The sequence below is a fragment of the Lissotriton helveticus genome, chromosome 2_1 (assembly GCF_964261635.1).
Source record: "Lissotriton helveticus chromosome 2_1, aLisHel1.1, whole genome shotgun sequence".
NCBI classification, from domain to species: Eukaryota; Metazoa; Chordata; class Amphibia; order Caudata; family Salamandridae; genus Lissotriton; species Lissotriton helveticus.
The window spans coordinates 228,570,284-228,642,372 of record NC_136059.1 but is presented as its reverse complement, the minus strand read 5'-3'; the positions used below and the strand labels follow the sequence as shown (position 1 = coordinate 228,642,372).

The 72,089-nt window shown below is 44.5% G+C and overlaps 1 protein-coding gene and 1 pseudogene across 1 annotated transcript; one reads left to right on the top strand and one right to left on the bottom strand.

Annotated features, from left to right (window-relative positions):
• Positions 1-14,501: 14,501 nt before the first annotated feature.
• LOC144820101 (cilia- and flagella-associated protein 161-like) lies at positions 14,502-33,797 on the bottom strand. The gene is made up of 3 exons (XM_078677746.1): positions 33,674-33,797; positions 17,697-17,770; positions 14,502-15,074 (listed from the first exon to the last, which is right to left on the bottom strand). The coding sequence occupies exons 1-3, from the start codon at positions 33,795-33,797 to the stop codon at positions 14,502-14,504; spliced, it is 771 nt and encodes a 256-aa protein (XP_078533872.1).
• An 11,091-nt stretch (positions 33,798-44,888) lies between these two features.
• LOC144820100 (uncharacterized) lies at positions 44,889-46,217 on the top strand (annotated as a pseudogene).
• Positions 46,218-72,089: the final 25,872 nt, after the last annotated feature.

The window sequence follows — 72,089 nt, the reverse complement described above, 5'->3', positions numbered from 1 at the left end:
AAAGTATCCTTCAGACTAAGGATAGACTCAGTCGTAAATTAAAATAGTCCTTTGTGATAATCGTCCAGGGAGAACCTGAGTCGGCCATGAGTTCTAACTTGATATGACTTGAACTGACTTCCACCTCACACAATGTTTTTTTTACAAAGTTGCAATCATTAGGATCATTTACATTTGAAACACCCTCCATCAAATATACTACGAAACCCTTCTTGTCCTCACAGTGATTCCCATTATATTCACATTTACTCAGTTTGGGAATTTCCTCCAAAACTGATGCTACTTTGGTTTGAGAATTTGGAACAAATTTCTTTACATCTCTACACATGTTTGAAAAATGCCCTGACCTACCACACTTCCTACACTCTCTGTTGATAGCGGGGCATCCACCATATGAAGCCAAATGTGATCTACTTCCACATCTAAAACATATAAAAGATTTGTCAAATCTTCTGACATTGCCCTGAGGATTTATCCTATTAGAGTTGGAATTATAATTAGGATGTGCATTTCCATTGCTAAATGATTCTGTACGTTTTACCAAACATACTTCATCCACAGAGTCAGGCTTATGTTCAGTCTGTTTCTTAATTGTACTCATCCATTTTTCAGACTGTTCTAACGACTTTGCAATAGCAATAGCTTCAGATAACTTTGGATCACCTAATTCCCACAACCGTTCTTGTGTTTTCTTATTTTTCACGTGAACAATAATTTGGTCTCTTAACATTTCATCACACATACTACCAAAATTACAATGTATGGATAATGACCTTAGAGCAGTAATAAATTCATCAAATTACTTTGTATCCAGTTGCGCTCTGGTATAAAATTTATACCTGTTTAAAGCAATATTTGTAACAGGTTTAAACCTCTTCTCTAATCTTAACAAAGCTTCCTTATACACATTAGTGCCCTCACCCTCCCCTTCAGAGGGCGGAATTTGTGGCAAAGCCCTAAACACCATTTGGCCCTCAGACCATAAACAATGTAAAAGAATGCTTTTCTTTCTCTCTGCTCCCATGCGTTCGCCATCTATGGCCTTCATGTAATTTATAAATTCTTCCTTCCAGCGTGTCCACGGCAAAGGAGGATCTCCTTTATGCTGTAAAAATTTGTCTGGAGGATCAAATTGCATAGCCATAAGTTCAGTCTTTTGAAGAAGAAAAAAAAGAATACAAGAAAGATAAGAAAATCCAAAATAAAAAAAATAAAATAAAATGGAATATATATATATAATGGACTGGTAAAAACAAAAGTATGTAACGATGAAATATTCCTGAATTGTTAATTAATAAAAAGGATTATTTCCATCCAAGTCATTCAAGCGTCGAATTTCATAAACAAATGTCTCACCTGGCTCGAGAATGTAAAAGAAAACGATATTTCGTATGTTTAAAATAATAATAAGTAACTTCTGAAAGAAATAGAACTAATTAATGTTTCTAAAATATCGTAAATTCGCCGTATATGAATCCTTCGTGACAGGCTTCCACCCGGTGCAAGGTTGTCATGGAGATCGAATAAACAAAATGGCCACCACGTTTGTTTCAATGACGTTACACATCACGTAACGTCGCGTCAATTTCGGACGGAAATGTTATCTCTCGCGGGTACAGAATGCTGAGAGAGCGTCTCGTGGGAAAGATGCAGGCACACGCCAAGAAGATATCAGTAAGTCTGATCTCGCTCACGGAACAGCGAGCCAATCTCAAAAGTAAACTTTTCAAAACTGGTGAAAAGCTTTAAATTCATCTTCACGCCAGTAAAGTAGATAGAAAATCCAAATTTTCAGGAGAACGAAGCAGGATGACTTCACGAGATCAAACACGAGTGCAAAATTTCTTCAACTTAAAATCCAATTTCCAGATATGTAGATAATTCCTTTTCAAATCAGATTTCACTCCACGCCTGTGCCGCTGAAAATGTTGGTGGAGTATGGGATCTTCTTTGTAGCCAAAATATGTTACAGATTAGACTGAAACATATAAATTAAGATATTTATTCCAAGTAGTGCGGCACAGCAACAAACTGCATCTGGCTGACAGGCAGGAACAGTGCAACTGACCTGGTGCCTAGCAGCAGTGGACATTCTAAGTAGAACAGGAATACAAGTGAATGATGCACAGGATTTAAGGAGACATAAATATAATAAGTATGTACAAGGCAGAATGTAACAACAACTCATCAGAATTAATGCATAACCTCAGCTGCACACTGCATCCTCGACTCAGGACCTCGCAATGAGTGCAATACATCTGCTAATAATGGCATGGGACATTATTATAATTATAGGTACCAGAGAGAACAAATTTTCTGATCCTAATTATTATGTTAAGGCCACCTTTGGGAGGAATGGGTGTTCTACAATTTTTGATTATATTTTTTTTCACCCATGATTTGTTGCCAAGGGTAACTAGGGCAGCTATGTCACAAGAGCATATAGTGATCACAACCCCTTAAGCTTACACATATGTCTACCTAAGAGGGTGAGGAGAGCAATGAGTGTGGTATCTGAATTATTAACAGTTAGGTTAAGACCCAAGGATTGTGACTGGCCTGGGAAAATATTGATATGAATATAATCATGTCAAAATATTGCCTGAATCATCTACTCCGGGTAATGAAATGCCTTAATACATCTATCGACTACAGTGAGATGACCAACCTGTTTGTTCAGGTGAATTTAGTTGCAAGTAATCTGCTTATGAAACCAAGCAGACCAGGGTCCCATGAGGCTAAGTGATTTGATCAGCACTGTAGGAAGGCGTTGATGTTGTTAGATGAGGCTCTAAAAGAGTTAGCAAGGGACTTATGTAAAACCCAAAACGCAGAGCAGAGTATAAGGCTGCACTGCGGAATAGGAGTAGGAACCACACAAAAAAAATCCTGAGGGAAGTTGGTTAGGGTATGTAGGCTGTAGGACACTAGGGCTTTTTGGCTGGAAGTCCATAAGACCAAATCTGTGAGTGCTAAGTGTAACTCTGTTATTACTACCATTCACACAGAAGGCAGGGTAGACAACTTTAATGGAGTGTAAAGACTCAGTGCCTCTTATTGTAATATTGAGGCGGAGGTGGCCTGTCCATTAGCGCTGTAATTTACCCTTGATGACATTTTGGAGGCAATCAACAAGAGCCTATCTAATTATGCTCCATGTCTGTACAGTGTCCCTATGGACTTTTGTAAAACTTTACCAGATATGTGGGGCCACCTCTTGTGTAATTGCTTTATTGTTGCTTGCAAGGGGGACTCTCAAAGTTATGGTATACTGCTGTAATTGTCCTGATTTTTAAGAAGGGAAACCATCAATCCCCAGGGTGCTATCAGCCAATATCACTGCTGGATTCAGCTGTGAAGCTGGTGGGGAGAGCTTTTCTATAGCGTCTGCTAACCTGGTTCAAGTAGACGCACATGCTGTCGGAGGGGCAGTATGGGCTCCCTGAGGGGCTCTGCACGATGGAGCAATGCCTAGATTTACATCTGTGGGCCAGTAAGTATACTGTTGTGAAGCAGGCACTATCTTTCTGGATTTCATGGGCCTCTCCTGTGCCTTCAACAGTATGGTCCAGTCGAAATTATGGGAGATCTTATCTGGCCTAGGAATGGAGGACGACTTGGTGCAGTTCTTAAGAGCATTACACTCAGTTGCTGTTGCTGCCAATATGCAGTAGCGGGTGGGAGGGCAGCAGCAGTGGTGGGGTGGGCTTGGAGGAGCTGAATTTAAAATAAATAAATAAATGTGCCTGATCCTGCAGCCGACCTGCGCTTCGGTGCTCCTCTGTTTTCATGCTGCTTAGGGTAGTCCATGAGACAGACTTTCCATCCGATCCAGATGCTGCTCTCATACTATGATTGGCCTGAGTGGGCTGGTTTTGGCACTCTGCTCAGGCACAGGGAGTCTGTGCCATTTCTACACCGGTGAAGTGCACATCCACCACTCCTCCTCCTCATTTGCATGGCCCAGCCCAGCAAAATCCATACCCACGCTGGCTCAGCCAGCAGCTGAAAAATAAATCAATAGTAAAATATTTGTTTGTTTTTCAGCTGATGGCTCTGAGCCAGTGGGGTGATGCTCGTCCACCATGCGGAGAAGCTGCCACTGATTACACTATGACCTGTCAGCATTAGTGAGGTTCAGCCCATTAAGTGAATGGACAGACAGCTTCAAGTTGGGGATAGGGGTGTGGCAGGGCTGTATCCAGGCCCCTGTATTGTTTCTTTTGGCATATTGATGGCTTTGGCGCAGCCCTCTCCAATACAGTGTCAGATGCCCCCACAATTGGTGGTAAAAAAGGTCCCAGTTTTATTATAAGTAGACAGTGCTGTTTTATTATCCAGAACCCCTAATGGACTTAATATTTTACTTAAGGAATTTGTATCTTTTATGGGGACACTAGGCTTGGTTACCAATCAAACGAAAAATGTTAATATGGTTTGCAAGCCTAAATATTACATTATGCGGGGAAAGTTTTTTCCAAGGTCAGCCCATTGGCCAGATCTGGGACTTTTCATATTTGGGCATTGTTATGGATGTTAAGGGAAACTGGGAACCTTGTTTAGCTAAAGCAAGACAACAAATTTTAAGTTTGGTAAGGCATATCTTTAACCTGGCCAAGCGCATTGGGAAAAGACCTGTAGCACCCCTCTTGGAGGTTTTTAAGAGAAAGTGTCTCCCAGTCCTCACTTAGGCCTCCATTAGGATGGCGGGCGGGCTTTGCAATCCGCCCGACATCCTAATGGGCCCCTTAATGTTCAGAAATCTGTGGATATTTCGATGCAAGCTCCTTCCAAGTTGAGCAAAATAGGGTGTTTAGACGACTTCCACCTGCATATTCCACTTATATCATTATATCATGCCCTAGGAGCTTGGGCTGGAGTGCGTTGAAGATACTATTAAGTTGTCCCCCCTATTCTGTGGTGCCTAATTTGGGCAAACTCACATGCTTAATTAAACAGTGAGATTATTAATGATTGCCTCACATGTGAGAGAGGCTTGAAAATCCCCTGATTTGATTAAACTATATCAGGAGTGACGAAGCTGGGCAGGCTGAGCCTTTTGACTAACCCATCCACTATAACCATAACAGATATGGTCTGGGTTAGGTCTACATTGAAGCAAAGGTCGAAAGCCCTTAGGGAGGATTTTGAACTTAACAAATGGATTCTCAGAGAGTATGCAGAGTTATAATGTAAATGTAATGTGTATACTTGTAAAGTGCACTGTTGCCAGTCGGCGTCCTGGCGCTGTATACCGCTGGGGAACCCGTCCTGGCTTTGCCTGTGGGATTTTCCCTGCTGGGAATCCCCAAGTTGGAGCCAGGCATCCCCGGTGTAGATGGGGCCGTTGTGGAGATTAGGCAAGCTAATGCCCAGAGTTGCAGAGTGGGACCCCTGGTTAGAGTAGGCACCGAGGCGAGAATTATTGAGTCCGCTGACCCTGGTCCACGACCCTGCCGCGTCAGGAATCGAACCCTGGTCCTGGCCGACTTCTGCTTCCGGGTCTGCCGCCTCTAACCAGTGTGCCACACCACTCCACTTATACAGTTCTCCAACTTTGGAAGCAAATTTAGAATGGGCCGATGGCTCCTGGGATAGACAATGGTTAACTAGGTTCACCTTAGGATCTGTGAGGTGGCACTTTGGTTTCCTCCTCGGTCAGTATGAGCCATCAAAGTATTGAGATGTCCTTTGGATGAACCCTCCTAACAAAGCTTGTCACACTTTGCTTTTAAAAAAAAAACATTTTGATTTTACTAAATGGTTTTTAATTCATTTTTAGAAGGGTTTGAGGAATTTGAACTGCTCGATTAGATTTGGTGTTTCAGCAACAACTTTATTCCCCATCTAACTGTGCTAATATTTGCTCTTTTTTTTTAAATGCAAAATTAGCGGAAGGAAATCATTGATGTTTTAACTAGATGGTTCTTCTCATGCTGAAAAGTAACATTTATTTCATTGAGTGTCCTGTTGTGAGGGAAGACTTTTTATAAAAGGATTTTTTTTAGGTATTTGGACTTGGACCGCATTTAATTTTATGTTATTGGTGTTTGTGTTTTGGCTAAATTTATTTTTCGTGTAAGAAGGAAAGAAATATGTGCTTTATTGAAATAGCTCTGTAAGCTATGACCATGACACAGATTTTTGCACACTACATACACCCACCTACTGTGTAAGATGAAAATGATTATGCACTTCATTAAACTAGCCTCCGAATTTTTATTATGGTATTTTGTGGTGCTTTATTGTGGTGGTTGTTTATTATTAATATATATCAATTCTCCTTTTTTAATTTTATTGTTCTGATAAACTGTTTTCTTTGACTACATTTTAACCGAAATAAAGTGAATTTGCATTTGATAAACAATGAATGATGGGCCTCAGAGGGATTCCTTCTGCAGAGCCAGAAACAAAAAACAAAATCAAACAAATTAACAAAAATTCATGAAGCGATTTTTGGAACATCACCTCTTGGAAAATGAAAAACTGAGATTATTACATGTTTTACAGGCAACATCACACTCCATAGGATATACTTTGAAATGTCTGGTTTTTGCTGGCAGAGAATAATTCAGCATAAGTGTACAGTTGTTTTCACTTGGAAGGATAAATGAGTCAAACCGATTCACACAGTCCATCCATATTTTCACCACCTGGCGATCTATGTTTGATGCACTTGACAGTTAACAGTTTGCTCTCTTTAAGTGATACATTCTCATTCCCTGGGCATATGGTCTCTGTTGGCCAAAGCTGGATGATCACACAACAGGAGTCAGAAAATCGACATTGTGTAAACAAACTTGAGGGTATTGAAGCATATTAATAAGGATGCTGATTAGGGATACATCATTTTCAAGTTCATCCATAAAATCAGAACCTTTTCCAAGAGAAGTCTGAATTATGAGGCCATCTGTATGCATTATGCAAGTTAGAAAAATTAAATGATGGCAACAGAAACGGCTAATTGCATTTAGGTAACGTCGCTTTGATATGCAGATACCTACTGCTTCTTTGGTTCAGGATTTCAACGAATGTATTAAAAGTTGTTCGAGGCAGCGAGTCAAGAGATGTTTGAATAAAACGCGAGCTAAAGTTTAGATGGAGTATCAGGATCTGAAGTAATTTAAACTAAACAGGTGCAAATGATTTCCTAGCACATCGGTAGGCAATAATTTATGATAAATTAATGTATGTATGCACTTCTTACTTTCTCTCTCTCTTTTTTTCCATATTTGGGCATGTTAACATTTTCGTTACATAACAGCATTATTAGGATAATAGACGGGCACATCTACAGGTACAGAGCTTGACGTTCCAATTGGTTGCACTCATTTCTGCGAATGTCGACCGAGAAGAAGGGAAACAGAGGCAGAACCAGGACAAAGAAAAAAGGGCTTCTCCCGACATATTTTTCATTCACGAAAATGCTGGAACCTTGGCAATTCCAGACCTGCTAATCCTGTCTACGAAGCGGTGGCGGCTGCTGCAAATCTCAAGTGGGGGGCTGGAGGAAGGCGGGACGGGGATTAGGGAAATAATAAGAATTAAAAACAAGCATTTACAATGCAACGGTCTCGCCTTTGCAAAAGTTAGAGCTATTGGCATTGTAAATGACAATATTTTTATGTATGTGTTGGTTTTGAAAACAGATAAATAAATGGCATGGTCATTTGCAATGCCAATAGTTTAATCTCTCGCAAATGCGAGACCTATTGGATTTGCAATGCAATAGGTCGCGTATTTGCCTGAGTTTGAGCTATTGACATTGCAAATAACACGTTTTACTTATGTTTCAAAAACACACACACACTGCCACACACACACACACACAGAGCCACACACACACACACACACACACACACACACAGCCACACACACACACAGCCACACACCCACACACACAGAGCCACATACGAACTGGTCGTCATAGGAAGAATAAAGTATAGGATCCTGTTAGGATTGAGATGTCATAGATAAATAAAACTGACGAGTATTATTGTGAATGTGCAGTATTAATGCATTCACCTCAAAGTATGCATGGTGCATAACAGTGTACATTCTGCTGTGTGCTCAAGACCAAAGCCCTTATCTCTCAATGCCACTCACGCGGGCCCTCAAGCTTACACCAGTATCCCCATTGCCTGATCCCATTATCAATCATCCTATTTGCCCTATTGCCCCGCAACTCTTCATCTTTATCCCCCTAGCTACCTCCTCAATGGCGCACATCAGTACTCGTGCAGATGTGTGCCCGTGCCTAAGAAGGAATGTTTATAATCATGTAATGCACATACATGTAAGTACACACCCGTGCTTATTTACAGAGAGAGGGGGGCGACGCGTGGGTTGATTTTTTTTCTCATAAAAGCAGCGGTTTCAAAGCCCAAATTCCACGGTGGTTTCATGTTATTGAGCGTGTGACGTAATTGTGATGAACCACATACGTTATACATGATGCCGGCTCTTCGTCACGCCCTTTGAAGTGTCTTGTGCATGACATGTAAAGAAGGTCTGCCCCCCGTGAAAGCTGGGGCCCCTGAACCCTGCAGACAGCAGTTCAAAACTCTCGACCTCTGTAGTCGAAATATGCTGTTTGTAGTGCCTGTCATGATCACTGAAAGTACACACTGAAATATAGTATGTGCTGTGTATACAGACAGCAGAACAGTCTGTGCAGGGTTTCACTTTCTGTTTAAAAAAATAAATAAAGTTTCTTGTTTGGGAAAACAAGCAACTTTCATACTATCGGCGCCCAAATAAACATATCACATAACTGTCTAAAATGTAAAAACCCTGAAATGCTAATTCGGGGTTGTGGTGAAATGCGAGTGTGTCTTCAGCCTGTTGGGTTTGTGTCTCTGTCGTTGGACCAGACCCCACGTCACCTTGGTGTGTATTCTGTGTGCGTGGGGTGGGGCCAATGTGGTGTTTTGCCTCGAAGCAGCCCCAAGGCAGGCTGCAGAATGTCGGTAGCTTAATCTACAAACCCAATTTCCAATAAATGTATTAGATGCATGTGGCTGCTAGAGTGAGTGCAAAAGTTGAAACAAACCGTAAATGCAATTGTATAGCAAAAAGACGTAATGTAAACAATAAAAAAACACAACATTGTAAAAGTTGCCAAAGTGAAAGAATTGGTCAAAAACCACTCTTTCCGCTCGTTCCACTCTTACCTTGCCGGGCATAGATGCAGAGGGGATAGCCCATGCTGAACGTACGCTCTGCCTCCCTGACTACGTAAACTCTGCCTCAGCGAAGCCTGCAGAAGACAGACAGCAGTCTTCAAGGGGCGGACTGGAAGGGCAGAGCCGTGGAAACAAAAAAAGCATTTGCAATGCAATAGGTCTCGCGTTTATGGGAGTTTGAGCTATTGCCTTGCAAATAAAAATGCCTTTTATTTTTGTTTTCGTTTTAAAAACATAAATAAAAGGCATTGTTATTTACAATGCCAATAGCTGAAACTCTCGTAACTGCGAGACCTATTGCATTGCAAATGCTTGATTTTTAAGCTAATTCACTAATGGGTGCCACTTATAATTTGGTGCCAGGGCCTATGTGCCGTCCCAGTCTAATCCTGTGCCTTATTACATGTGCATTATATCCTACGGCACAGGTAATAAGGTGCACATAATCGTCAAGTTGTGACAGAGTAACCTGTCTGCCAACTCTAAGTCAGGTCTTAAATGTGAATGTTGTTGGTGGTGTTTCACAGGACACTAGTGGGGGGGGTTGTGTCTGCTTGGTAGAGGTGATTTATCGGCATGAATATACGAGGTGTGAATAGTTTGAGGATTTTTATGTTTCATGAACCATTACAGATTCTTTAATGGTGAGTCTAGGGAGGGTGGGGTCTGTGGAAGGGTACTGTGATGACATAGCACCTCTCATTAGCAGCAGCCTGGCAGTTGTCACACGCAGAGCTGCCGATGAGTGAACAGCTGCTGCCATAGGTGGTGTCAGACTGAAAGCACATGGCACTGAGATGGGCTCCGTGCTGGGTCTGTGCATGGGGCACCAGGTCCGTGCTTCTGGCATAGCGAGGTGGTGGCTAGTCCTCCACACAATGCGCAGACTATGCCTGGTATCACGACAGATGGCATGGGAGGAGGAGAGCTTGGTTGGAGTGGCAGAGCCTGGGTAGAGGCTAAGAGCTTCCTGGGCAAGAGCAACTGAGCCGAGGTGGAGGCGGCTGTGTCTGCAAGGGAAGTGCAGAGCCAATGTGGACGCCTCAGTCACTTAATTGCCTAACTCTTCTGGCCCTAGGCATTCCTTTTCACTAAGTTTACAGTGCTCATTGGCGCGCCTCTGGACAGTAGTGGCCCATCATTAAGGGTGGAGGGTCCATGTCTCTACTTTTTTCTGATGCATGAAGAGTGTCTCTCAGGATGAGCAACGCTCAGCCTTACAGACACTCAAGGCTCCAGGCGCTTTACATACGCGAATTAAACAGGTGCCTGGCTGCCTTTGCCGAAATGTGCATAGCTAAATAATTCACAGCCTGATAGGTGTGAGTGTGACCTCGTCAGCCCAGCAAAGATTTCTTTCGCCTCCCCCTCATGACGAGGAGGAGCGTCTCTGGTAGAATTGGACATTAGTTGTTGTTTATAGTCTTGAAAATAGAGCTTTTGCAGCTATTGTAACACTGCCTTAAGCCTCCCTTGTGCTGGAGCATCTCCGGGTTAAAGTTCAACATACATTAATGATCCTATGGCTCTCCTTTGTGGTGATACCTGGATGTATAGGTTTATTCTAATTCTAGACTGTTTAGCCCTTATGTTTAAAATGCACAGTTTGTCACTCTCTTTTCTTATGTTGGCTCTGACATTAGCTCCGCCCACATTGCTTGAAGTGTTAGGTCCCCCGCTCCTCAATTATTTGAGGTTTTGTCCCCCGAAGGTGGGGTCAAGTTATGCCCCTAGTACAGAGGATGGGCAGGGGGGCATATCATATTAATAGGATCCAGGTGGGCACAGAAGACAGTGCCTTGGTGCTGCAGAGGGTGGGTGGTGGTGACAGCGCCAGGGTGTTGGCAAGGAGCCTGTTGTGAAAGCCAAGGACCTTTTTGAAGGCTGCAGAGCTTGGGGGGGGCGGGAGGGGGCTGGGACAGAACCTGGATTGGGGTTACAGAGGCTGGGGGGGTCCCTGGGCCTGGACGTGCACTGCAGAGCTTCGGTGGAGGGCACAGAGCCTGGAAGAAGGTTTCTGACAGGGGTGAGGGCATAGAGCCTGGAAGAAGGTTTCCGAGCAGGGGTGGAGGGCACAGAGCCTGGGCAGATGGTGTTGGAGACCACTGGACCATGATGGCTACTGCAGTATTTGAGTGGAGGGCCCAGAGCTGGGTAGGGGCCACATACCTTGTTTGGAGTCTGCAGAGGAAGAGGAATAGAGTGTGGGTGGGGCTACAGAATGTGGGCACACGCTGCCGGCCAGGGACACAGGTGAAAGGTGGTCTTGCCTAGTGGATCCACGAAATAGTTACAGCAGAGATCTTGTCCCTGGAGTCTACGTTCTCTGATGACCCGAGTAATAATCCTGGCGTTCCCGCTTGATGACATTGTGTGATTCTCGGGAAATCATAACACGCCATGGACGCAACACCAGGCAGCTGTGCCGTCTGGTAGGCTTGACCCAAATAGGCTGAAAGTTTTCAAACCATTAAAAAGATCTTGTTATCTTTGACAGCAGAGTTAAGAAAAGCACTGCTTAAGCGAGCAAACAAATGCACATGATATGGTGTTTTTATACTGGTGGCCAATAGGATAGAAAGAGGGTTCAGGCCATAAACTGCCCCACATAAAGTGAAAGGTCATGAAGTTCTGTGCTAGAGTAGCATGAGAACAATACTTATGATTCCTCCCAATTAGACAGAATGCACAGGATACCACTAACTAATCTAAGCATTACCGCACCCGCCACATTACATCGAAATTTAATTCCAATTATATCTATGTCAAAAGTAACCTAAGCATCTGTTTCTACCCGTAAGGTGGAGATGCTAACACTTGATTTCGGGGATGACATCTCACTTTCAAACGCAAATACTAGCTCAAATATTTTACACCCAAACACTGCTCTGTTTCACTAACTTATGGGAGCCATGAATAATGAGATAATATAATTTTATGAGAGAATACTTGGTGCAAATGTGATCATGGATCATCGTCACATGACCAGGAAGAATGCTTTGTACATTGATGCATTTGCAATGTTTACTTGAAAGGTTTGTATGTAATGAAACAAGCGTCAATCGCACATACTACGCCCTACAGCAGACATACTGATGCACAGCACAATGCCAGAGTAACTGTGCCACAAAGCTACCCATCTCCATGGTATACCAGTGCTTTAGTGGGATTAAAAGACGGAAGGATCTCTAAACGTGGCACAGGCAAAGAAGAAAAATTAGGAACCCTTCATAAGAGGCTTGGCATTATGCAGTTAAGGACATGGTCTAAAAAAAACATGTGAACTAAAATCCTTGGCCTGACACATCACGACATCTCACTAGTATATGGGTGCCTATGAATCCTATATTCAAGTAGCCAAACATATTAGGCAATAACAAAAGCACAGACCTAAACAAGTAAGACCTATTGAGTTTGCCAATAGTCGTTACCAGTGATTTTGATTTAATGGCGGGTAAATGAGTAACAACAATATTGTTACTAATTAGATTGAATATGTTCCAATTCCGTAAATATTAGATTGTGAACGTACGAGACTGGGAATTTAATATTACAAAGGTCTGCTTAAGACAGTGTCCTAATAAATGTTTCAATCGCTACTGCTTTCCTCTTTACATATCTCTGCCTTAATGATGCCCTTTTTAATCCCACATCTCCCTTTCTGAAGCTGCTTCATCTGTTTATCACACAGTTCTGCTCCTTCTTCATCACGGGTTTTCAATCTCTTTAGCTGCATGTACTGTCTTGTCTATTCCATGTAAGCATAATTTTCTCAGACACAAATACCCACTCCTCAAGGATAAGAACTGTCTATTATTCTTTCTTTGCCATCGTCCGCATCTCAACAGCTGCCGTCTTTGACGAACTTCGCAATAGAATCATGAGTAATAGGTAAATGACCATTGCCTATGTCAACTCCGTAGAGAGGCCAAATATTGGATGAGCACCATGTATTCTGGACACCGGTAGGACTCAGTGAGGGGCACTGTGAGTAAGCTGCACCAACTTTAGGCTCAACTTGAGAGCTCTCAATCGTGCCCTGTCAAAAACGTCCACACACAAGTCGCAGTATGCATTGTACAAGACTTATGTGCTGCACGAACAAATAAACTACAGAAACATCATCAGTGAAAAGGAAATAATCACAGGGAACACGGACACCTGTAGAAATCACTATTAGGTAAAACGTGCAAAAAGCACAGAGACCGCCTTGCTGACAGATTACCTTCAGAGTTTGTACGTTCAATGCTGAAAAAGATATCTGTATGGCTTTTTAAAAACGTTACACTGTCGTTTAGAATTCTTCCCATTTCGAAACTTGAAGCAACTCAAGTTCATCTTTGGATTTGGTGAGCCACCTAACCACATTATTTGCCTGTGCCTCTTAGTCAAGGACACCAACAGAAGACTCTGGAGGGACTCGTTTCAATGTCAGTTTTTAATGACAGCCAGTGCCGAGCACTGGGAAGACCCGCTCCAGTTGGAGCGCTGGAGAAGACTAGCATGGTTTTTTTCAGCTAATGGGACTAAGCATAAGGGTGCCATTAAGCACTATTAATACTAAGAAATGTGAAACCACATGTCCCAGCATGCAAATCGCTGCTACCTGCAATAAGTACAATCATGATTCGAAATCAGATGAAGGAAACTGTAATCCCCGGCACAAAACAAATTATACAGGTCTAATACAAAAAGTGTTATCCAGTAGCAAAGCTATCGCTTCGAGATCAACTACCACGCCCAAAATCCCGCAGTTGTGAAGGAGACTGTCAATGATTATGTCAACAATATGTATATTTTACCCTTCTCAACTGTCCTCCTGACATAACACTCAACCAATGCAGGTAAGGGGACGAATAATAGTGTCCCTTTTTGTCCTACAAACCTCCGGCTGAAGAGTTCACCGATAATGGACGTATATGCTTGTCCCATAACAGCATCCGTGGCTAGACAGGGCAGTTGAGTTCCCGGAGAGTCAAATATGCTCTATTTGTACAAACTTCTATAGCTGTCACTCACCGGAGAAGCCGCAACCGTTCCAGCGTCGACCAACCCAGGGGGATGATGGCAGGTCTTGGTGTGATGCTGAAGGAGGCTGTGCCGCCGTCCTTTCCTCCCTTCTTCGCTGATGACAGGCGCCAGTTCGACTTCAGGATTCAAGCACGCAGACGAAACACCGGCAACAATTACACAACCAGACCTCGCCCTATCCGCACTCCTCATTGGACAATCTTTCAGAGCTCTTCTTTTTTTTATTGTAAACATTTTTATTATGAGAAGCCTGCAGCCCATACACCATTATGAGTGAGAAATAAATTATGAGCCACTGCTCTGCGTTTTATCCGTGCACAATGGCTTTGAACTTTGGTCACTGCTCTCTTGTTTCTCGTTCTCCTCACTTTTCTCAAAGGGAACCTCGGGCCTGGTAAACATGCAGAGTTTTTCATTCCCAGGATCACCGGTGATGATAATCCAGTGGTTCACCGTTTCTTCAGCTTTATGGGCATCCAGGAAGGTGCGAGCAGTGGCTTCATATTCCTTTTCAAAGCATGTCAACGAAACACATTTTCTAAGTACTGCCAGGTACTGGTTTGTTTTGCTGTGAATAATGAGAAGTTTGATGTTTGCGGGAACGGGTTCACCCTCAAACTCCATGCGCATCTGTGGGTCAAAGTATGAGGTTTGCCAGCAGGTCAGATATGAAGGTTCTGCCGTCAAAAACACTTCCTGCATGCGGAACTTCCGGGCACACTTCACAAATGTCTTCTGGTCACTAGCAAGATACAGATGCCCAGTAAAGTCGTCTGTAGTTCGAAGAGCAAAATTCTGGCCATATCTTAGGACGTCACCTTGAGGACTTCCATCAATGCTTGTGATGATGTAGGTAGACTTATATTACAGAGTATGAGAACTACATCGTTATTTTTAGGGAGCAGACATTTCTCAATATCAAACTTTGAAGCCCAGAGCAATAAAGAATGCGTACAAGACAAAATGGAAGCGGAAGGTAAAGGTAGAGAAAACAAGCCGTGAGCGTGCACGCTCCCAAACTTCCGGTTTCGGAAACACTCCCGAACTTCCGGTTTCGGGATGTGCACGCTCACGGCTGTCGTGGGGCAGGACTTATGTCTTTCGGAGAAGCCCGCGCCCACGGAGTGGATGGCCCAGAGGACCGGTGGCAGCAGAAGGAGTGGCGGCTGAGGCCACTGATGCGGTAAGTGGGGCTTGGGGGCTTGGCACGTGTGTGTGTGTGTGTGCGTGTGTGTGTGTGTGTGTCTGCGCATGTGTGTGTGTGTGTCTGCGCGTGTGTGTGTGTCTGCGTGTGTGTCTGCGTGTGTGTGTGTGTGTGTGTGTGCATGCCTTCAGAAGCGCGTCCACAGACCCTGGTCGGCTCGTGCACCGCTCTGTCTCCCTTGACGGGCATCTCGGCAGCAATAGGTCTCGAGGACGAGACCTAAAAAAACTACCTGTTGTGCTGCCGATACTGCCGCATCTGCCTCGGTGGTCCTCTTCTCTCCTAATGGTGTCCCAGCAGTCTCTGGGACACCAGCACAGGCTCCCCATCCAATCCGGATACTGCTATCAATAGCATGAGAGCAGCCCCCGGATTGGTCTGAGCGACTCGGTTCGCTGCTCAGACAGTGAATGGGAGTCTGTGCTTTTTCTCCAACCCAGCTGTGCAACACAGCTGGTTTGGCCGGCCTAAGACGGAACTGCAGGCTTACAGTGCTGCACTACTACTCCCCTGCTTTCATCATGCCTCGCCCCACCCAGAATTGGCTGGCTCTAGCTAGGATAGAAAAATAAAATGATAATATATTGGTTTTATTTTCTCCCTTTTTTCAGCAGGCGGGGTGACACTCCTACAACTACTACACAGTCATTTCTACTCCTTCCGTCAGTAGGGCCGGAACGGCTTCCAGATAGCTGTGCGTTAATAAATGATATATTTATTCAGTCATTCAGTGATAGTGGAAGTAAGCATATATAATAAAAAGTGTGTTGAAAAGTTATGACCTTTACAGTTCTTGAATAAAGAGGCCTTTATTAGCAGCGCCAGTAGCACGGTCCTAAGATTGCTTATTAGTTTTTTTACAAATTAATCAGTGTAGAAGATTCTTCCCCTGTGTTAGTGAGAGGTCAAGAAACAGTAGCCATGTCCTCAATACAATTCTGTGTTTGAAAACAGCAATGAATCCTGAATGGTCAAGGAGTTTCAGAGGTGTAACAATTTTTCTCATGTGTTAATTGTGCTGTAGCTGTTCTAGATAACTACAAATATTCTCTTTAAAGTTAACTGACTAATGCATCGGTTTTATATTAGTTAAGCCACATAACCTCTTAACGCTAATTACTTGAGAGAGCCCCTGGAGAAAGCTATGTTCCATTGACCTGACCATCCTACTGATTCTGAAACTGTATCTTGTAACTATAGGCAAAGAAAAATGTCCTCCTAAGCTTCTTCCTTTGGGAACTAACTTATTTTTTTTATTTAAAGCTGATATAATTTCTTTTTGCCAAATGAGTAGAGTACTAACATTTTAGGGATAACTGTTTATTCATTCTGTGTCAGCTCTGCCATCTCACAGGATGGCTTATTAATAAAGGAGCTAATTGTAATATTATTAGTATTGTTATTATTATTATTATTATTATTATTATTATTATTATTATTATTATTACTATTATTATTAAATGTCTTAGCACAGGTGGTTAATATTATATGTGACCTTCCATAGTCACATGAACCAAGTAACTGAGAGGAAACTACACATTTCCATACATATTTTTTTCATTTAATTATTCAAACAATTGAGGCGGTTCCCCCTTTGTCAGCATTCCTTAAGAGAAAACACGCAAGGCATTACGATAATTTCTGATAGCCTCAACAATCTCTGACATATTCGCTAATCTGTCTATCTATTATAATCAACACTACCTTTAGAACCTAAACGGTTTAACCACTTCATGTTTTGTCCCATTGTGTGTTGTCCTTTTGTCTATAGTATTCATAGCGAGAAACACAACATGGATACACTTCTGCCCGTTTGCCTGCGGCCATTTTGTGAAGTCCCCTGTTGGACCTGGGGTTACCAGTCCACATAGGGTAGCCTGGCACTGAGTAGGAATAGCTAAACTCAAAAGTAATTGTGTTGTGCTTACATCACTCACTTACAGTAACCCAGCGCCCAACCACTAAAAATAAATGACACTACCCCAGTTTAGAAAAATACGAGTTGCTTTATAAAAATCTCTATTATCTCTTTGTTTCTTAGCAGTATTTAGATTCAGTACATTAAATAGCTCTGCATTGGATTACTAGCATATGCACAATTTCATATAGCATTGACAACACTTTTCTCCCTCAATTGAAAGGAGCTCAGTAGTAACTCCTGCACCTTATGCAAGCAGAGTATATTCCACAGTTTTAGTTAAGGTAATCAGCAAGAAGACAGTTTCCTTACAGTTATGCACGGCTGTACATTACCCTTGAGGACTCAATGTTATTACTGGCAGGAGAATACAGGCTTTCAGCAAATATTCCACTAATAGCCCACTATTACCTTGGTTCAACCGCGGGAAATCTGAATAAAGACAGGCAAGATATTTTGTTATTTCACTAAGCCATGTAGTTTGCTCTAGAAATACAGTGGATTGACAGTTGGTCCCAGTGACATTCCCAGGCTCTAAATAACTCTGCATAAAAGAAGCACCCCCCCCACCAATGCTTTCCTCTTCCTGCAACAGCCCTATTAACTCGGCTTCCATGAGCGGTAAATTAAGCTTCAGTCAGGAGTCTCTTTCCCACCAGCGTCTTTAACCCAGCAGGGAAAGTACTGTAAACACTGTGTCATGCTATCATGGGGAAGGGTTATTGGCACAGGTTACCAGATGGAGGTTTCCCCAAAGCCATGGTGCTATTTCAGAGTCACCGGTCACTGTCAGTTAATTGGGTTATGGTGAGCCGCCAATGCTCTTGAGACAGAAGCGAGGTCCCCTCAGCCCCCGGGGCCCCGCACTTCACTTTAGGCCTTACCGGGTTTTAGACAGTTCGCCCCGGTCACCTAACTCGATCCCGCTACTTGCTCTGTTCACACTGCAGCTGTTCGATGAGGATTCCGGCCCCAGCGCTGCAGGCTCCTCGCAGCTGACTGGGCCGGAACTTCACTGCGTCTCCCTCGGGGCTTCTCTTGCCTCCGTAGTCACCGAGGGCGGGTGCTAAATGGGCCAGCCTCTTCCGATACCCGCCCCCTTTCTCACAGCGCTCCTGTGTCAGCCCTCACTGGCTTCCACCATTCCGCCTCACAAAACCCTCTGCTCCGCTGATGAAAACCGGGCCCTCCCCGCGGAATCTCCTCAGCGGGGGCCCGTGATTAGGGGGCGGTAATCTAGCGACAGGGACTTCAGCCGCCAGCCGCGACCAGGTAGGGTTCTTTTCACGATCCTTTGGGCACAGAGAACAATTGGGGACAGTAGCGGTGATGTTTCAGACCTTCCCTCCACACTCTCTATGGGGGCAGTTCAGATGAGGTCACGAAGGAAGAGGGAAAACCGGACAGTCTCTCTCATGGACAGTTGCTCTCCCTGTGGAGTTCCCAGGCTAGTTTCTTTTAGTTCTTCACGAGCAGCTCAGGGACATCCTTCCCAGGGGCACTAACAGGTTTTGAGAGCTAATAATGACAAAACGATGACAGGGCTTTGAAATGTAAAAAATGTAAAATGTATACTTGTAAAGCGCACTGTTACTCCATCTCGGAGTGTCCTGGCGCTGTATACCGCTGGGGAACCCGTCCTGGTTTTCCCTGTGAGATGGTCCCTCCTGGGCACCCCCAAGGTGAAGCCAGGCATCCCCAGCGCTGATGGGGCCGTTGTGGAGATTAAGCAAGCTATTGCCCAGAGTTGCAGAGTGGGACCCATGGTTAGCTTAGGCACCTAGGCGAGAATTATCGAGTCCGCGGACATTGACCCAAGACCATGCCGAGGCGGGAATTGAACCCTGGTCCCGGGCCGACCTCTGCTTCAGGGTCTGCTGCTCCTAACCAGTGAGCCACACTTCTCCAGGGCTTAGTCACTAGGCAGGGGGTCACATCAGCCAAGTGGAGTAGCCGGCCCGCGGGAATATCTAACCCCTCTCAGTGCACCTTCCTCCCCACACTACCGCTTCACTCCTCACCAGGTTCTACTCAAGCTCTCCAGTCACTCCAAAATGGCCGCCCTGGTTCTTACCCTTTTATAGACTGGGCCCTGGCTACTGGTACTGGCTAGAAGGTTCTAGAGCTTTCCCATATAACCCTATGGCCCAGGATCCTGAGGTAAAAATGTGGCAGTTACAAGCCTCCATTTTGTCTCCCCCTATTCTCCATTTTAAAGAACACCTGTGCCTCAGGAGGATGCAGTGGTAATAAGGCACTCAGAACTCTAGGGACAACACCAACAATTGTAGTGGACACAAAAAAAAAGAAAATTAGGAGGAACAAAGGGGACAAAAATAAAATAAATAGGAGGGACCACCCAAAGGGCTGACAGGTCTAACATGCGTCCCCCCCAGCTGAAAGTGGGGAGAGCTACCCAACCCCTTGGGAGTTCTCATCACTAAGGCGGAAATACCTGGAGAGACCGTCTGCATTGGCGTGGTCCACTCCAGGCCGAAGTTCCACCCGGAAGTCCATTCCCTGTAGGGAGATGGACCATCTCAACAACTTGGGATTCTCTCTCTTCATTTGCATCAGCCAACGAAGGGGCCGATGGTCAGTCTGTACAAGGATGTGCGAGCCAAACAGGTATGGCCGCAGCTTCTTCAGAGCCCATACCACCGCAAAGGCTTCCCGCTCAATCGCACTCCACCTCTGTTCCCGGGGAAGCAGTCTCCTGGACAAGAAGACAACAGGTTGATCCAAACCCTCTTCATTGAGTTGCGATAACACTGCCCCAATGCCATGCTCTGATGCGTCCGTTTGGACAAAGAATTGCTTAGAAAAATCAGGAACTCTTAGGACTGGAGCCGCACACATTGCTTGTTTCAGGGTGTCAAAGGTTTGCTGACAAGCCTCCGTCCAGACTACCCGTCGGGGTTGCTTCTTGGATGTGAGTTCAGTTAGGGGTGCCACAATTGTGCCATACCCCTTCACAAAGCGGCGGTAGTATCCTGTGAGGCCCACGTAAGCTCGGACCTTAGTTTGGGTCTTGGGGGGCTCCCAGGCCATGATAGACTCAATCTTAGCCTGGAGGGGCTGTACCGTTCCCCTGCCCACCAATTGGCATGGGTACACCACCGACCCCTGCCCGATCTGGCATTTGCTGGCCTTGATTGTCAAGCCAGCCTGTTTCAGGGCTTGGAGAACAGCCTGTAGGTGACACACGTGGTCCTCCCAGCTGCTGCTGAAGACGGCAATGTCATCTAGATAAGCAGCAGAGAAGGCCTCCATCCCGGAGAGGACCTTGTTCACCAGCCGCTGAAATGTGGCAGGAGCGTTCTTGAGCACAAAGGGCCTCACACAGAACTGGTAGTGGCCCTCTGGCGTGGAGAAGGCTGACCTTTCCCTTGCTCCATCTGTAAGGGAGATCTGCCAGAACCCTGATGTGAGGTCAAAAGTACTCAGATATTGGGCAGCTCCCAGCCGGTCATTGAGCTCATCCGCTCTAGGGAAGGGATGAGCATCAGTTTTGGTCACTGAATTCAGTCCCCTGTAATCCACACAGAGCCTTAGTTCTGGAGTGGTGCCCGGTGGGGCAGCTTTTGGTACCAGAACCACCGGACTGGACCAGGGGCTACTTGAAGGTTCAATCACTCCTAGCTCCAGCATCCTAGTGCCTTCACTGTGGATGCTGGCCTTCACCTCATCTGAGAGCCGGTAGGTCTTAGACTTCCCAGGTGGACTGTCTCCTGTGTCCACATCATGGGTACACAGGTGGGTTCTTCCCGGGATAAGGGAGAACAGCGAGGAATACTGCTCCAGGACCCGTTGGCAGTCCCTACGCTGTTCAGGAGTTAGGGATGGTGAGAGAATCACTCCCTCCACCGACCCATCCTTTTCCTGAGATGAAAATAGATCAGGGAAAGCTCACTTTCCTCTTCCTCTGCTCCATCAGTCACCATCTTCAAGATGACCTCGGGCCTCTCATGCTGAGGTTTGAGGCGATTGGCATGGAGCACCCAATGGGGCTGCCTGGGGGTCTTACGGTCCACTAAGTAGGTGGCCTTGCCCTTTTTCTCAATCACCTCAAAGGGGTCTGTCCAGCAATCCTGGAGGGCACTAAGCTCTCCCGGTTCCATCACCCACACTTTCTGGCCAGGCTCCAACTCCACAGGGTGAGCATTGTGGTCATACCACTCTTTCATCACTGCCTGGCTGGCTTCCAAGTTGTCAGAAGCTTGCTTCCACATTAGCCATTTGGCTCCGGAAGGCCAGCATATAGCTCACCACATCCTGGGGAAGCTTCCTGGGAGTTTTTTCCCATCCATCTTTCACCAGGCTGAGAGGTCCACGAACAGGGTGCCCATACAGGAGTTCGAAGGGGCTGAAGCCCACTCCCTTCTGCGGCACTTCCCTGTATGAAAACAACAGTCAGGGTAGGAGGACGTCCCATTTCCTCTGCAGGCTTTCAGGCGGACTTCTAATCATGCCTTTTAAGGTTTTATTGAACCTTTCCACCAGACCATTGGTCTGTGGGTGGTAAGGGGTGGAGAACCGGTAGGTAACCCCACACTCCTTCCACATGTAGGCTGACATAAAATTGGTCCCCCTGTCGGACACAACTTCCTTGGGGAAACCCACTCGGATAAAGATCCCCATCAGTGCCCTAGCCACTGCAGGTGCAGTAACGGTCCTCAGAGGAATTGCCTCTGGGTACCGAGTGGGGTGATCCACCAGAACCAGGATAAACCTGTGACCAGCTGAAGTGGGTGGATCCAATGGCCCAACAATGTCGATGCCCACCCTTTCAGAGGGGGTGCTAACGACAGGTAGTGGTTCCAGGGGAGCTTTCAGCTTCACCCCTGTTTTCCCACTGGCTTGGCAAGACACACATGTTCGACAGTAAGTGGCGGACGCCACCCTCATCTGAGGCCAGTAGAAATGAGGGACAAGCCGGGCAAAGGTCTTGTCTTCACCCAAGTTTCCTGCCAAGGGTATTTCGTGAGCCAGTTCTAAAAGAAAGGCTCGGTAACATTGGGGGACAACCAAGGCCCATGATGAACCATGCACTGGAGCCTTGGGTTCACTTTAGAGAAGTCCATCCTCCCAGTAAATGTGGTAGTTCCCGGCAATGTTGCCTGCTGCCTGGGTTTCGGCCTGTCGCCTCAGACCCTCAAGGGTAGGGCACTCCTTCTGGCTCTTACAGAACTCTTCCCTGGTCGCCCCCTCCACATGCCACTCGGCAGGGATAGGTAGGTTCTCTAGGGAGACAACATCCCCCTCCGTGGACTCAGGGTCCACCACCACAGGTGGCCTATCCATCTCATGGGGCGTGGATGCCGAGGCAGGCTTCTCCTGTCCCCGGATCTTTCCCTTTCTGGCAGCTGGCTGTGCCTTTGTTCCAGGCTCCAGCCCTGGCGAACTCCTCCTCCGGGTAGTCGCGGACCTAGTGCTGGCACAGTCCCAGTCAGGTGTACCCAGCATCTCAGAATGAGTCCGGTATTCCACCTCCTTCCAAGCATTGTGCTCCATATCATTCCCCAACAGACAATCGACTGGCACGGCAGGGCTTACGGCAACTTGAAGAGGACCTGCAACCCCTTCCCACTCAAATGGAACCTCGGCCACCGGGTAGTGACCTATTCTGCCGTCAGCCATCGCAGCGGGATGAAGTGCGTGTGGAATCACTTGCTCTGGAGACACCAGATGACTCCTTACCATAGTCATACTGGCACCTGTGTCCCTCAGAGCTTCCCCTCTTTGGCCATTGATGGTGACCCACAGCCCATACTTGGTAGTGTTTGAGGGCACCTGGATCTTAGGAACCATCTCCCGATCTCCATGGGGCACTAAGGTGACTCCCGCCCACTCCCCTTCCTTATCTAAGGGCAACTCTTCCCCGAGCACTACACTAGCTACACCCGGGGCTTTTCCTCCACTGGGAGGGGGTGGTCTCTTTGGGCACTTGGCGTCTCCTTTGTAGTGCCCAACCCCACCACATTCATAGCAGCAGACAACCCTTGGCTGCTGACTATGGTCAGGATGAGGGTTTTTCGGCGGGTTGTCCCTAGGAATTAATCCTGGTCCCTTTCCTGGGAAACTGTTTTGGGGGCCTTAAGAGAACTCCCTCTTTTTGTCTCCCCCCTCTTTCTTCTGGGGAGCGCCCCGTCCCGTCCTTTGGGAATCCCCTCCAGTCCCCTTTGAGGATACCCGGGTACTAGCCCAGATGTCCGCCTCCTCAACAAGCTTCCTGGGACTGGTCAGCTTGCTGTCCACCAGGTGTTGTCGCAGCTCTGGAAAACATTTCTCGAGTAGGTGCTCCTTTAGGATTAAATCATACAGCCCCTCGTAGTCCCCCACCTCGCTGACTTGCACCCAACCCTCTAGGGCCTTCTTGGCATAATCTAGGAAATCCACCCAGTTCTGTTTAGCCAGTTTGTGGCTGTTCCAGAATTTTTGTTGGTACTTCTCAGGAGTCAGCCCAAACTTTCTTATCAGCGCCACTTTCATGGTGCGGTAGTTGGTCTGCTCCTCCTGCTCTAGGGCCAGAAGTGCATCCCTTCCTACGGGAGGCATGTACTTATGCAGGCCACCCCCCCAGTGTCTTTCCAATATCCCATGGGCTCTTAGCGAGACCTCATAGGCAGCCAACCATTTCGCAATGTCGTCACCTGCACTGTAGCTGGCGACTACATCTTTTGGCAAATAGGGTCTGGGTTCCCTGGTTATCTCTTTGGGTTCACTGCCACCAACAGGAGTACTAGGAGTCCCTATTTGCAGGGCCTTGAGGTCCAACTACCTGAGACTCAACTCATGAGCCAGCCTCTTTTCCTCCCTCTCCTTCTCCAACCTAGCTAACTCCCACTTCAACTGCCTTTTCTCTCTCCGGTCAGCTAATTCAGCTTCGGTTAAGCTCCTCACAGAGACACTGCTGCCCTCCCTCAAAAGTGTCCTAGGACCTTGCAATAGGTTCCCCCTTTCGGTTTGGTACAATTCATCCACTCCGATGACAGTGTCCCGATCCCCCTCTTCCTCCTCCTTCTTCCCATCTGGATGAGCTGCCACCCATGCTCTCAAACTGAACTGGAGTTCCTCCTTTTTAGCACCACGCCTGAAAAACACCCCCTTACTTTGGCAAAATTCCCTGAGTTGGGCCGCAGTGAAGGTCTCCAACTCCTCCAATTCTAATTACATTTTGCCAACAGGGTCTCTGACAGTCACTTGGAAGAAGTCAAGAAAGGGCGATAATTAAAAGCTACCTCCACCCACCACCAGAAAAGAATTTAGAAAAAACAAAACTTTTAATTAGGGAGTCCGCTGGGAGAAAACTCCAGGTGTAGGCATGTGGTTCACACCAAGCTACTACTAAGTGGATGCAAGCACAAGCTCTAATCCCACCGCTGAACACCAATAATGTTGAACCTGGGGTTACCAGTCCACATAGGGTAGCCTGGCACTGAGAAGGAATAGCTAAACTCAAAGACAATTGTGTTGTGCTTACATCACTCACTTACAGTAACCCAGCGCCCAACCACTAAAAATAAATTACACTACCCCAGTTTAGAAAAATACGAGTTGCTTTATAAAAATCTCTAGTATCTCTTTGTTTCTTAGCAGTATTTAGATTCAGTACATTAAATAGCTCTGCATTGGATTACTAGCATATGCACAATTTCATATAGCATTGACAACACTTTTCTCCCTCAATTGAAAGGAGCTCAGTAGTAACTCCTGCACCTTATGCAAGCAGAGTATATTCCACAGTTTTAGTTAAGGTAATCAGCAAGAAGACAGTTTCCTCACAGTTATGCACGGCTGTACATTACCCCTGAGGACTCAATGTTATTACTGGCAGGAGAATACAGGCTTTCAGCAAATATTCCACTAATAGCCCACTATTACCTTGGTTCAACCACAGGAAATCTGAATAAAGACAGGCAAGATATTTTGTTATTTCACTAAGCCATGTAGTTTGCTCTAGAAACACAGTGGATTGACAGTTGGTCCCAGTGACATTCTCAGGCTCAAAATAACTCTGCATAAAAGAAGCAACCCCCCCCCACCAATGCTTTCCTCTTCCTGCAACAGCCCTATTAACTCGGCTTCCATGAGCGGTAAATTAGGCTTCAGTCAGGAGTCTCTTTCCCACCAGCGTCTTTAACCCAGCAGGGAAAGTACTGTAAACACTGTGTCACGCTATCATGGGGAAGGGTTATTGGCGCAGGTTACCAGATAGAGGTTTCCCCAAAGCCGTGGTGTTATGTCAGAGTCACCGGTCACTGTCAGTTAATTGGGTTATGGTGAGCCGGGTGCACCTGACTCTCCCTTCCCGCCAATACTCTTGAGACAGAAGCGAGGTCCCCTCAGCCCCCGGGGCCCCGCACTTCACTTTAGGCCTTACCGGGTTTTAGACAGTTTACCCCGGTCACCTCACTCGATCCCGCTACTTGCTCTGTTCACACTGCAGCTGTTCGATGAGGATTCCGGCCCCAGCGCTGCAGGCTCCTTGCAGCTGACTGGGCCGGAACTTCACCGCGTCTCCCTCGGCGCTTCTCTCGGCTCCGTCGTCAGCGAGGGAGGGTGCTAAGCGGGCCAGCCTCTTCCGATACCCGCCCCCTTTCTCACAGCGCTCCTGCGTCAGCCCTTACTGGCTTCCGCGGTTCCGCCTCACAAAACCCTCTGCTCCGCTGATTAAAACCGGGCCCTCCCCACGGAATCTCCTCAGCGGGGGCCCGTGATTAGGGGTGGTAATCTAGCGATAGGGACTTCAGCCGCCAGCCGCGACCAGGTAGGGTTCTTTTCACGATCTTTTGGGCACAGAGAACGCTTGGGGACAGTAGCGGTGATGTTTCAGACCTTCCCTCCACACTCTCTATGGGGCCAGTTCAGATGAGGTCACGAAGGAAGGGGGAAAACCGGACAGTCTCTCTCATGGACAGTTGCTCTCCCTGTGGAGTTCCCAGGCTAGTTTCTTTTAGTTCTTCACAAGCAGCTCAGGGACATCCTTCCCAGGGGCACTAACAGGTTTTGAGAGCTAATAATGATAAAACGATGACAGGGCTTAGTCACTAGGCAGGGGGTCACATCAGCCAAGTGGAGTAGCCGGCCCGGGGAACGATCTAACCCCTCTCAGTGCGCCTTCCTCCCCACACTACCGCTTCACTCCTCACCAGGTTCTACTCAAGCTCTCCGGTCACTCCAAAATGGCCGCCCTGGTTCTGACCCTTTTATAGACTGGGCCCTGGCTACTGGTACTGGCTAGAAGGTTCTAGACCTTTCCCATATAACCCTATGGCCCAGGATCCTGAGGTAAAAATGTGGCAGTTACAAGCCTCCATTTTGTATCTCCCTATTCTCCATTTTAAAGAACACCTGTGCCTCAGGAGGATGTAGGAGTAATAAGGCACAACAATAAAATAAATAGGAGGGACCACCCTAAGGGCTGACAGGTCTAACATCCCCACTCTAGTCTTGCAAACATGACTAGGCGGGAACACTTCCTTTAACTAGCGGCTCCCGGCACTGAGACGGAATCATCCGGTCTCGAGGGACGCCGAGTAGGTTTACTGGCAAGGAGAGAATCGTGACAAGTAAGTCTGTTCCTTTTTGCAGCAGCAGCAGACCGAGGGCTTCCACTGTGTTTGATACACACACAGGTTTGCCTGGCAGCCCAATGCTGGTTATCCACTACCTACGGAAAAGTAATTACGCTCTCTTTTCCGATTTTAGATATTTGCGGGTCTCCTATCCCCCGGTCTGACCATGAGGCTCAGTACAGCCTAACAAAAAGTATGTTTGAATTTGAATATTTTACATGTTGTCTATTGTGTTTATATGTGTCCCTTTCATGACCATGGGTCTCTTTAATACTAGAAACGCCACGCACCAGAATCTAATGTCCTTCCCTTCTAGGACCACAGGTGCATGAGGTTTCCCGAGGGCATATACGGTTAAGTGTGGTGCATATAAAATGTTATTTTTCCAAATCCAGGCACAACAGCATGTCAGCATTTTGAAACCAGATATATTATTCATGCGGTTTTTAGCAAAAAGAGCGCCACAAGGCTCTCTTGTTTAGGCAACACGAGGGAAAGTGAAGCTCCTGCAGAAGGCAGGGCGCCACATCCTAACTTTGTTCTTCTTTTTTCCACTTACAGATAACGACTGTATACTGTTATGTCGTATGTATATGGTCTTTTTTAATTTAAATGCTTATTGATAGGCACTTTTCACTCCGCACCTTGGAGTGATACTCACAGGGCTGGTCCCTGTGGTGTCCTGAAGAAGAGCTTAGGGGTACAGCTCGAAACATGTTGGCACTCTACTAGGGCTCCTGACTCTTTGAAAAAACAGGAAAACCTAGAGACCCACCCCGTTTTTAATATATCAACTAGGAGCAAGAATAAAGTAATTCCGCCCATTAGTTAGGTATTTTTAATTCACACCACTCTACCCACACTTATCACCGCACCACACATAGTCCTCACTTTAAGTGCTCCTATGTATTTCGCAAGTCGTAGCACGCCTCAACCCGCAGCGGGTTGGGATGGCCCCAGTGATGAAGCATGTCACCGTGAGGCAACTCTGGTGAGTGAGGGGACTCAAGAAAAAGGATACTTTTTCCTTTTAAGATTACATCTATCACTGATAGTAATCTGCTCTACCAGCTAGGTTCTCTATCCGGTATTTCGGATTTTTGTTTAGTGATCTACAAGGTTCTATAGACTTCACTGAACAGCCAAGTGATGACGCAGAAGTAATGTTCCTTAGGGATCTGCACAGCGCTATGATGTTCCTCGGAGGGAAAGCTGCGCTCTACAAGTACTTTAGAACATAACATAACACGGATACCAGAGTGTCTGTTTTTCTCTTATTCCATTCCCCTTTCCCTCTTCTACCACGGCGGCCCTCTTATTCCTGGGTATGTAGTCAATGCTATGGGTGGTGAGAGATGGAAAAGAACAACGCTCAGATTAGATCATGCACAGAAGATTAATGCAACCTGACTATTAATGACTGGGTATTTAACAACAAGGGGTGGTGATGGACAGAGTTTCTGAATTAAGCAGAATACTCTCACCCAGTCAAGAGATCAGGGCTAGATCCAACACCGTTTTTTAGCTCACTGTACCATCCCAGTTCAGAACCTGGCTATATGCAAATTAGTCTGTTCATGTCCCAGTGCATGATGGGAACAGGGCAAACCAAACTACCAAGCCAATTCTTACACTGGGAAGGAAACAAGCTTCCGGGGACCGGTTTCTGGCATTTCAGCCGTCGTCGGCCCGGCTTGCTTGAATCCTGATGGTGCAATGAGCAAGGGACTCACATCTGAGTATACCCTTCCACGCTTAGGGTGGACAAAATATTTAACAACAAGGGGTGGTGATGGACAGAGTTTCTGAATTAACCAGAATACTCTCACCCAGTCAAGAGATCAGGGCTAGATCCAACACCGTTTCCGTTTTTTAGCTCACTGTACCATCCCAGTTCAGAACTTGGCTTTATGCAAATTAGTCTGTTCCTGTCCCAGTGCATGATGGGAACAGGGCAAACCAAACTACCAAGCCAATTCTTCCACTGGGAAGGAAACAAGCTTCCGGGGACCGGTTTCTGGCATTTCAGCCGTCGTCGGCCCGGCTTGCTTGAATCCTGATGGTGCAATGAGCAAGGGACTCACATCTGAGTATACCCTTCCACGCTTAGGGTGGACAAAATATTTAACAACAAGGGGTGGTGATGGACAGAGTTTCTGAATTAAGCAGAATACTCTCACCCAGTCAAGAGATCAGGGCTAGATCCAACACCGTTTTTTAGCTCACTGTACCATCCCAGTTCAGAACCTGGCTATATGCAAATTAGTATGTTCCTGTCCCAGTGCATGATGGGAACAGGGCAAACCAAACTACCAAGCCAATTCTTCCACTGGGAAGGAAACAAGCTTCCGGGGACCGGTTTCTGGCATTTCAGCCGTCGTCGGCCCGGCTTGCTTGAATCCTGATGGTGCAATGAGCAAGGGACTCACATCTGAGTATACCCTTCCACGCTTAGGGTGGACAAAATATTTAACAACAAGGGGTGGTGATGGACAGAGTTTCTGAATTAAGCAGAATACTCTCACCCAGTCAAGAGATCAGGGCTAGATCCAACACCGTTTTTTAGCTCACTGTACCATCCCAGTTCAGAACCTGGCTATATGCAAATTAGTCTGTTCCTGTCCCAGTGCATGATGGGAACAGGGCAAACCAAACTACCAAGCCAATTCTTACACTGGGAAGGAAACAAGCTTCCGGGGACCGGTTTCTGGCATTTCAGCCGTCGTCGGCCCGGCTTGCTTGAATCCTGATGGTGCAATGAGCAAGGGACTCACATCTGAGTATACCCTTCCACGCTTAGGGTGGACAAAATATTTAACAACAAGGGGTGGTGATGGACAGAGTTTCTGAATTAAGCAGAATACTCTCACCCAGTCAAGAGATCAGGGCTAGATCCAACACCGTTTTTTAGCTCACTGTACCATCCCAGTTCAGAACCTGGCTATATGCAAATTAGTCTGTTCCTGTCCCAGTGCATGATGGGAACAGGGCAAACCAAACTACCAAGCCAATTCTTACACTGGGAAGGAAACAAGCTTCCGGGGACCGGTTTCTGGCATTTCAGCCGTCGTCGGCCCGGCTTGCTTGAATCCTGATGGTGCAATGAGCAAGGGACTCACATCTGAGTATACCCTTCCACGCTTAGGGTGGACAAAATATTTAACAACAAGGGGTGGTGATGGACAGAGTTTCTGAATTAAGCAGAATACTCTCACCCAGTCAAGAGATCAGGGCTAGATCCAACACCGTTTTTTAGCTCACTGTACCATCCCAGTTCAGAACCTGGCTATATGCAAATTAGTCTGTTCCTGTCCCAGTGCATGATGGGAACAGGGCAAACCAAACTACCAAGCCAATTCTTACACTGGGAAGGAAACAAGCTTCCGGGGACCGGTTTCTGGCATTTCAGCCGTCGTCGGCCCGGCTTGCTTGAATCCTGATGGTGCAATGAGCAAGGGACTCACATCTGAGTATACCCTTCCACGCTTAGGGTGGACAAAATATTTAACAACAAGGGGTGGTGATGGACAGAGTTTCTGAATTAAGCAGAATACTCTCACCCAGTCAAGAGATCAGGGCTAGATCCAACACCGTTTTTTAGCTCACTGTACCATCCCAGTTCAGAACCTGGCTATATGCAAATTAGTCTGTTCCTGTCCCAGTGCATGATGGGAACAGGGCAAACCAAACTACCAAGCCAATTCTTACACTGGGAAGGAAACAAGCTTCCGGGGACCGGTTTCTGGCATTTCAGCCGTCGTCGGCCCGGCTTGCTTGAATCCTGATGGTGCAATGAGCAAGGGACTCACATCTGAGTATACCCTTCCACGCTTAGGGTGGACAAAATATTTAACAACAAGGGGTGGTGATGGACAGAGTTTCTGAATTAAGCAGAATACTCTCACCCAGTCAAGAGATCAGGGCTAGATCCAACACCGTTTTTTAGCTCACTGTACCATCCCAGTTCAGAACCTGGCTATATGCAAATTAGTCTGTTCCTGTCCCAGTGCATGATGGGAACAGGGCAAACCAAACTACCAAGCCAATTCTTACACTGGGAAGGAAACAAGCTTCCGGGGACCGGTTTCTGGCATTTCAGCCGTCGTCGGCCCGGCTTGCTTGAATCCTGATGGTGCAATGAGCAAGGGACTCACATCTGAGTATACCCTTCCACGCTTAGGGTGGACAAAATATTTAACAACAAGGGGTGGTGATGGACAGAGTTTCTGAATTAAGCAGAATACTCTCACCCAGTCAAGAGATCAGGGCTAGATCCAACACCGTTTTTTAGCTCACTGTACCATCCCAGTTCAGAACCTGGCTATATGCAAATTAGTCTGTTCCTGTCCCAGTGCATGATGGGAACAGGGCAAACCAAACTACCAAGCCAATTCTTACACTGGGAAGGAAACAAGCTTCCGGGGACCGGTTTCTGGCATTTCAGCCGTCGTCGGCCCGGCTTGCTTGAATCCTGATGGTGCAATGAGCAAGGGACTCACATCTGAGTATACCCTTCCACGCTTAGGGTGGACAAAATATTTAACAACAAGGGGTGGTGATGGACAGAGTTTCTGAATTAAGCAGAATACTCTCACCCAGTCAAGAGATCAGGGCTAGATCCAACACCGTTTTTTAGCTCACTGTACCATCCCAGTTCAGAACCTGGCTATATGCAAATTAGTCTGTTCCTGTCCCAGTGCATGATGGGAACAGGGCAAACCAAACTACCAAGCCAATTCTTCCACTGGGAAGGAAACAAGCTTCCGGGGACCGGTTTCTGGCATTTCAGCCGTCGTCGGCCCGGCTTGCTTGAATCCTGATGGTGCAATGAGCAAGGGACTCACATCTGAGTATACCCTTCCACGCTTAGGGTGGACAAAATATTTAACAACAAGGGGTGGTGATGGACAGAGTTTCTGAATTAAGCAGAATACTCTCACCCAGTCAAGAGATCAGGGCTAGATCCAACACCGTTTTTTAGCTCACCGTACCATCCCAGTTCAGAACCTGGCTATATGCAAATTAGTCTGTTCCTGTCCCAGTGCATGATGGGAACAGGGCAAACCAAACTACCAAGCCAATTCTTACACTGGGAAGGAAACAAGCTTCCGGGGACCGGTTTCTGGCATTTTAGCCGTCATCGGCCCGGCTTGCTTGAATCCTGATGGTGCAATGAGCAAGGGACTCACATCTGAGTATACCCTTCCACGCTTAGGGTGGACAAAATATTTAACAACAAGGTGTGGTGATGGACAGAGTTTCTGAATTAAGCAGAATACTCTCACCCAGTCAAGAGATATGGGCTAGATCCAACACCGTTTTTAGCTCACTGTACCATCCCAGTTCAGAACCTGGCTATATGCAAATTAGTCTGTTCCTGTCCCAGTGCATGATGGGAAGAGGGCAAACCAAACTACCAGGCCAATTCTTACACTGGGAAGGAAACAAGCTTCCGGGGACCGGTTTCTGGCATTTCAGCCGTCGTCGGCCCGGCTTGCTTGAAACCTGATGGTGCAATGAGCAAGGGACTCACATCTGAGTATACCCTTCCACGCTTAGGGTGGACAAAATATTTAACAACAAGGGGTGGTGATGGACAGAGTTTCTGAATTAAGCAGAATACTCTCACCCAGTCAAGAGATCAGGGCTAGATCCAACACCGTTTTTTAGCTCACTGTACCATCCCAGTTCAGAACCTGGCTATATGCAAATTAGTCTGTTCCTGTCCCAGTGCATGATGGGAACAGGGCAAACCAATCTACCAAGCCAATTCTTACACTGGGAAGGAAACAAGCTTCCGGGGACCGATTTCTGGCATTTCAGCCGTCGTCGGCCCGGCTTGCTTGAATCCTGATAGTGCAATGAGCAAGGGACTCACATCTGAGTATACCCTTCCACGCTTAGGGTGGACAAAATATTTAACAACAAGAAGAGACTAAGTCTACTCTACAGCTGCTTTCTGACAAGTGGTCTACTGTGGACAATAGAGTCACTACCTTGGAACAAAATATAGCATCACTTGAAACCTCTGTCTCCAAAGTGGATCCTTTGTGTGTGCAAGTCTCTCTTCTTCATAAGTAAATTGAAAATTTAGAAAACAGGAACAGAAGGAACAACCCTCGCATATATGGCCTGGAAGAAAATTCAGAAGGATCCGACCCAATTGCTTTTTTCAAGTCCTTTTTGCCAAAACTTCTCCATCTGCCGGAATCCACCAACCTCAACATACAAATAGCGCATCGTTTAGGCTCATTGCCCGGCGGATTGACTTCATCGATTGCACGGAAGCCAAGAGGCGTCATCCTGTACTTTCTCGAATATACTGATCTTCTCCTAATTCTCTCTGCAGCAAGGTCCATGAAACGTATCATTTGGTCAGGAAGTCCTCTTTATTTCTCGCAGGATTATGCCAAATCCACAGCTGACCGACGCAAAGAATTCCTTTCCTTCAGGCCACAACTACGTTCAATGGGAGCTCGTTTCGGGCTTCTTCATCCTTGTCGCTTCAAGGTAACATTCAATAACAAAACCACGACCTATGATGATCCTCTGAAATTGAAAAGCTTCTTATACTCCCATACTACTGACAACATGGAATTTGCTTCAGCTTCTACCTCTAAATAGTTCTTATACATGTAGAATGTTTCTGTTCATTCAGGTTTACAGCTCACTATTGTAGTTTCTCTTTGTTGGCTGATTAATGTACCGTTATGATTTTCTGCATATGATAAGTGTTTAGTTCTTCGGCTGGACTTACTTTGTTGCTCTTTCTCCCCATGCAGATTTGTTTCCTGATTATCATCTTCTCCCCTCTTGTTCCTGGAGTCTGTGGGAATCGTTCTCCCTTCCTGTTTCTTCCCTTGAGTTATAGGACCCGTCATTGTTCTATGTGGCCTCCACCCTCCCACCCCTTCTATGTTTTGGATGTTATGTAAGTTATCTTCTCTTGTTACCATTTTCTTATTCTTCTCTATTCTTCTCCTTCCTCTCCTTCTTTTTCCCTCTCTCTTCTTCTGCTTACTCTTCCTTTTCATACTTCATCTTTCTTTGCCAATAACCTCCATTCTTTTTTTCTTTCTTCTGCTCTCTCCATAATTTTTCTCTATTGTATTATTTTCTTTCAGTTCTATAGATTTGCACACAGTTATTGTATTGCAATGCATGCTCTGTATTTCTTTCCATGCTATACATGCCGTTAAAAATTGTATCTTGGAATGTTAGAGGTTTGCACTCCCCAATTAAGAGACAGAGAGTTTTGACTCATCTCGCCAAACTTAATACGGATATTGCCTGCATACAGGAATCGCATCTTTCTGCCAATGAATCTGCCAAGCTGAAAAGAGGTTGGGTGGGTGAACTCTTCTTCTCCCCGGGTGATGGCAAGCGTAATGGAGTCCTTCTTTTATTTAAGAAATCCCTCTCTGTCAAGATTCTCACAAGTTGTACAGACCAACTAGGTAGATGGGTATTGGTTAAATTTATCATAGACAATACTCCGGTGTCCCTTCTCAATGTCTACGCCCCTGCAACTGGTGATGCCTCGTTTTGGACCTCCTTAGCCCCACTTGTCACCCAGTACTATGATGATAATTTTATTTTGGTGGGGGACTGTAATGAAGTTTTTGACCCTTTCTTAGACAGATGTTCTGTTGCCACTTACAGCCCACACAAATGACACAAATCTTTTACTCATCTTATACGTCAGTTTAAACTTATTGATGCTTGGAGACTCTGCAACCCTACCCTCAGAGAATATTCCTTTTTTCTCGCCACCGCATCACACTCAATCCAGATTAGATTATTTTTTTCTTTCACATCATCTTTCCCAATCCTTAAGTGCTTCTGAAATAGGTCCCATACTGATTTCAGATCATGCACCAGTCACCATTTCCTTGGACATACTACAAAAACCTTCCCTCACTCGCAAATGGCGTTTTAATAAATCCCTTCTTCTTGATCCCACTTTTGTCTTATCCTTTACCTCATTCTTTCATGAATATTTTTTGCTCAATCATTCTGCTGACATTTCATTTCCAATAGTTTGGGATGCCTTCAAGGCTGCAGCTCGTGACTTCATTCTGGGTTATGTATCTCGCAAGCGGAAAAAAGTGCGACTAGTCACATCAGCTCTTCTCTCTAAAATCAAACGTTTGGAACATTCATATTACACTTCTAAATCTAAAGATTGCTTAAATGAACTTATTGCCTCTAAACTTCAATTTAATAAAGACACCACGGCTAATGCTTCAAATTTTTTATTAAAATCCAGTGCCAAATTCTACGGTGGTCAAAATAAGGCTGGGAAATTACTTGCCAAGTACTTAAAGATTAAACAAAATAAAAGCAATATAGAATCTGTTTTTGGTCCTGATCAGTCGCCAAAACACAAGGATGAAGACATCTTGAATGAATTTCTTCAATTTTATAAAACACTATACTCTTCTGAATCCTCTTCTTCCGATCATTCCATATCCACTTTTTTATCTAACATTCATCCCTCTCCCATTATACCTGCTGACCTCTCTTCTTTAGAGACGAATTTAACACTTACAGAACTTCTTCTCGCACTGAAAACTCTTAAAAAGGATAAGGCCCCAGGTCCCGATGGCTTTACAGTTGAATTTTTTCTGCATTTTTCCAATCTCCTTCTTCCAAAATTACATCTGCTTTTATCTACTTTCTTCAACTCTGGTTCTTCTTCTGGCTCTTTTTGGGATGCTCTCATTTGTGTTCTTCCCAAACCAGGTAAAGATCCTCAACATTGTAAAAACTATAGGCCCATCTCTCTAGTAAATATCGATTACAAAATCTTTTCTAAGGCTTTGGCATTACGTTTAGAATCTCATTTACATGGTCTTTTAGGAAAGGAGCAATCTGGTTTTGTTAAGGGTCGCTTGCTTGCCGATAAAACTCGGTTGTTTTTTGATATTTTATCCAAAACTTCTCACTCGTCAGACTCTATTGCAGCCATAGCTCTTGACGCTGAGAAAGCTTTTGATAGAGTTGAATGGAGATATCTTTTCCAGACTTTGAAGTGGTTTGGTTTTGGGCCTAAAATTTCTACTCTGATTTCTCATTTATATTCCCATCCAAGAGCAGCTATTGCGGCAAATGGTGGTATCTCTCCATATTTTTCCTTGGAAAGAGGGGTTAGGCAGGGTTGTCCCTTATTTCCCTTCTTGTTTAACCTTGCCCTCGAACCTTTCTTAGGGGCCGATTAGGATGGCGGACGGACTTGCGTCCGTCCGCCACCCCTGAGTAGGAGGGACCGTCCGCATGGGCAGCGGCGGTCCCTCCATGGCAATTAGGATGTGACCGCCAGGGTGGCGGTCACATCCTCTATTTTTAACATTGCGGCGGGTGCAGCTTCAAGCTGCACCCGCCGCAATGTTAAAAAGGCATGTGTTGCATTTACATGCACAAAGCGGCAGGCACCGCACGGTGCCTGCTGCTTTGTGTACGCAAATGCAGGGGGGTACCATAGGTACCCCCCATGTGCACCCCCCACCCCCCATTCACCCAGGGGGCCCGCAACGGGCCCCCAAAGTGAATGTCCGTTTGCTTTTCCATGGCGGAAAAGCCGCCGTGGAAAAGCATATTTACACCAACATCATAATATGGCGGACGGTGTCTCATAGACACCGCCTGCCATGTTATAGCGGAAAAGCGGCGGACGGAATTCCAGACCCACCAGCCATCCTAATTTGGCGGTGGGTCTTTGGAGTTTCCGCCGCGGTTTTTCCGCATCCTCCAGGCCGGCGGACACTTCCGCCGGCCCGGAGGATGCGGAAAAACCGCCATCCTAATCGGCCCCTTACTACGGATTCGTCAAAATACTAAAATTCATGGTTTTAAATTCAAGCACACTTCAGTTAAAATGGCAGCTTATGCTGATGATGTTTTATTGTTTCTGTCACATCCCGAATCTTCCCTCCCTGCTTTTCTGGATGAAGTTAATTCTTTTGCGCTGGTTTCCGGTTACAAATTAAATAAAGACAAATGTGAAATCTTGCCTCTCACTAAAGTTACTTTTAAGGCCGATTTTACCGATTCGGGTTTCACGTGGAGCCCTAACTATATTACGTATCTGGGTCTTCATTTTAGTTCATCTCTTTGAAGCTCCATTGCTCGTAGCATGGAGGACTGCATAAAAAAACTAACTACTCTTACTACTAAATGGCATCCCCTCTACCTATCGTGGTGGGGCAGATTAGATGCGGTCAAAATGATGCTCTTACCCATAGTTCTTTTTACTATTTCCAACATTCCTTTTTCGATACCTTTGACATTTTTCAAGAAAATTAATTCAATCTTATCCCGCTTTCTATGGGGGCATAAACGGGCTCGTATGTCTATATCCAAACTGTGTCGACCCAAATCAGAAGGTGGAGTGAATTTTCCAAATTTTTCACTATCATAAATCCTTTTTATTAAATCAAGCATCCAAATGGATTCTCGGTCCCTCCACGCCTTCTCCTTTATGGTTAAATTTGGAACAATCCCTTATTTCACCTTTCACTTTTGATGAATACCTTTTGTTTTCACGCAAGCCACAATCATTATCTACTCCTATTCTTAAATATACTTCCAAGTTACTCCCGCCGTCTCACGTATCCTCCTTTTTTGAACAACCTATATGGCACAATACTTCTATTTTGATCAATAATAAGCCAATTTTTTGGAAAGCATGGAGACAACGTAACCTTATATGGGTACATCAATTATTTCATCAAGATTGCATCATTTCATTTTCTCAAGCCGCTTCCTCCTTTAACCTACCCCCCACTTTTCATGCCAAATACTTGTTACTGACACAAGCACTGTATTTAGCACACATTACTTACAAAGCATCATCTCCTCCTTACTCTACTGACTCCTCTGATATCCCCTCGTTACGAACCTTACTGATTAAGGGTAGCAGAGCTTCCAAGATTTATGCCCTTCTTCATGCACCCCGTGCCAAAACAAAGACAGAAATGTTGTGGGAGGAGGATCTTGAGGTTTCATGATCTATTGAGATATGGGATAAAATTTGGCTTAAATTGCGCAAATCTTATAGGGCTGCAAACATCACTCAGACTTTGGTTTTTGTTTATAATAGACTCCTATTATTGCCACTTGCCCTTAGCAAATATAATTCAGATTCTTCTGATACATGTTGGACATGCTCCTTACCTCATGCAGATCTGGTACACTCACTCTTCACCTGTGCACCAGTTCATACTTTTTGGACTCAGGTTTGGTCCCAAATGAATACTATCTTTTCCTCAAATCACCCTTTTTCTGTTACTCACATTTTTTTAGGAAGCTTATTTCCTATTTGGGTCCATCATACACCTAACGTCAAGATAATAAACTTACTATTAGCAGTTGCCTTCCAGCAAATCACTAAACTTTGGAAAGATCACACTAAACTTTCAAATCAGGCGTGGTGGTATGCTGTTTGTTCTAACCACAGATTGGACACAACCTTTGTTTATCCACTAGTTTTAGCCACAAAAAGAAGACAACTATGGGACCCCATTACATCCTTCTTTGATTTGAATGCTAGGCGCTCTTTGTCTCTAACTCCCCTCCAACAAGAAGTTGCAAAACCTCCATAATTTCCTTTAGCTTGTTATATTTCTTTTATTCACTATATACCTTCATTTGCATTTATGGTATGTTTTATGCCTAATTGATTATTATTCCACTGCTTTTTGTTTTTCACTGTATCTTGTTTTATTATAACTGATTTATTTCTCACGTTTACATCTCATACCTTTTAATGTATGTTCATCATAACACTGTTAATATTGTAACTTGCATTCTTTTATACTATTTACCTCAATAAAATTCTTCTGAACTGAAAAAATTGTCAATACACTTGATTTCACAAACTGCAGTGCTGTAGCTACTACACCCTGCAGTATAGACAAGATGAACAAATGTCAATAGGAAGAATTCACTATAAAGGAAAATAGTTATAACAAGTGTTATATTTGGGCTGATATCATGAAAAAATTTAAATTCTGACATTTGTTATGAGTATAAAAGCAATGCGACAGAACATCAGACCAAATTGTATGTGTTAAAATGGTAAGTAGTTCTAACAGTGAACAGTGAGGGGGTTGTGGTAAGGGTTAGGTAAGGGATCATGGTTAGATTTACTATTAAGTGAAGAGTTTGATATAATATTAGATTTAGCACGAGGATTAAGGTAAAGTATAGGTAATGGTAAAATGTTTGATAGTGATAGGTTTAGCGTTCATTCTCGTAGTTAGGTTTAAAGTTAGAGTCTAGGTTAGACTAAGAATTAATTTGCAGTTACTGTTATGGGTGAGATGAATCAGGTTAATTGAACTGCATTTACTTCAATGTAGCTTTGTGATAAAAGCTTTGCTACTGTATGTCATCTGATGAAAATCAAAGTTGTGTTTATTGAGGAGTCTCTGTAGTACTTCAGAATGGTATTCCTCATAGCAGTGACCATTCTAACATAGATGCCTTGGAAGCATGCCTTAAAACATGGGAAATAGAGTCAATTAGATAAAGTGATGTTAGCTCCAGCAGATAGCCTAGTTCTCTTCAAACATTCAATCGCCTTTAAGGAAATTTGTCATAGGTTATCAAATTTCAACACTTTCTTTCATGAACTCTTCAAATTTATTATTGTTCTTAGACTAAATTGCTTTCCTTTACTAGCAAGATAAGCAAGATCAAGTGAGAATTGCCAATGTTTCTATTGCTCCAAAATCTGCTTTTATCTCTGTAGATTTAATAAACAATCTAGTATCGCTTGAACAAATATTTGGCTTGAAAATACCTGATGGTTCTCTAATACAATAAGTCCTACTAAAGTATGAGCAAGAGGTAAAAAAACAGAAGTTCACATCTCACAGAAAAACTGATCAAGGAAATAGATGAGCAGAAGGATCATTTGGGCAGCTAGTACTGAGGATTGCAGCTAGGGCGTCATAAGACCTCAAGTTTAAATAAAAAAGTTAACACTGGAAGAGAAAAGATGCAGTATCCATGACTCAGTGGAATCCTGCCTGAGTAAGATACCAGAAGAATACAGACTCTCCACAATATTTGCAATTGGTAATACTCCTCAGTCTAACTGTGGAACAAATAATGAACTGTTGGGTTACCCTACACAAATGTGAATATTTTATTGTTCCTACAGCCCAATCAAGCAGTACAAAAACGATAATAGCTGTTTGTCAATGCCTAACATTACCTAAGGCATCACCACATTAATAAGAAATGTGTTCTTCCCTAGAACAACTATGAGTAAAAAGGCACATGTTTGGCTCGTCAAAATGCCTGAGTAAGAATTTATAGACAAAAAAATTAAAGGAGGAATTGAATGATTTATATGGATGCTCTAAATGTCCATGACATTAAGGTACATTGGTTATTTTCGGCAATACGCATGGGATGACTGTCTTATCCAGTAGGAAGAGAGCCTCATTTGCCAACGGAGAAGTAACCTAGGTAGACAAATATAGATGGCAAATAAAATAGTGGCAATATGAGAAGATAGAATGACTAGTAAAGTGAACATATGTTCTATGCCTAGACATATAAAATACACAGTAGAATGATTGGGATAAAATAAATATATGTCTGGGATCGCGTCAGAACTCTGAATGAAAGAATGAACAAATACAATTTGTAGAGTGCATTACTATCCCAAGTATGTCTTGCATTGGGATCAGAGATGGAAGACAGAAGGAAGAGACTAAGCCCTGAAGATTTTAAACCACCAGTTTTGAGAAGTTTTATAAAAAAAGATCTTGATAATACTGACCGCGAAGAGGAAATAGGGGAGAATTTTGATCAGTTATCTCTACAAAAGAGAAACAACAGCTTCAGGACACTAGTTCTGAATCCCTAGATCATGGCCAGAGAAGCTGTGATGGAGTGTCATGGAGATAGGCCTTGCCTTCACACTGTGTTAAGTTAGCATGTGCTTATTAGAAGTCTAAACGTCATTTTTCCTTTCTGCTGCTTCTGCACACGGCACATATTGTTATTAATGCTTTGAGCCTAGTAGAATATTTTGCTTTACACGCGAATAATATGTTTTCCAATTGTATCAGCTTTGCTTGGTAAGCTATGTCTGTACAGTGAGTGCAGAGGCCTTCAAGGTTATTTCATCACAGTGGTTGTTGTTCGGTCTGATCAGAGCCCCTTCTAGACATAACACATATGCAGCTGGGGCCGACTTTGGCTTTTGGCGCTTTTAATACAGCACTGCACAGAGCATGCGAACACACTTGATGAATATTCGCATGCAGAGAGCTGTCGTAGGAGATGATGGGATCCCTCTCTACTAAGACCAAGAGGTATGGGGCCGCCCTTCTAAACCCAAAGAGACCTTCTGTAGATATAATATAATATACTAGCAAGGGAGGGTAAGACTGAGTTATCCTTTAGCCTTCTTCGCTTAAGCATTTTAACATGCTTTCTCCCTTTGTATTTTATGGACTAGTAACTATGCTGATAACCTTGTTGCTTATAATATGTTTGCTTGTATTAGCTAAGATACCGCGCTTGAGAACACTGCATTAGAAAAAAAAAATTCAAACTTGCATGTGTCTTCATTCACTCCTCGTTCTGGATTGGTATGTTAGTATAACGAAAGAGTGTTCATGTATTCCATGTTACCTGAGGTGTTCAATTTCTGGGTTGTCTAATCATTGGGGGTATCGAAGAATCAATGATACACTGATTGCTAGCCTGGTAGGGGATTTTGGATACTGAGGTGAGTTGTGGCACACCCTAATTCACTGAGGTTCTAAGTCTCTATGCACAGTTCTGTGTAAGAGCAGGATCCCTGCTACAAGGCGCCCCACCGTTGGTGGTCTTACTACATGCCACTTGAGTATTACTTATATCAGTCCTTAACACCCTTCACTATTGTTTCCGGAAGACAGTGGTGTCGGACAAACCTACCTATAGTTACATAGGTCTTTTCAAGCTTGAATTTTTTCAAATGGTTTCCTTTTGATTTACTACCCAGTTGTGCTACGTAGTTTTTTGTTGTACCTCTTTCTTACTGTGTCACTATGGGTGACGTTAACATACCGCAACATAGTCGTATTGCGGTTCGCAATCATTTGCAGGCTTATAACGTCGGGTTGGAGGGCATGGCAGTTATTATGGTAGTGAACGCAGAAGTGGCTTACCCTTACAAAATTTTCTATTCGTGGGTGACCTTCCCGGCAGTCAACGCAAATACTAATGTGTTCGACACTTATACGGCTACTGCCGTGCCTCAGGAATAAGTACCATACAGGACACAGGAAGTTGTGATTAATGCTTGGCAGCATCGAGTTTGGTTTAATGGCGCCCTACCCCACTCTTTACTAATCTCAAGATTAGGTCCTTTGTCCATTCCAGGCGCTACCTGGCCTGTTTTGGCTGGATTTACACTGCATCCTAGACATGGAGCGGTTCCCGTTACCGAATTACAGCTGTTACATACAGTCACAATTAGTGTAATTCGGTCGTTAGTGCAGTACATTACCCGCAACCTCCTGGGCGGGGCCCCAGGTGCTGCGGCGCTTCCGGCCGGACCGAGCAATATGAAGCTTAGTCCAGTTATGGTTAATGCAGTGATGGGCAAGCACCCCCAGGATAAGGATGATATGCCTTTCTGGCTTGCAGAGAAATTTGACCAGCTGGAAGCAGTATTTCCTAACACGACTCCTGTTGAAAAACACAGGATTCTGACAATTAGTTTGCCTAAAGACTTGATACCCGAAGCTGGTGACTGTGAGCCTTGGGGTAAGATTTTTGCGGCGGTGTACACGAGATGCTTCAGCACTCCGTCAATGACCGTCCTCCCTTCTGTCATTAAACATGTTCAAGATGAGCACGGATCGGAGGCAGCGGTTGAATTGGGCATTGCGCTCTTCGGCAGTTTTGACGTTGTTTCCGATCTCGTCCTTGCAAATGTCAAGGGAGATGCGGTAAGCTTTCAGGTGTCTAATGCTTTGCAGGCAGTTCCTGATACCGATAAACCCCACCAGTTGCCGACAATTATTACGGCGGCTTATAAAACTGTGGGCCATAACAGTTTGGGTCTCAAGCCTTTCTCGACAAAAGAGAAAAAACAACCCCAAGGGCAGAAGTCGGAAACAGACGACCAGCCCAAGGCTAAGAAACAAAATTGGCCAAAAAAACAGAAACAGGGTAAACAACAACAGAAGCAGGGGTCATGTCCAGCATCGCCTGTGGCTGCACCTACAGAACGTGTTTATGACTTGCGAGATCACTCGACGATAAAATCACCTGATCGTTTTCACGTTTCTGAACAACGCTCTCCTCGTTCTTTTCAGGACTCATCGGCCTCATTGACCGGTGGTGGAGGAGGCGGAAGAGGTCGGGGTGGTCAGCAGGGACGCAACCAGCCCTACCCTAAAGACAGTAAAGGCAAGCAGGACGATTTAACACCGAAAAGGCCCCAGTTTCAGAAAAAGAAAATTGCCGCCTTAACAGCGAGATATGCCACTGATAGTGAGAACGCAGCTTCGGAATCAGACATGGGCTCTGACCTTGCTGGACAGCGTGGCGGAGATTACCATAGTGCGAGAGGCCCTGCATCCACTACTGAAGGTGACAGCGACTGACCAGTTTGTTGTTGTGGAGACAGCTGATACCAGAGTGGCTCCCCCTGATAGACTTTTTAACATTGTCCTTTTAATTAAAGGTGACATACGACGTACCATAAAAGGGGTATTTTGGGAAAATCTTACAACTACCTATGACATTTTGTTGGCGGATGCTGACTCGCCCCCACCTTTTGTTCTCGCAGCTCCAAGAGGGGAGGAGGGGATCCTCCCTAGTTTCGCGCACACTGTCTCGAAGGAGCATGCGCTGAATTTTGTAGAAGAGTGGGCTAAGGCTCTTGCGCTGGCTCTGTATCGTACACACTGTGGGTGGGATACATTTTCCCCACATCACGAGATTCCCTTACGGTCTATGCCACAGCCTCAACCTCAATATCCCATCCAACGTGAAGCTAAGGCTTCCGTTGTGGAAATCCTTGAACAATTGGAATATCAAGGTGTAATTGAAACTTGTGTGTCACCGATGAATAACCCACTTTTTACTGTGACCAAGCCTGATGGATCGTACCGTTTGGTATTGGATTACCGGCATTTGAACTCGCATTGCCGTACCTGTGCAGTACAGAATACTCACGGCTCTGCCTTAGTGGAGAGTCTTATGCGTAAATGGTTTCAAACCACGCTTGACATATCCAACAGTTTTTTGCCCACCATTTGGATGGTCTAAGTTCCCAATGCACCAGTTTTACAAGCGGCGGCATACAGCGCCATTTTAAACGGTTGCCGATGGGCTATAAGAATAGTCCAGGTGTGTTTGCTGCCCGCATTGTCTCTTTCTAGGAGAGAGTTGACCCAAATGCGTGTTCGTATGTGGATGACATTTATCTCACAGACGACGAACTTTGGGCGCATCTGTGTCGTGTTGACCGCATAATTTGTAGCTTTGCGGACTTTGGTTACAAATTTAACTTTGCAAAGTCTCATAGTGCAGAATACACAGTGTTGTTTCTGGGCTACGAGCTCAACAATGAAGGTCGAGGATTGGCTCCTCACTTCTTGGAGAAATGCGCACAACTGCACACTCCGACAACTCTGAAAAAATTGCAGTCCTTGCTGGGATTTTTGAATTTCGGGCGTTCATACATTCCTGAATATGCCCAGCATATCAAGTCTTTGTATGCTTTGATACAACCTACTTTTACCAAATCTTGCTGGCTGCCGGAACATACAGCTGTTTTGCAATCTTTGCAAGCAGATCTTCTAGAATCTAAATTCTTACTGACTCGTGATAACCACACCAACCTGGGGATAAGAATCATCCCTGGGGTGGTGGGTTTCACGTACCTTACTTTTGACGAAGGAGACACAGTACCTAATGCTTACAAGTCACACTTGTACACATCGACAGAAATGTGGTTTTCCACTGTGGAAAAAGGTTTGACAGCAGGGCAGAACGCGATTCTAAAGGAACGTGCACTGTCGCAGAGAAAACGTATGTTAGTTGTTACCCCGTATCCTGTATTGGAGGCAGTGACGAAAGCCAGTGTACCTAATTCTAAAGCTTTGCACCCACGGTGGATACAATGGGCAGCATCATTGACGTCTCCGGATGTCACGTTTATTTTTGATGCCTCCCTACAGTCGCAGGAGTTTTTGCAGTATGAATTTGTTCATCCTGCACCTTTGACTATGCGGCCTTTTGAGGATTTCCATTGTATCATTTACACTGATGGTTCAGCGCAAGTTGCGCATGGGTCTAAGCACGCTTACGTTTCAGCTTGCGCCATTGTGGTAGGTGCCATGATGAACGATGAGTTCAAGTCCAGGGTCGTGCACACACAGACTTTAGGAGACTGCACCGCACAATTGGCAGAGCTTTGTGCTCTGATGCTTGCATTGGAGTACGCTGATCCTAGTGTGACAACTCTTATTGTGAGTGATTCTTACTACTATGTCCAGTCCTACGATGAAAACCTGTTCTTTTGGATTCAGAATGATTTTCGTGATTCCAAGGGTAGCACAATAAAACATAAAATGATCTGGGTCCGAGTGGCTGAGCTTAAAGAGCAGTTGCCACTCGTGTTTGTAATTCATACTCTCGGTCATCAGAGTGTAGGAGTCCACGCTGTTGGTAATTCATTGGCTGATGAGGCACCAAAACAAGCAGTATCGACATATTTGGTTGCAGCCGTTACACGTTCCAAAAGTAAGATTGATGATGATATCTTGGCAGCTGTTGCTGCGACTGAGAAGGGAAGTAAATATCCTAAGGGGTTCCCTTTGAAGTATTCATACCACTTAAGTCCTGATAAAGTACCTTATGTGTAAATACCTGACGTTGGTCAAAGGTTGATTCCCAACCCAGACCGCAGGTCCTCTCTGATTACAGCTGCCCATGAAGGTGTTGCGTCTGTGCATGCGGGCGTTTCGGCTACTGTTTCTCAGCTACAACAACGTTTCTGGTGGCGGGGACTGTACAAACAGACGTGTGATTATGTCCTTCAATGTGACATTTGCCAGCAGATTAAACCTTCAACTGCTGCGTGTCCCCCCCAGACACAGTTGTACATTTCTAATAAACCGCTAGGTTGTGTTTACTTAGATCACTGCGGTCCTTTTTCTTCTGATACTGCGTATAAGTACATCTTAGTAGAAGTTGATTCATGCACATGCTTTGTGTGGGTGTGGCCACACCACAGCGCTGATTCGCGAACTGTCATGAGACTTGCGTGTTTTTAGTAGGGATTTTTGCCTGTGGTACCTTCCATTCGGATCAGGGTCCTGCTTTCGTCTCTAAGGCGTATAAGGATGCCATGGCTTTGTTGGGGGTCCAAGTCAAGTTTTCATCTCCATACAGACCTGAGGGTAATAGTGTTGTGCAGCGAATGAACTGAGATATAAAGCAGTCTTTGACAGCTAGAGTTATAGGCACTGGCAGGAACTGGCTGGCCCATCTCAAAAGCGTACAGCGTGCTCTAAATATTCTCCCTAGAAGGTCTCTGGGAGGGCGGACCCCATACGAAATGCTCTTTGGTATCAAGATGTATGTCTCGGACCTTGACGGTCTAGACCAGGCGGCTGTTGCTGCCTCCTTTGACGTAGATAAACATTGCAATATTTTACAGAATCTACAAGAGACGAGAGACAGTCTTGCAAAGGAACATTTGCCCTGCACATCTGAAGCTGCGTTGCAGATTCCGGTAGTTGGCTGGTTCAAGAGAAGATCGAAAACAAGAAAGAATTTGGTCCCTCTTATCGAGCCCCGGTTCTAGTGCTTGGAGTGAAGAACACAAGAACAGTCATTTTACCACCACTTCCAGGTCGTAAGGAAAACAGGTATTTCTCCATTGACAATGTCAAGATACACAGAGTGGCCGATTCTTCTTAGTATGACACCGGCAGTCTCATGTCCTTCGATTTTGACAAATTCTGTTTTGGCCCTGGCTTCTAATCCAGTGCCTGATGTTGCCCTCGAGATGGCTGCAGTTTCTAGTCTGTCATTAAGTACACAGCCTGGTACCCAACTTGATGAAACTGACTACACTTAACCAACTGACTTATCGATGCCTGATTTGCAAACTCACTTGGCTACAGAATCCAGATTTTCAATTGACACTGATTCTCGAACATCAAAGGAACCCTCAAGGATTTCTGTTGGGGTGAAATTATTTAAAAACATTTTTTAATTCCCCCTTGGAACTACATTTGGTTGGTGCTTTTTTCAGTATACCTTTTTATGTCAATTGGCTTTGTGGTATATTTTTTTCGGCTTGTCAATGGACACTATGTCGAGGAGAGAACATGCATTCGACATATCAATGGAACATTGGCTCCCCATTCCTCATCACACAGATTGAAGAGAGACTTGGCTTTTGTTAACATCACTGCTTGGCCTGTCTTAGACGGATTGTATGGGATGCTGTTCGTTTTCAAAATTCATGGGTACACTGAGGTTATAAATGTCCCTCATGTGCTTAGAGTTTCTATGGGGGATGTAGTTGAACAAAATATATGTTCTGGTGATTGGGATGTTAAGGCCGTGGAAGCCTTTTTTTCTGATTTTAAGTATTATGCTGCCTTTGATGATGAAGATTTGTATTTGGAATCTGCTAATTACGGTGATTTGTATTGTTACCAACATTTTGGCAATCACTACCTGCATAAAGCTAATACTAGGAGAAATACTGTAAATTATACAGAATGGGAACATTGACCAGCACCTGTACGGGACAGTTCTGCTACCTTTTTTAAAAGGTTCACTTATTTCACCGATTTCAACCAGTCGAATCCCAATGCATTTTATTTTAAGATGACTGAAAAGGCCACATCTAAGGTTAGACTTACCAATACTAAATTATTGTATTCAAAGTCCTTTCTAGACCAGTTGGCTGTAGGTGGCTACGAGTTGTGGAAGGATACCATTGACCTTAAATCAGTTTGGGGTTCTAAAACTTGGCAAGTGCAAGGCACTGAGGCTTTGCACCTTGAGTGCCTCATCCCGAACCATATGTTGTTTCTGAATGCTACAATTTCACAGACGACATGCTTTGTATTGGCTACTAATAAAAAGTTTAATACTCCTTCTTTTCCTGACTTAGAGGAATATTCCAGTTGGGATACTACTACTAAATTTTCGAACAGAGAGTTGAAAACTCTGTTGCTAAATTCTTCCTTTAACATATCCAGTTTGGATCCCAAGGGTTGGTTGCTCTGGCACAGAAGTGCTGATTCTTGTCAGCATCGTTTTCTGGCTTTGGCTCGAGGCTTTACACAGGTCAGTGTGGATCCCCGTTTTGAAAGGGGCCATTCTGTGACTACCTATTCTGTAGGCAAATTATGTCGGAATTGGCTCAAACATTCCACTTTGACGTCAGTTAAGTTACATTTATCTAAACTAACTGACGATGTTGATCTAAATGATTTTATAGGAGGCCCGGCTAATGGCATATCTAAAAGATGGATATATGCTGTTTACAACGAATTCTGGAAAACTTCCCAGATTGAGGCAGCTAGCCGCATTAGATCTATAGATCAGGCTAATGTAGAGAAAGTGCTAGCAGTTGTTGATAATAGCATTAACACGCTCTCTTCCCGCCTTTACACTTTAGACAATATAGTATCATCTGTTGTTGATATTGTGCAGGATGAAGTGTCTGCTTTGTACCATGGTCAAAATCAATTGCGTTCCATTATGCAATTTGCTTGGACTTTGCAAACCTTAAAAGCTGGCAAAATGCCATGGCATTGCATGAACACGTCCTCTTTGTTTGCCCCATTCAATTTGACTGATAAGCAGCACTTGCTGTCAATGAAAGATGCTTCTTTTTCTCTGTTACACATTGAGAAGTTAGAGTCATTTCCGTTTTCTGTGACAGAGGCCATTTCAGCAACGTGGCTTATACACGGGTTAATAACTCTCCCTTTCCCTCTATTCAAGTTCGAAAATTGTATGAAGTACTTTGCAATTGATAGATATGAACCTCTGGGAAGTGCATTTCTCCATGAAGCTTGGTCGCTTCCATTTACCTATAGATGCCTTAGGGAGGGTAAAGAGGTTTATTTGAATGGTGAAGATTGCACTGAAACGCCCGATCATTCGTTGATGTGTAGACATACCCAATTACATGGCTCTTGTAACCAGAATGAACCCAATTTAGCCTGTGTTTTGAAAGGTACGCCAGTGCCTGCTATTGTACCCACATTCACATTACTAGCTAATGGGAGTTATTTGCTTTTAAACAATGAAGATTGCTGTGGGTTAATGGGAGGTATTGCTTATGTAGTGAGCGTGTAGTTTGCTGTAAGAATGTAATGTATCCTCCCCCGCATGGGAAGCTTGATGTTTCCATCTGCCCCACGATTCCGACCTTGAAAGCAGAGTTCAACGGGATGAGTCGCATAAGAGCTCTTTTGTCCCAGAAAGAAGTAGCCCTCACATCTGCTTGTGAGACATTCGTCCTTCACGTGGCAAACACCCGCACAGAGGTGCATGCTTTATTAAATACTGATTTGCAGAGATTTACTGATAAAGTAGTAAGCAGTGACCTTGTGACTTCTTTTCAAACTATCTTCGGTGTATTTCCGGCTTTCTTTCATTCGATTTTTTCCAGCCTATTTAGTGGATTTCCCTTTCTGCTGGCTCTAGCTGCAGGCGTTCTTTTACTGTTTTGTTTTATTCTGAATGGATGTACGTCCTGTGTTTCAAGAAGAGCTGTCATGTCTGATGCTGTTGCGCAACAGAATGCTTGAGTACTATGGAGTGCTGCCTCTTGCTACTTTGAGTGCGTCTTATGGATTATCGTTTCGATTTTCCTACTTTACATGCATCCAGCCTGTCTTTCATTGCCTGAGTTGCGATTTCGACTGGGCCCTGGATTTGTGTATCTGCAACATGGTGTCTCCCGATGTGGATTATAATCAACTTATGAGCCCCTTAGTTGCTCATAAATTGCTTTGTTCTGACGGAGGGATTATGGCCTTTGCAGCGATGCATGGAATTCTGGGTTGTTGGAATATATTCGCAGTGGCGCAAGATTTCTTGGCACACTGCTTCATTGAAAACCCACCGAGTTGTCCTCTGATGGTGCTAGAGGCTCCGGTAATGGAGGAACATGTGTGCTCTTTTCCTTTATTAAACTGGATGGCTGAAATGTTTTCGGATGTGAACAGTGACTTCCTGTTGGAGGCTGTTGCTGCATATTTTGCATATTTGTTGTCTGGATGAGATGTGACAATACTTATCTCTCCCACAACTGAGGTCATTTATTGGACTTCGAATAATGTGAAAAATAATTCGAGCCTATACAAATTTTTTCTCTGCCCCAGACCTATTGACTTTGATAGGCCCAATGCCTAACACATTTGGAATTGAATTATTGCCTGACTATGAGGTTTTTGGAACATTTTTCCATTTTCCATTGTGCAAATTCGATACTGGTTCTGACTGTCGTTGTTGAACTCTGCATTCCAAAATTTGCCTCTAATCTTAACTTATCCGTGCTCGGATCAAGGGAGGGAGTCCATGAAGATAGGCCTTGCCTTCACACTGTGTTAAGTTAGCATGAGCTTATTAAAAGTCTAAATGCCATTTTTCCTTTCTGCTGCTTCCGCACACGGCACATATTGTTATTAATGCTTTGAGCATAGTAGAATATTTTGCTTCACACGCGAATAATATGTTTTCCAATTGTATCAGCTTTGCTTCGTAAGCTATGTCTGTACAGTGAGTGACGAGGCCTTCAAGGGTATTTCAACACAGTGGTTGTTGTTCGGTCTGATCAGACCCCATTCTAGACATAACACATATGCAGCTGGGGCCGACTTTGGCTTTTGGCGCGTTTAACACAGCACTGCACAGATCATACAAACACACTTGATGAATATTCGCGTGCAGAGAGCTGTCGTAGGAGATGATGTGATTCCTCTCTACTAAGACCAAGAGGTATGGGGCCGCCCTTCTAAACCCAAAGAGACCTTCTGTAGATATAATATAATATACTAACAAGGGAGGATAAGACTGAGGTTTCCTTTAGCCTTCTTCCCTTAAGCATTTTAACATGCTTTCTCCCTTTATAGTTTATGGACTAGTTACTATGCTGATAACCTTGTCGCTTATAATATGTTTGCTTGTAATACTGCGCTTGAGAACACTGCATTAGAAATGAATGTTTCAAACTTGCATGTGTCTTCATTCACTCCTCGTTCTGGATTGGGATGTACGTTGTTACAACGCATGCTTTTACCACGTATTCTGTTACTTCGCAAGTTTTACAACGCAAGCCTTTACAACGCATTGCTTTGGGGGTGCTGGATAGTGAACAGTTTAATTTACTATTCCAACTTCAGTCCCCGTGGATAGTAGGGAAGGTGTTGGATAGTAAATTAAAACTATTCCCTATCCTAGAGCGCCCCCCAGTGCAATGCGTTGTAATGGTTTTCATTGTAAAACCTGTGTTGTAAAGGCACTGCGTGGTTAAAGTTGCGTGGTAAAGGATGTTTCCCTCTGGATTGGTATGTTAGTATAATGAAAGAGTGTTCATGTGTTCCATGTTACCTGAGGTGTTCTAAGTCCATGTTCTGGATTGTCTAATCATTGGGGGTATCGAAGAACCAATGAGACACTGATTGCTAGTCTGGTAGGGGATTTTGGATACTGATGTGAGTTTTGGCACACCCTAATTCACTGAGGTTCTAAGTTGTAGTGTAGTTCCTATATTCCCAATAGGCTCTGCGCATTGGAATAATATATTCAGCAGTGTAGACGTAGGACTGAGGTCGACTAGGTCTCTACTGACTATATTAGACTTACGTTTTGCCAGCTAGCTCAGAGGTCACTAGAAACTTTCTCGAATAAACGAGGAGGAGTTTAACCTCCCTGGATAGACAAGAAGGGATTAGCTTCTGACAACCATATAACATGACAACTTTGCTCCCTCAGAATAAGAGTGTATCTCTAGAGTCGTGTGAAAACAATAGACAGCTATTTCACTCAGTCAAGTGTGCATACTTAGTTTCACCAGAGTGCAGAGAAAAGAGAGACGGGCCTTTTCAATAAAAGGTTGTTATTTATTGAGCAGTCTTCTTTCTCATACAAGAGAAATGAATTGCCACAATTGCAATACTCATAGTAAAGTAAAGTGCGTACAGTAAAAGGAGGATTAAGAAATAATACTGTAAAAGCATTGATATGGTTTCTTAGCCATAAGATACTTTAAAATAGATAAAATATATACATACTTATATACATTGACTAACGTACTCAACTGGTGCTTCTAAATACGCCTACCCCGGTGTACCTGACCTAAGCCTAATACGTGGGAAGGAGTAAGTAAGTAGCAGTTTAAGTTAAGTTGGTTTTGCCAAGAATCTGAATCAAGAATTCTCTCCAAGGTTTTAGTCAGCTCCGTACCGGGGCATTAGAAAGCAGGAGGTCTTGTTTCTCTCTCTCAGGACTCGATATCCCAGTAACCCGCGAAGGTATCTGGAAACACCGGAGCTGGATTTCTCGGCAGGAGAAAAGACAGCATCTCTCTCAGTGCGTCAAAAGGGATGGGCAGCGTCCGTGGGCTCTCGCATCAGCTGGACTCTCGGGCAAGTAGATTGCTGCTCTGCTCCAAAACCACCACCGTGTGTTTTGCTTAAGGCAACGTTGGTATATTTATACCTGAAAGGTGCCTGGTTTTGACGTAAGGTTGGACATAAGACGTCAATAAAGATGTCACTAAGAACTGGCCGTTCTTAGAGTGCTCACACGAGTTCTAGGATGAAATCAAAACAAAAACAATGGGGAATTCCTAGGTTGCTGGAGGTTTGATTTGTTTACAGAACTCGTTGTACTTTCTAGGAGCCTGGGGAATTAGCCTTTGCTTAATGTGGACTGCATGGGCTACGACTAAATATGGATATGATTCTTCTGCCTTCATAGGGATATTATTTATTATAACCACATAAGGGCACAGATCAGGACTATCAAATTTAGTGTCCTAGATAGAACTACAACACCCATTCCACGATCTAATGTCCCTCATTACTTAAAACTAAGCAATAGTAAACATATAAACATATAATGATGCATGTGTTTTTCCAACCCACCCCAAAATACATAAATTTGCATATTGAAATGGTTTATGGTAATACACGAAAGTGAGTATTGTTACTGTATGCTTATTAAGCAGTGTTATCATTCAGAAAAAAGGATTGTATATAATTATCAGCTGAATGATTCGCGAAAATTACACATGAAATGGCTCTTAATACAGAAGAGAAGGTCGAGACCATTCCATCACATATTAATACAAAATGCTGTACATGTGCTAGAGGCTGAGGTAATATATTGTCTCTAGAGTTCCTAAAATAGAAGCTCTGTTCTCTAAGAATAGTTCTACTTTAAGCAGAGTACATGTGCCAGAAAAAGGTAAATATTTTGGAAGTGGAAAAAAATAATTTAGCTTCAGGGGAAAAAATAGTTCCAAATAATTTCAGTAGCTTTTGTTTAACAAAGCTGAAGGCCGAATTCAGAGTTCAGGGAACGCTGTGTGCTCGTTGCTTAAAAAGTTATTCTTTCTGTTCAGGGGAGAACATCATTTCAGACAGACTCTCAAAAAATTGGTCTAAGGCTTCAGGTGAAAGTTCGACCAACTTTGAAAATGCCGCAACAGTGCAGTCGTGAGAATGATTGCTATCATCGATGTCAGGATCAGCAATGCTCACAGAAGGTCGTACCTGGGTGATGCTGCTTTCACCTCGTACTTCACTACCCCCTATTCGTAGTGGTGAAGTCTCAACGAATGCCGTCATCAGAATGGGTAGCCGATGGGGACAACACGATGCATGAGCCGTTATCGGACTTAGCAAAGTATTGGTATCCAATGGTACTGCTGATGGTAGTGTAAGACAGACGTCCAACACGCATTCTTCTCCGCATAGCATACATCGAAGCACAGGTAAGATGCAATTCTGCCAGATGGGTCTGAATGAAAGAAACCAGGTCATATTCAGATCTCTTAGCCGGGCTAATCCTAGGACTTTAGTTATGCGGTCCGATAGCGTATAGCTAGGATCGTTTCTTCCATTGTTGCCGGAGTCTTGTCTGCGACTTGGCTTGCCATATCGGAGCAGAAGTATTAAAAATACAATTCCTGCTACAAGTCCCAAAAGGAGTGGTAGGCCACCAAAGACAGAATGGACAAAATTAGGAAAAATGCCCAGAACTGTTTCGGAGGGTGTTAACAGTCCCGAAAAAATTGTCTTAAATATATGGGGGATAGCACTGGTATCTGACATATTTAGTATTTGGCTTAGCACTTCCATGAAATGCACGGGGCAATTTGTTGATAAAAGGCTATGTATCTCTGCCGTTGTCCTTGCAACTTACAGATCATACGTTTCTTTTGATGACGTCAAGGGCACAGTTGTCTGTAAAAGGACAGACTTTATTCTGCTTAAAGTATCAATTCGAATAGAAGAGATATTCAAAGAAGGCCAAATTGTTGCCTCCCTATCTGGAGTGCTGTTTGGATACAATACTTGCTTACAGCAAGTGACCATGGAACTCACGCTCACGAGATAGGCTTTTCCTGGCACCATGCCACAACAGCTGTGGTCCACTATTAGAATGTAACTCCCGTTAGAAAGTCGTCTAAAGAATGGCTCTATTTGTGTTGCAGGTGTGCCGTGCTGGTGACATTAAAGGTTATTTGAAGTCCCCTCACAGGCCCCATGCAGGTTAATACCTTGACAAAGAAGTATACCGCTTAGTGATTGTTTACAATTCTTTCCACTAAGAAATACATTCTGTTTCTTTTCACTGTAACATGTGTGTGTATAAGGTAATTTCCATGATGACTTAATGTACCCTTTAACCAACCTTTCATACAGGCCCGCTGGTACATACTCTTGGCAGTATTTAAATTTGAAACTTGTTATCGGAATTGTAATTATTCCGTGTATTATCCATTCAATGACAGGTCTTTCTGACATTGTCAATGGTAATCTCTCAAGTTTTTCAATGCTCAGAATCGCATAGTCTGCTCCTTTTTGTGCCAAACTGATTTGTGTATCAGTAAGGTTAAAGATAGAGAATAATGGCGTTGTGTTGATTAAACGCCAGGGCACGTAGCCTGAACGCAGATTTTGCAACGTCCAGCCAAGCTGTACAATAGAACGTAATTGGGACTGACCGTGTTGTAACATTAGTAAGTCCTGTTCTATTATATCAATAGCAGATGATACAATACTGTCCAGTGAATATATTCTGGAGGACAGAGTCATTAACCCATTGTCCACAACAGAAAGTGATTTTTCCAAATGAATACGGTCAATTTCTCGTATTTTTTCTGCTGTTTCAATTTGCATTACTTTCCAAGCTTCGTTGTACGCAGCGTATACACCGGCCGCTATGAAACATTTTTGACGCTGTTTGCGTGGTCCCATTATGAAATCACGCAAGTCAGCACCATCTTTAAGTAAAGTCAAGTGTTGCTTAATTTCAGCCAGTGTGGATTTCGAGGCAGAGTTCGAGGCAGAGTTTCCCTACACTGTATGTTGTTACTATCCCTGGATGTTGTCTCTGGGAGTATCTTGGGTCTGGCCTGGTCATTTTGAACGCCTGTATTTTGTTCAGGAATCTATCTTGACAGTTATTTGTGTCTGTGGGCCAGATCAACCATTTTTTCCAATCAGGATGTGTTCTGTTTTGGTTTAAAATATGGGATACGTCTATCTCAACATCTGTAGTGCTATTACTGTCAGGTGTTGGCTTTGGAATAGACGGTTTGTTTAAGTCTTTTATTTTGGCTAGGCCAAGACATGTTGTCTGTTGAATGGTATCATTCAAGAATATTATTTGTTCTGGGATCATGCAGGCTCGAAATAATGCTTCTAGACCTTGGACCTGCCAATCTTTGGTACCCCAGATGGTTTTTGTTTCAATGTTGTTTTTCCAGAAATTCAAACCAAATGTAATAATTTTTTCATAAAATGTTTCCGAATAGATTAATTTAGTATTAGTCAGCATTGTTTTTACCCCTGTCTTATTTAACAGTTTGAAATAAAACGTTTCTGCATCACTTGTGTTAAACCCTGAGAAGTATGGGAATTTCTCATAAAATGTTTTCTAACTGCTTTTAGGTGGAGTTGCACAATGTTCCCATTGATTATAATTAAAAACATTTCTAGGCTGAGCAGATTTATGCAACTAGTGATGTGCAAAGTGATTATAACAATACATTTCTTCATAATTTGATGAACCCTGTAAGTAATCATGTTCTGTAAATTTTGCTGACATTACTAAATCTGACATCATATCATTAATACTTTCAAAGTCCCAATCATCAGAGAATGTACTCGGTTTTACAAAGTCACTTAATGAAATCTTTAACTGAGCTCGACTGGGCCATAGATTTTATAATCCGTTTTGTCCCATGCTATCCCACCGGGTATTGGATTGGCTGTGACATTCACTGATGATAGTTCTCTTTTCTCGATGTGAGATGACTTGTGAGGCTTTAGGACCAAGTTGATGTTCTGACTTGCTGTGTCCATTGTACTGTATTTTCCCTCAATGAATTTTCCCAAACAAAGAACCATGATGAGCCAAAGTAGGAGGAAAAGTGCACCTAACACAATCCAAAATTCAATCCATTGAGAAATCAGATAGGTTTCTTTGAGTTGATGTAGAAGTTCAGTTATTTTGTCTTTAAAAGTTTTTGTTGCTGGCATTTCTTCAGGCTCGCTTGGATCTTCAGATAAGTTATCGAAATTGATGAAGTAGACAGATGCAGTTCTGTCAATTGTTGGAATTGCTTCCGGATTTTTATTTGCTTTTGCATTTTTTGTTTCATTAGCATAGTCTGAGGCTACATCGTTGTAGACAGGTGTTTCTTGACGAACTGTTGCAATTTGGGTTTCAAGAGGCACAAGTTCCATGTCATTGTTGCATAGTCCTTTTTTATTCACTGCAGGTTTATCAAATGTGATTAGTCTCTCAGTTTGAACCTCTTGTATTGTAGCAAGTTTTGGTACTCTGCTACTTCTTGGGAGTCCACTGGGCCTACTACTTATTATTGGCCACATGATTGTGGTTTTACCAGGTCGATGGATACAACTCGGTTCTCCTTTTTACCAGCAAGGGGCGGTAGTACAACGGATCTTGTTCCGCTGATAGCTAAGACAGGTACTGCTTTTCTATAAGAAGGCCCAAATTCCTTCTTCACCGCAATCTTCTCTCTGACCAGATCCCCAATCTTTGGAATCCAGACAGGCCTTGCTGGGACAGGTGGTTTATCTTCAGTGGCTGTTGGCTGCTGTTTTAACTTTACGTTGCTCAGGTCTTTTCTTGTTTCATTTAAGTCCTGTAAAACAGCCAAACGATCTTTGATATCAAAGCATTTTTCTTCTACCACTGAAGTCTGACTATCGAGGTCCTGAATATACATTCTAGTCCCGAACAATAGTTCGTACGGACTGAAACCTTTTAGAGAATTTCTTGGCAGATTATTAAGACTATGTTGGACACTTGTTAAATGTTGGACCCACCCATCACCCGAACCTAATACCCTCGCCGTTATAGATTGCTTTATGTCCCGGTTTTTTCTTTCCACAATCCCATTTCCCTCAGGATGGAAGGGACAAGAGTACCGCAATGCAATGCCCATGCTGATCATGGCCTCCTTATAAGCTCGAGAGCTAAAAGCAGGACCCTTGTCAGAATGTAGCATGCCAATTGCGTATGTGCCGATAAAGACTCGCAAATCTTTTATAACAGTTCTGGCGTCAGCCGAGCGCTGGGGCAACATCCAAATAAATCTTGTGCATGAATCCACTGCGACCATGATATATTTATAGTTGCCATCCCTTTGTAAGGGACCACTGTGGTCCAGGTAAACACATGCTAATGGTTTATCTGAGATTAGAAGGGGCGTCTGTGCTGGTCGTTTCACTGTTGATACTTTCATTCTTTGGCATATTTCACATTCTAGAACATAGTTCCTAGTTTGTTTTCTCATGCGCGGCCACCAATATCTCTGTTTTAATAACGATATTGTGGCGAAAACACCAGCATGTGCAGAAGCCAGCCCTTCGTGTGCCGCTGTAATTAGTCCTAACCTATGTTCCATGTTTGGAATTGCCCTATCCCCCACTCCAGGGATTCGAGCAAATGGAACATTATTTGCATCAGTTATGTAAGAGTACTTCACTGGAAAGCCTTTCGGGAGTGATTTTATATCATCTTTTACCGTAGCACTGACAGCTTGCAATATATCGCTGTCTATTTTTGTTTTTGACCGGGTGATAGCAGCTACGGAAGCCGTTTGCACAGCTGCCTTCGCGGCCTTGTCAGTTAATGAATTCCCCGCAACGTGAACGCCATCACGTTGATGACTCAGTGTATGTATCACGTGAGTCTTTTGTAGTTCTTTCTGTAAAAGAACTACTTGTTCCCAAAGCGTTTTATGCTTGATTGTGCCACCGTTCGCATCTTTGAAATTGTTTTGAACCCAGTTTTGCAATTATTCATTATAAGACTGAACGCAGTAATATGAATCGCACATTATTAGTGTGGGGAATTCGCGATTGGTATTTTCAAGCGCCATCTTAAATGCTAGTAGTTCAGCTCGCTGAGCTGTACAGTCTCCTAGAGATTGCGTTTTAGTGATCAATGGTCTAAATTTTCCTTCGTGCCTACGACCTTTAACAATCGCGCACGCAGCACTGTAAGCTTGTTTACCCCCAACTGTGGGTTGTGCTGACCCGTCTGTATATATTATACAGCCGTAGTGTTCTAGAGGCAGAATCTCGGTCGGCAGCGGACATTCATATTCATATTGTAGAAATTCTTGTGTTTTCAAATTAGGATCAAATTCGTATACTACGTCTGTTGCAGCAAAAGAATTAACCCATTGTATCCATCTCGGATGTAGTGCTTTAGCATTTGGAATGCTTGCCTTTGTTACCGCTTCTAGGGCTGGTATTGGTGTAACGATTATTATTCGTTTACCTTGTGCTAGGGCTCTTTCTTTTGCTACAGCAGTCTGGACCGCAATTAGAATATTTTCAGTAGAACTGAATTTCATTTCAGCTTGTGTGTACAAGTGTGATTTGTAAGCTATTGGTACCTTTTCTCCCTCATTAGAGGTCAGGTACGTGAATCCGCATCTCCCTGGGATGACTCGGATTACAAGGTTGCGTGTGTTTTCGCGTGTTTGTAATTTTGTTTTAGCTAACATGTCTGCTTGCAATGACCTCAAAATTTCTGTGTGTTTTTGAGTCCAATTGATTGGTTTGAAATCAGGTTTATTAATTCATAGAGAGGTTTAATCCTCTCTGCATAATTTAGAATGTATGTTCTTCCGAAATTCAGGAAACCTAGTATTGATTGTAAGTTCTTCAGCGTTTTTGGTGCTTGGAGGACTGCGCATTTCTCTAAGAAATTGTCTGCTAGGCTTTTGCCTTCACTTGATAATTCATATCCTAAAAACAGGACAGTTAGATGGGCAATTCGTGACTTTTTAAAGTTGAATTTGTAACCCTCAGCTGCAAACCCAAGTATTATGGTGTTTACCCTTTTCAAGTGTGTCTCCAGGTCATCATCTGTGAGATAGATGTCATCGACATAAGATAATGCCTCATCATCATATATTTGGAGTAACTCTGTTACTCTTGCTAAGAATAATCCTGGGCTATTCTTGAATCCCTGTGGGAGTCAACAGAAATTTACTGTGACCCCATTATTGAGAAAGCGGTCAAATACCTGCTTTCAGGTGCAATGTTTTGACAAAAGAATCCATTTAAGATGTCTAATGTCGTTTTGTACTTTTTGCGCACAATGTTATTCATTAGTGCCGGACTATGTGAGTTTTGTACTGCAAATGTCTTGCAACATGAGTTAAGGTGTCTGTAGTCCAAAACTAGACGATATGAATCGTCTGGCTTGGAGACAGGAAACAAAGGATTGTTCATTTGTGACGTGCATGTTTCAATCACCCCCTGGTATTCAAGTTGATCTAAGATCTCCCTGACTTGCTTTTTAGCTTCTTGTTTAATTGGGTACTGCCTTTGTGCAGTGGGTTGACATTTTAACTGGACTTTGTGAGGAGGAGAGTCCTCATCCCATCCTACATGATTTTTGTATAATGCAGGAGCTTGGGCTATTGCCCATTTTCTTGCATATGTATATTTTCTATGAATTGGAATATGATTTGAGAAGGCAGGCATAATCATTTCTTCGCCATGAGGGCATTCCCTGACAAACTCTGGTGGCCAGTCTTTCTCAGCTAAAAGGATGTCATAGCCTTTCGAAAGATTATCCCAAAAGAGACCCTTTACTTTCCTGGTCTTATCTCCCTCGATACGCAGTGTTATTTCGTATATTTTATGAGGTTTGCTAACTCTGGTATCTGCAGTTTCCACCTGAATGTATTCATTTGTGTCCACTGTCTCCAGATGATTCATCAGGATCTTGCGAGCTATTGTCACTTCTGCTGCGCTGTCTAGCATTGTCTGGACCCATTCTCCGTTTTTCAGTTGTGTCCTCAGTATCGTCGGCATGTTTAATTATTTTAATACTGGCTACCTTTTTTCTTGGAAATCGTAATTTTTTATTTAGATGAGCAGGTTCCTTGTCTTTGGACTTGACGTGCTCTTCCCTGTGTTCTGACCGTCCTCTTCTTTCCGATTTCTGCGAGGAAGTCTGAAAAGATCGAGAGGGACGTGTACCAATATCTTGATATCAATCAGGTTTTTTCAAATTATCCCTATTTCTAAGGTTGTATCTTTTCTCAGAGGGCTCCCTCTGGGGAGACTTGTGTCCTTGGTCCGGAGATCTTTCTCTCCGCCGAGGAGACCTTCCTCTGGACTGGAATCGTTTTTCTTTGGGAGTGGATTGTTTATTTCCATCCCAGTTCTTTTTTGGAGTGTTTAGATTATTTTTAATAAATATTTTTTCAGGATTTTCAGTTAGTTGGGGTTTCACTGGTTTCCCACCCAAACTATCTCTACCTAGTTCTTCATAGGATTTTTCTATGATTCTGGCAAGTTCAAATGGCTGTTCTGCTATATCTGTTTCTTTCAATTTCTGGCGGATCGCCACAGATGCTGCTTCTCCTTTTATGTTGGCTAATAATATAGCCGAGACCTGCTTGAAGTCTTTCAGTAGTTTCATACCCAGAGTTAAAGCAGGTTCTGGACCGTATTCATTTTGAATCTGTCTTAGTACATCTGGTATTACCGCCATGGACGGAACACCATGTGTTTTTGTGTATATGGAAGCAAAGACTGTGCCCCAAGTGTCACAGTCCTCCACATGTGGTGCGATCCCCATTGGAAGACAGATAGTCAGAATTCTGTGTTTCTCAGTAGGTGTAGTATCCGTGAATACTGCCTCTATTTGAGTTATTTTTTGTGCTAACCAGAATGGAATTTGTTCCCGTTTTGCAGGTGTTTTACCAAGACAGGATTGTATGTTCTGTGGTGTTATTTTGTTTGTGTTCCCCTGATGAGGGGTCAGCTGTGGAATGTTAATTGCTGGTCGGACTGTTGTAGTCCGCATTACATATTGGACTAATTGTCTATGTATTTTAATCAGTTGTTTTAGCTGTGCTAAAAGTTCTGGTACTGACATTTTTTCGATGTCTGAATGTGGTGTGTAGCTGGCTAGAACCGGCCACGTTGCTCCTGGTCTACCTAGTGGACCGAGCCTTGTGATGTGATTGTAATGTTTTAGGGCGCCATTAAACCAGAGCAGGTGCTCTTGGTAATTTAGTGGGATTTCCACCTCCTCGAAAGGGGTGTACTCTTCCGGAGGTTCCTCTATTTTGTAATAGTGGAAGTCGTGTGTGACAGCGTTTGCTGCAGGAAGGTTTTTCCATGAATAGAATACCTCTGTCTGCCGATATTCATGGGCCTCTACCACGAATATGACTGTACCACTTCGTGATGTCAGTCCGTTTTCTATAAGTTTAATAGTTATAGTTTTTCTTATGTTGACCGGAATGAGTATAGCATTCGGGTCATTGTTTCGGAGACTTGTGTCATCCGCTAGGAGTTGAGCTGCTATTCTAGCTGCCTCCCTTTCGTCTTCACTTTCGGACATTTTTTACTGGCAGAAAGGTTTTTTGGTTGCAGATCAGGTTTCAAGGAAACAAAGATTAGGTGCACAATATTTTTGGAACACTGTATCCTTCAACGTTGGCTAAACCAAAAAATGTACATAGGAATCTCTTCCTACTAAGTTCCGGCGGATTTTAACCTTTTACCCACTCCAGACGTCTTTTGGAGTATTTACGGGAAAAGGGTTCTGTGTGAAAAAGCACGACTGAGTTACTCTAACGTCTTGCGTTAGATTTATCGCCTTACCAAACGTTGGGCGCCATGTAGTGTAGTTCCTATATTCCCAATAGGCTCTGCGCATTGGAATAATATATTCAGCAGTGTAGACGTAGGACTGAGGTCGACTAGGTCTCTACTGACTATATTAGACTTAAGTTTTGCCAGCTAGCTCAGAGGTCACTAGAAACTTTCTCGAATAAACGAGGAGGAGTTTAACCTCCCTGGATAGACAAGAAGGGATTAGCTTCTGAAAACCATATAACATGACAACTTTGCTCCCTCAGAATAAGAGTGTATCTCTAGAGTCGTGTGAATACAATAGACAGCTATTTCACTCAGTCAAGTGTGCATACTTAGTTTCACCAGAGTGCAGAGAAAAGAGAGACAGGCGTTTTCAATAAAAGTTTGTTATTTATTGAGCAGTATTCTTTCTCATACAAGAGAAATGAATTGCCACAATTGCAATACTCATAGTAAAGTAAAGTGCGTACAGTAAAAGGAGGATTAAGAAATAATACTGTAAAAGCATTGATATGGTTTCTTAGCCATAAGATACTTTAAAATAGATAAAATATATACATACTTATATACATTGACTAACGTACTCAACTGGTGCTTCTAAATACGCCTACCCCGGTGTACCTGACCTAAGCCTAATACTTGGGAAGGAGTAAGTAAGTAGCAGTTTAAGTTAAGTTGGTTTTGCCAAGAATCTGAATCAAGAATTCTCTCTAAGGTTTTAGTCAGCTCCGTACCTAGGTATTAGAAAGCAGGAGGTCTTGTATCTCTCTCTCAGGACTCGATATCCCAGTAACCCGCGAAGGTATCTGGAAACAAATGAGCTGGGTTTCTCGGCAGGAGAAAAGACAGCGTCTCTCTCAGTGCGTCAAAAGGGAGGGGCAGCGTCCGTGGGCTCTCGTATCAGCTGGGCTCTCGGGCAAGTAGATAGCTGCTCTGCTCCAAAACCACCACCGTGTGTTTTGCTTAAGGCAACGTTGGTATATTTATACCTGAAAGGTGCCGGGTTTTGACGTAAGGTTGGACATAAGACGTCAGTAAAGATGTCACTAAGAACTGGCCGTTCTTAGAGTGCTCACAGGAGTTCTAGGACGAAATCAAAACAAAAGCAATGGGGAATTCCCATGTTGCTGGAGGTTTGGTTTGTTTACAGAACTCGTTGTACTTTCTAGGAGCCTGGGGAAGTAGCCTTTGCTTAATGTGGACTGCATGGGCTACGACTAAATATGGATATGATTCTTATGCCTTTGTAGGGATATTATTTATTATAACCACATAAGGGCACAGATCAGGACTATCGAATTTAGGGTCCTAGATAGAACTACAACAAAGTCTCTATGCACAGTTCTGTGTAAGAGCAGGATCCCTGCTACAGGAGAGAAGCATTGTATGGAAGGTATAGAGATGGCATTTCAACTAATGAAAAACAGTACCACTACCATGAAGAGCTGTGTGGCAGATGCATTTATATATATATGAAAATGACACTTTTTGCTGCTTGGAGTCAACCAAGGGAAATAGTTGGCCCCTTAACTGATGAATGACCTTCCAGGCCCAGTCGAAAACTAGCAGTGGCACTCTGCATACATTGAAATTGCTAAAGGAATTGTTTTGGGAGTACTAGATAAAGAGATATGATATTCAATTCCAAACATGTAAGAGCTTAAATTACTATTTTCGACAGTCTGTGGTTTAGAGAGGGAGCTTTTACTACGAAATTTGAGATAATGTCAGCAAGTCAAGGTAATTTTTGCCTTGTGTTATTGAGTATGGTAGTACTACATTTTGACGGGGTTTAAATTATAACTTTGGCTTAGCCACTGTTCATTTTTCTTGCATTAATAAGGCAATTTCCTTTAGGCAAGCACAACAATTGGAGATAATAATTGAGTGTTCTCAGAATATTACATAATCGAAAAGCCAAAGCCTTGAATTAATCAAAGCATTGAATTTTATTAATAAATAGGCGGAAAAGCAACCATATTGTTCTGTCACTTAGAAAAGATGTGAGTCTAAGCTCTGCCCAATGACATAATTATTAATACTCTTATCGCAGACCGCTGACATGGAAAATATCAAGACCACACCGCCGCTAAGGGCCTTGGCGGTATCATGACTGCTATGTTGGCCTCCGTACACAACCTTATCTTAATTGTACAATCGGGAGAGCCTGTTTAAGACAAATTCTGGCAGTGAGGATGTTGGCTCTACAAATTAAAGACTTTAATCCAAACTGGCCACTGTTCTCTAATATTGTTAAGTGCATATTATTTGGCTATAAATCTGAAACTCTTACACATTTACTATGCTATTGTCAGTCACTGCTGCACCTTCGGGGAATTCTATTAAAGCCACTTTTTTTAACCGATGGCATAAGAACATGCAACAAGAGGAGTTGGCCTAACAACTAGGGCGGTCAACCTCAAATCTGGGGAACTGGTTTCGAGTCTCGGCAATGACGCTGAATATCCTGTGATTCTGGGCAAATCACTCAATCACCCCGTGACTTACAAAAATGAATGTGTCCTCATGTAATGCAACTGGTGCTATGTAAAGCGCTCTGATACCCAATTCGGGTCAAGTATGTGCTATATAAAACTCAGTAAAAAAATGCATCTTCAGTGTGTCTTTGGTGGTGAGGGTGGTCCAGCAGTCAATCATTGGCTTCAGGGTGTCGTTGGTGGCTGTTGGGGGTTTAGTGTGTTGGTTGTCTTAGTCGAAGTTGTCAGTGTGTCGGTTGTCTTCGTCAAAGTTGTCGTAGATTTTCTTGATTTAGTGGTGGAAGAAGGTGCTGAGTTTGTTGTAGAGCTCTTGTGAGGGAGCAATGTCAGTCGACTGGTGGGTTGGGCGAACTCCTTGAAGATGTTGAAGAGTTCTTTGCTATTGTGAGCGTGTGTCGAGATTCTGTCTTCAATTGCAGTTTTTCATGTGTTTCTGAGGGGCTGGTGGTGGGCGTTGGTGGTGGTTTTGAAGTTGTTGTGGGCTTCTGTGGATGTGGAGTTCCTCCAAGTCTTCTCGAGACGGTGGCAGGTGCACCTGGAGTCTCGAAGTTCAGGGGTAAACCATCTGGCCTTCTTGGCGTGTGTGTTGTTGTTCTTTTTAAGGGGTGCTATGGTGTTGATGCTGTGGGTGATCCACCTGTGGAGAGTTCGGGCTGCGATGTTTAGGTGGTCGTTTCCGCGGTGGTCAGGGTGGAGTTGCCGAGTGAGGAGGTGAGTTGGTCGTTGGTGATTTTGGTCCAGTTCCTCCATGGACGGTGTCTGTCGGGGGTGGGTGTTCTGAAGGAGAAGTGGATGCAATGATGGTCTGCTCAGAGGAGTTCCGTGGTGTGGCTGAAAGTGATAGAGTTTCCTGTTGTGAAGAAGGGGTCGAGGGTGTGTACTGCTGAGTGTGTGGGTTCGGTCAAAGTCTGATTAAGTCCAATGTTGAGGAGGTTGTCCAGGAGAGATGCAGTGTTGGGGTCTAATTGGTTGTCCAGGAGGAAGTTGAGGCGATGGCATGCAGGGAGATGATGTCGGTGATGGAGTTGGCGAATGGTCCGTGGGGTCCAGGGGGTTGGTAGATGAGGGTTCCCTGGAGGGTGGTGGTAGGGTTGGCCAGTATCTTGAAGTGAAAGTGTTCCATCAGGTCTCTGGACCCGTCAGGGAGTGTGCTCAGGCATAGGGTGGATCTGTGGACGATGGTGATTCCTCCTTCCGGATGGGTGGGGCGGTCCTTTCTGGAGATATTGTACCCTTGGTGAATGGTGATGCCCATGTCCGGTCCAGAGGTTGTGTTGGTCCAGGTTTTGGTGAAGAATGCTCCGTCCGGGCAGGTGCTGTTGAGGAGGTCCCAAATTTCGGCGGCGTGTTTGTGGAGTGATCGGACATTGAGGAGGATGCATTGTAGGGTCTTCGGTTTGGGTGGGTTCTGGCGGGCGGGATGTGCTGGGTCCGATGGATTTAACCCAGATCAGATCTCTTGACTGAGGGAGAATGTCTGAATCATTCAGCATTCCGTCCATCTTTTGTTGCACATACACTTTTCGCACTAAGTAGGATGGGTATGCCCAGACGTGGGTACCTTGCTCCCTGTGCCACGGAATTCAAGCTCAAAGAACACCAAAGGGTCCGACTAGTATGCGGCGTCTCCCTCGGAGAGCACATCTCTCCACACCGGCGCTTGCTCCACTGGCTGCCAATACAGAAGAGGGCTGAATTTAAAGCCCTCACCCTGGCTCACAGGGCAATTAAGGGGAAGGGCTCTGCCTATCTCTCCTCCTTTCTGCGCCCTTACAAGAATATCAGATCTCTTCGTTCCAGTTCCAAAAATCTTCTCACCACCCCTAGATTTAAAAAGATACGTTCTGGGGGGAAACCTTCCAAGCATCCCACTGGAACAAATTCCCTCTTTCCATCCGGATGATCCAGGACGAGCTTCCTTTCCGTAAGGCACTAAAAACATTCCTCTTTTGCTAATTCCCTCAGGAGTAAGATTCATTTACACTCTCAGGAGCGCCAGGACACCCCATTTGGGGTAGCTGTGCGCTATATAAAACACACTAAATAAATAATAAAAGGGTCTTGACTCTACTCAGAACAATACAAATGCCCCTGAATCTAAATCAACCGGTACACACTAATCAAAGTCCCATTTTTCATTTTATTTTGTAGAAAGTCTTTTTAAATTACTTTTCAAAAATATCTGCACACTAACACTATTCTGTTTCAAAAGATAAACAACACATACTTAATATACAAACATCATCATAGAGACACCACACCCACTCAATGCTTCCCTTCACTCATTCACAACACCATTCCCATTCAACACTCACCACACACTCACGCCCTGGTGAGGCTGAGTTTTCTCCTCAACCCAGGGAGGAAAACAACACAACAAAAGCCAAACAAAACCTCAATTGAACCTAGATCTCACAGTGGGGCACACCAAAATTAAGCTACAAATTTGACAATAACTGAACAGTTATTTACAGTGCACCAACAAAGGAACAAATTCTCAACAAAATTGTTTGACAAAAACACAACAAGGGTCGACGCGTTTCGAACCCAACAGGTTTCTGGGTTCTCATGAGGAGAATAGAATCTCCAGAAGTGAAGAAAAAGGAGGATTTGAGTGATGTCTCCACTTATTTTTCTTATATTTAAATGTCCAGATGCGGGTTGTGATGATATAAGGTTCACATGACCTTGTCGAATGATTCGACACCTTGATCCTCTTGGACCGTTTTTCCTTTTTTCACCGTACGTGTGATTTCTGTATATTTTAGGCATGGAATTCCTTTGGCACCACCATCAGCCCGTCCACAGTTCCGGCGTCTGACGCAACAATTCCCGGCGAATTCTGGGATTCAAACTAGCCTGGCTGATGAAGGGTGCCATACCCTGGAACCGGTCCCGGGAGGACCTGGCTTGGCAGTTCGGTCTGGACTGTTCCCATGAGGCACAGGGTCAAGACTGATTTGCATATGGCTGGATCCACACTGGGGTGGCGTAGTGGGCAAAAGAACGGTGGATTTAACCCAGATCTCTTGACTGGAGGAGAACGTCTGAATCATTCAGCATTCCGTCCATCATTTATTCCAGATACACAAGGTCCGTGATCCTGGCGGTGCTGTAGGTGTGCCGGCAGCGGGGACAGGTGAAGGATCCATGTTGGCTGGTGATACTAGCTTGCAGTTGTTGTTGCAGCCTGGGTTGAGTGTTTGGAGTGCCGCTGAGTTATAGCATTGGCGGTGCGAAGTTCCAGGGTTCCTGACGCTGGTCACGGTCGGGTTGCAGATGGGCACAGAGGCAGCCTTTAAGTAGGGGTTGGGGAGGGCTGGATAGCTGGGAGGTGGGACTGGGGAAGGGAACTAGCTTGGGCTGGTCATGCTGGTCGTGCTGGGGGGGAGGGGATTGCGGAGGCAGCAGCAGCGGGGAAAAACGGATGAAAACATGGGAAAGAGTAGAATAAAAGTGGATCAAGACAGAAAAGTGCAAGAGAAGTGGAGGAAAGAGATAGAAGGAGAGTAAAGGGAGGGATAACAATGAGGGTGAGAAACGAGTCAAATGGAGTAGGAGAGGAAAAGCGGAGCGAGAGAAGGAGACAGAGGTCCAATGGACCACCAGGGATGAGGCGCAGGTATAACCTGCGGGTGGAGGAAGGCCTTGAACACCAACACTCAACAGTGCAGGGGCTCGGGGGAGGACTCACTTAATGGTGGAGCTGACAGGATGGGAGAGCAATTTCACTGACAACGAGTCAGTTGTCTTGCTCGCCTGTCCCCACAGCGTCCGCCAATAAGTAGGAGTCGGGGAGGGCACCGGCAGCCCCTCCCCCAAGCACCACCAGCGCAACCGGCCCAAGCCAGTTTCCCTCCACGCTCCCGCCTCCCAGCCGTCTAGCCCTCCCCAACGCCTACTTAATGGCGGCCACTGCGTGGACAGGCGAGCAAGACCACTGAATCATTGTCAGTTAAATTGTTCTCCCACCGTCACAGCTCCACCATTAAGTGAGGCCTCCCCCGAGACCCTGCACTCTCAAGTGTTGGTGTTTGAGGCCCGCCTCCACAAGCAGGTCATACCTGCGCCTCATCTCTGGTGGTCCAGTGGACCTCTGTCTCCTTCTCTCGCTCTGCTTTTCCTCTCCTACTCCATTTTACTTGTTTTTCACCCTCATTTTTATCTCTCCTTTTTACTCTCCTCTGTCTCTTTCCTCCACTTTTCGTGCACTTTTCTGTCTTATTCCACTTTTATTCCACTCTTTCCCACTTTTTTTGCCTGTTTTTCCCAGGTGCTGCTGCCCCATTGCCCCTTCCCCCAGCATGATCAGCGAGACCGGCCCAAGCCAGTTCTCCTCCCCTTCTCCCACCTCCCTGCTGTCCAGCCCTCCCCGCCCCTACTTAATGATGGCCGCTGCGAGGATGCCACACTTGGAGTCCTAGAGGAAGTCCTTCAGAAGGCTGATTCATGGTCATATGAGACGCCTGTAATGTTCATCTGTGAGTGTGCTTCCCTTACTCTTAAAGAAAATTTCTTTGCTTTCAAGAGCCAATTATACAATCAAATTCAAGGCACCAGCATAGGAAGCACCTTCGTGCCGAGTCTGGCATGTTTGTACATGGAAGATAAATTTATCCTGACAGATCAAAACCCCCACAAGACCAACATTCTTTTGTGGCACCGTTATATCAATGATATTATCGTATTCTGGCGAGGGAATTAAGAACAGGTTGGAACCTTTTTTGAATGGATCAACACCATGAATCCCTTCTTGAAATTTACTGGGACTAGATAACCACAAAACATTCCCTTTCTGGATTTGTCCATTTCATTGCAGGATGCTGTTCTAAAAACCACCAATTACAGAAAAACAATGGTCAGAAACAGTCTGCTTCTGTATGAGAGTCATCACCCTAAGGCATTATGTAACTGTTAGAACTGGGGGTCTCTAGTTGGCAGAGGTAGGTACCACTGTCCAAATAGGGACTCTTGCTTCTAGTCAGCGTAAGGAGGAAACCCTCTGAGATAACCCCTGCTCACCCTCTAGGTAGCTTGGCACGAGCAGTCAAGGCTAATCAGAAGCAATGTGTAAAGTATTTTTACCAACACTCACAGTAACACAGTGAAAACACCACAAACTGACTCCATAACAGTTTAGAAAAATAAAGGTATTTAATCTAAACTACACCAGACCAAAACGACAAAAATCTAAGCATGGGCGGATTTTGCGGATCCACGATTCACGAATTTGCGTATTCACGGATCGTGGATCCGCAAAATCCGCGTATCTGTGGATTTTCGTAATTGCGGATTTGGGGCATTTGGCATTCATTCTCCGCCTCCTCTTCACTTTTTATTATTCGTTCCCTTTGGATTAAGGGGACCAATAGGTCACTCGTCAGTTGTGACTCTGGGCGCAGTCAAGTGGTCCCACTAAACTCTTCGCCAGCTGTCGTGGGGGTTAAGTGGCGACCCCCGTGAACCCTTAGGAATAAGAGCAGGCAGCGGCATGCTAACGAAACACTGAGTCACCCATGTGAAATACTGAGGGCAGGCAACAAATTCCTCTTGATCGAAGAGGTATGGCGTGTGAGCAACACCAACTGGGGTTGGGGGGGGGCGCATGACTGCGTAACGTTGTCACCCCCAGAAGGAACATACTTGTTAGATCCACTTTGTTTTGCCACTGCGTCCCCAGGGCGAACCCCCCCTAAAATACTTGCTACGCTAACATGCCAACTGAAATGTGGCATTTAGTAATGAAAATAAAATGTTTTGTTTGGGAACCATGCTTTCTCACCGGCTAGAACTGCATGCAAGATCGCACTGAATCATTTTGTAAACCCTCTCATTTCCAGCTGACATTGTACAGATTTTCCGAGCCTCCAATGCCTAGTTATTATCCATCATGAGGGCATATACTTACTCCCGGTAGGCTCCACCTACCGGAAGCTTTGGCTCGTTGTAGCGCGACAGTTCCCAAATCCAGGCCCTTCAACGCTGGTAAACCAGTACGCACATGTTTAAACATAACATAGTGTGCCCCCAGGTTAAGAGACCCTCTCTTAACCGCCGCCTGCGTGATGCTACTTCTGGAGATGCCTCGGGCATTACATAAACTCTCCGCTTGGCCCTGAGTGCAACGTATGTGCGGCTTGGCCCATCCTCAGCATGATAATTACTGTTGTCATAGGGTGCAGTATTGATGAGAAGCGCAACTTGCACCTCACCTGAAGCTGGGGCTCATCTTTTCCGTTCTCATGCGGATGAAAAAGCTGGGTGGACCTGCAGCTGCCTTGCCTGTAAACTATTTTACGATGGCGCCGGCAAGCTGCCAGCGCCATCCTAAAATAGTTGCTACATTAGCTTCAACAGGAAGCGCGAATAGATAAAATAAAGCAGATGCACGAGCGCCTGCTTGATTTTATCTATTAGTGCTTCCTGTTGAAGCTAATTTAGTAACTATTTTACGATGGCGCTGGCAGCTTGCCGGCGCCATCGTAAAATAGTTACAACAACAGGCCGGCAAGGGTTGAACTTTTGACCTAGGAATCCGCCGCTCGCGGATTGCGAATTTTCGGTAAATTCGCGAGAGTTCGCGGATCGCGAATTTACAGAAAATTCGCAAAATCAGCGAGCGGAGCGGATTTAGCGCTCATGCTTACAAAAATCCAACATATACAGTTCAAGAATTTGGTTTCAAAAGAGTTCTTAAGGTTGCGATAAAATAATCCACAGATGCGTGAAAAGTTCACAGTTGCGTCACGTTTAGCCAAAAGTACCTTTAGTTGCGATAAAGTTCCAAAAGCAGAAGCTGGTGCGGTGGGAAACAAGCGATGAGTTGCTCCTGAGACCTTGGGGATGCGATGCGACAACCCCGCTGCAGCAGCGGGCGTGTTGCGGCAAATCCGGTCTGTATGGGGAGGAAGGCCACTTGTATGGATTCCGGTGCGTAGGTTGCGTAGGAAGTTTGTTCTCGCAAAGGCACGATGCGATGGTCTCGTAGGGGCTGCGACGATCTCCGGGGCGATGATGCGCGATCCAGCGGCGATCTCTCTCTTGTAGCTCCTCAATACGATGGCTCTGCGACGATATTCGCAGCGTCGTGATGGGGTCCGCAAGCAAGCGGTGCATCGATCTCACCCAGCGGCGACAGGCTCTGCGACGACACTCGCAGCGATGTTAGACTTTCCCGCACCGGTCTGGTGCGTCCCGCAATCGAAGGATGCAACGGCTCTGGCAGCGGCAACAGTCGCTGCGACGATCTCGGCCTTTGTAGCGGCGG

Coding starts and splice junctions, on each gene's coding strand:
- LOC144820101 (XM_078677746.1), bottom strand. CDS start 33,797: ATGACGGGTCCTATAACTCAAGGGAAGAAACAGGAAGGGAGAACGATT. Junction 17,771..33,673: donor TGGGGAGAAAGAGCAACAAA/GTAAGTCCAGCC, acceptor GTCTTTATTCAG/ATTTCCCGCGGTTGAACCAA. Junction 15,075..17,696: donor AAGCCTGTATTCTCCTGCCA/GTAATAACATTG, acceptor CTGTAATATAAG/TCTACCTACATCATCACAAG.